The following is a 72,089-nucleotide window of genomic DNA, read 5'->3' as shown; positions in this document are numbered from 1 at the left end:
AGGAAGAATCTCCCTATTTCCAATGTGTCTCTTGCATAAAAAGCACATCAGGGTGTCATTTTTTGAGATGTGTGACTAAAGATTGCGTTTAATAGGACTATTAGCTCTTCCCACATTCCATGACATCAACTGCAAATTAATCAGAGAGTTAGAAATAGAATTCGGACAGGATGACATGGCTAACCCACACCCCCAAGGGGTCTCAGAAACCTAGCAGGCTTTACTAACATTAGAGTAAAAGTATGACTGATCGTCTTGTAAGAAAAAAATTTAAACAGTCCATATAAACTGAAGAGAAAAAACATCCAGGAGACAAGTGACACAAGTTCCATGTACATAAATAACAGTAGAGGTAGAAAATCTTGCTTCAATTCACCACTTTTTCCAATTTTCCTATGCGAATGCCAAGAAAAACTAAGACCTTGCAGTGTCATAACTGCTGGAGGTCACAAGACAATCACAACTAAGAGAACAGAAAAAAAAAAAAGAAGATGGGAATCATTGGGGGCATTAAAATGTTTTGTTTTAGAATCAGTGAAAGTAATTATATGGTGAAGATCTCCCTTGATTTAGGCCACGTAATAATAAACCAATCATTAACCATACGTCTGAAATATTAAAAAATCCACTAACTTGCATTTTAACTTTCGATTAACTAAGAGCATCCACAGACTTACTAAAGTATTCAGCCCATTATCAAGTCACCTCAAGGGGGTAGAAGGGAGTGCAGTGGTGAACTGTACCATGAGCTGGCATTTAGCCAATGGGGGGTCATCAAAATAAACCGGTTGACAATCTATCAGTACCCGGACTTTAGCCAGGTAAAGAAGAGTGAACCGGCGTTCATGGTCATGGAGATAGCGACAAACCTCCGAAAATGCTTTCCTTTTCGGAGAAACTTTTGTGGAAAAATCTTGAATTATTAAAATTCTGTGGTCCCTCACAGTTACTGACTGTGTATTGCAATATTTGGCTAGTATTTTCTCTTTTACTTGATAATCGAGAAACTTAGCCACTACTGGCCTCAGTCTCCCTTGAGCATTTGTCTGTAGCGGACCCACTCTATGTGCCCTTTCTATTTGCGGTGTAGGATAGTCAGAGCCGGATTAAGGGCCAAATTAGCCTGGGGCTGAAAATGGTCAAGGGCCTATACTGAGAAGGAGGGGGAGCTGTAACCAGTGCTGTGTGGGTGTGACCAGAGCCAAATGTGTGTGTACACCTCATACACTATCAGCCCCACTGTCTACCTAAATACTAAAAAATATTTAAAAAATGCATAACTTTGTGGGAAAACTAAAAAAAACTATTTTAATACTTATAATTTATGGCTGACTGTATGACCAGCTAGGCAACTCATCATCATTATGCTGATGATGAGGCCTATTTTTATGTGGAGGCCTGGAGCTGTAGCTCCATCCGCCCCATTGTTAATCTGGCCCTGAGGATAGTCCCCGTCTAGGCCTAATGCCAAAGGAAGGTCTTTACTGAGAAACTCTATAGGAGCGTACACACTAGACGATATGCTCCCTGAGCGATATCGTCTAGTGTGTCCCCGGCAGGCTGTGCTCAATGTCGTTTATGACATTGAGCACAGCCGCTGAACGATATCATTAATGATATCGTTCAGCGCCGGGCTCTCTCCCCCATTCCCTGACATGCAGCAACCGGACGAGATCGTCAGGTTGGCCTGCATGTCAGCCCGATGAACGATGATGACGAACGACCCGCGGGAACGCGCGTCGTCGTTATCGTTCATCTTTTGGGGCTTAAAAATGGCTGATAAAGTGGACGACTGAACGATAACGATATCGTTATCGTTCAGTCGTCCACTTTATCGCCCAGTGTGTACGCACCTTATGAGTTGGGAGTGTGATGTTCTGGTTTTGTTGTGGGCCCGGGGTGGTGATAGGAGCAGACACAGAAGCAGATTTAAAACAAAACGTGGAACTTTTAATAAGTGGTTTGGCAGACATGAACAATGGGAGAAAATAAGTCCAGGGATGGCACTAAAGTGCAAATGGGAACTGAGGTGAATGCAATGCGTAAAAGTCCAGGTAGTGGCAGATAGGAGCAGTCCAGTATCCGGGTCTTGTGAGGGTGGTGAAAAAAGACTTGTCCAGCAGTGTGAGGTTCTGGTTAATAGGGAAATGCCCAGTTAATGACAGGCAGGGGAAATCAGGTGTAGTGGTTGAAATGAAGAATGCAGGCTGAGGGAAAATCATCCAGCAGAGTGTCAGTGGAGGCAAGGTGCAGGGTGAACAGCAGGGAAGGGGAAGGTAATGGAGGATGCAGGGTAGTCCAGCGGGGTTGGAGAAGACAAGCAGGCAGGCAGGTAGCGTTTCACAGGAACAGATGGTGAGCACAGGGAACTCTCTCTCAGCTATGCTGGCAATGAAGTGAGGCTCTGAACCTTCCTAAATACCAAGTGCTGTGCCGTGACTGGCCAGAGAGAGCATGTGACAAACCAGGATTTGGCAATTAGGTCAAGTGACCGGAGGCAAGATGGCGGCGCCCATGCAGGTGCGGAACGGAAGCACCACCAGGCCTACAGCCCAAAGTGACAACATGCCCACACAGAACCATGCACAGCCAGCGCCCCTTGCCAAACACCAGCGCCACTGCCAGACGCCCCCTGCCATAGTGACCTCACAGGTAATACCCATCGACCACCATGCCGAGAAACTCTGGTCGTGACAGGGAATCAGGAATGGATTCTAGTATACCTATAGATTATTCTACCTAAAATCATACACTTTTTCATGTGTGGCCTGAATCAGATACTACATTTTAGACAAAATCACAGCGCTTTAAGGGCATGTAACCGCACTTCCGCCCTCACTTAACATCACGTAAAGGCAGGGGTGGGGAACCTTTTTTTCTGCCGAGGGCCATTTTGATATATATGACATTATTCATGGGCTCGGTGCAGGCCACACCCCCTCTGTGTCATGTCTCCCGGGGACGGGGCCACAATCGACAGTGATTACAGCAATGCCCAAAGCATCCTGAGGATGCTCTGGGGAGCTGTATGGGCAGCGGTGTGACCGTCTGAAGTGTCATAATGACGCTCCAGGCGGCATTGCTGCATAGATTCTGGCTGCAGGTACCATTCTAGGCACACTGCTATCCAGATGAGGCTAGCAGAAAAAAGCTCAGAGGGCAAGACCAAATGATTTCGGCCCCGGGCCTGAGGTTTCCCATCCCTGACGTAAGGTTTCATTAGCTGATGGAATCTAGGCACAACCGTAATTTTACTGGTGGTGATTGTGTGGGTAATTTTACCACTGGTGGTGACTGTGTGAGGTGGAACTCCGAGTCCAGACAGACAGTCACCCTCTGCATGCTGCTGCTTCACAGCATGAAACTGCACATTATGTAACGTGCTCTCTCATGGTACAACGCGTAGAGCCTGGAGCGGAGGAGTTCTGCCTCACACGTTCACCACCAGTAAAATTACACCTCTCAACTCCGCAGGCACAGCACGTCAGTGTCACTGTTATCATCGCTGCTTTGCTGATTGCCTTGGGATTTGTGAAATATTTTTCATGATGCCTGCAAAAGCATCCCTGAAATGTAAGAGGCAATCAAGATATAGGTCAGAGGTCTGAGTGAGAGAGAATATCTATGGGTCAGCCCTATCCCTGGTGACGAATACAAAGTATTCTGCAGAGTTTGCCGTCAAGCTTTTTGGTCATCCATGGAGGGATGTCTGTCCTCAAACAGCACACTGCAGGTGTGGCCCATGTCCTAGTAGCTAAAGAGCAGAAAACAGTCTGCAATCGCTCATTTCCTCATATCTAAGACTTCCCATGAAGCAGGCAAATATTGCTTAAGTGTTGCCAATGTAACCTATCCTATATTATAGCTTACACTTGCCTATATTATACATTTAGTAAGGATCTAAGCAATAACCAGTGCAAATTGATCATGCTTATTTCATCCGTCCCTTAGATTTTATTACAGTCTTCAGTGAAGAGAATGGAATATGCAGGGCCGGCGCTTCCATTAGGCAGCTTCCTAAGGGCGTCTGACCTGTGGGGGTGGCTCGCAGAGGCTGCCTTGGAGGGGGGCATGCTCTTGCCTCTCCCAGAGGCCACTCGAAGACACCTGGTGAAGGCTGCTTACCCCAGCAGCCCATCTACATCCACCCCCCAGAGAAGGCTAAAATAAACTCCATACAGCTAGAGCCACGGCAGATAAGCTGTAGCCCGAGTCCGGCATCGGTGACGTCACTGTGTCACCGGCCAGCCCACTCTGCTGCTCCATCTGCAGTGACAGTCCCCCTGTGCTTTCTGGCTACCGGCACTTGCGCCCCTTCTCCCATCCTGTACACGGGCCCTGAGCCACAAAGCACAGACGTTCCAGCCTGATGTCCTCTCCACCAGGGCTCTCCACGCATCCTGGTGGACATTACTCAGAGGTAAGTATATATATATATATATATATATATATATATATATATATATATATATATATTAGGGGTGTGCACCGGCCACTTTTCGTGTTTTGGTTTTGGATCTGGATCTTTCTTCGTGTTTTGGATCTGGATTGGTTTTGCCAAAACCACCCTTCCGTGTTTTGGGTTCTGGGTTTTGTGTTTTGGATCTGTATTTTTTTTTAAAAAAGCATAAAAACAGCTAAAATCACAGAATTTGTGGGTTTTTCTGCTCCTATACTATTATTAACCTCAATAACCTTAATTTCCACTCATTTCCAGTCTATTCTGAATACCTCACACCTCACAATAGTGTTTTTATGTCCAAAAGGTTGCATCGAGGTAGCTGGATGACTATGCTAAGAGATACGAGTGGGCGGCACAAACACGTGGTCCATCTAGGAGTGGCACTGCAGTGGCAGACAGGATGGCAGTTTCAAAAACTAGGCCCCAAACTATACATAATGCAAAGAAAAAAAAGAGGTGCAAGATGGAATTGTCCTTGGGCCCTCCCACCCTTATGTTGTATAAACAGGACATGCACACTTTAACAAACCAAACATTTCAGCGCCAGGGTCTGCCACATGACTGTGGCTGAAATGATTGGTTCGTTTGGGCCCCCACAAAACAAGCTGGCAATTAATCTGTCCCTGCACAAACTGGCTCTACGGAGGCAAGATGTCGTCCTCATCCTCCTCATCCACCGATTCCTCACCCTCTTCAGTGTTGTGTACATCCTCATCCTCACAGAGTATTAATTCGTCCCCGCTGGAATCCACAACCACAGGTCCCTCTGTACGTTCTGGAGGCTGATCTCCCTGGAAGAGTTGATAATTCATTTTATGAACATCATCTTCTCCACATTTTGTGGAAGCAATCTCCTACGCCTTTCGCTGACAAGGTTCCCGGCTGCACTAAACACTCTTTCGGAGTACACACTGGAGGGGAGGCAACTCAGGTAAAATAGAGCCAGTTTGTACAGGGACCTCCAAATTGCTTCTTTTTCCTGCCAGTACAGGTACGGACTGTCTGACATGCCTACTTGGATGCTGTCACCGATGTAATCCTTTAACAGACAGACGCACGCTTGTCGCTGCTGCTTTGAGGATGCAAGTGCGGCTACAGCCCACACAATTCACAAAGACAGAAAAAAAAAGAAGAATATTTTTATTGTTTGTGTAGCACACTTTGAGGGTGTCACCACCCTTTAACAGACAGACGCACGCTTGTTGCTGCTGCTTTGAGGATGCAAGTGCGGCTACAGCCCACACAATTCACAAAGACAGAAAAAAAAAAGAACAATATTTTTATTGTTTGTGTAGCACACTTTGAGGGTGTCACCACCCTTTAACAGACAGACGCACGCTTGTCGCTGCTGCTTTAAGGATGCAGGTGCGGCTATAGCCCACACATTTCACAAAGACAGAAAAAAAAAGAACAATATTTTTATTGTTTGTGTAGCACACTTTGAGGGTGTCACCACCCTTTAACAGACAGATGCACGCTTGTCGCTGCTGCTTTAAGGATGCAGGTGCGGCTACAGCCCACACATTTCACAAAGACAGAAAAAAAAGAACAATATTTTTATTGTTTGTGTAGCACACTTTGAGGGTGTCACCACCCTTTAACAGACAGACGTACGCTTGTCGCTGCTGCTTTAAGGATGCAGGTGCGGCTACAGCCCACACATTTCACAAAGACAGAAAAAAAAAGAACAATATTTTTATTGTTTGTGTAGCACACTTTGAGGGTGTCACCACCCTTTAACAGACAGACGCACGCTTGTCGCTGCTGCTTTGAGGATGCAAGTGCAGCTACAGCCCACACAATTCACAAAGACAGAAAAAAAAAGAAGAATATTTTTATTGTTTGTGTAGCACACTTTGAGGGTGTCACCACCCTTTAACAGACAGACGCACGCTTGTCGCTGCTGCTTTGAGGATGCAGGTGGAATCTAGACGGGATTTGGAACCGGGGACACACTACCTCCATCAATTGTCTAAATCCCACTGCACTAATGGCGGATACCGGACGCACGTCTAACACCAACATAGCAGTCAAGGCCTCAGTTATACGTTTTGCTTCAGGATGACTGCTGTCGTACTTCATCCTCATCGCTAGGGACTGTTGGAGGGTCAGTTGTTTAGTAAAAGTAGTGATGTTCCTACTACTTCCTCTCTGGGATGATGAACAACTCCCAGCAGCAGCAACAGCACTAGGAGGAAGTGGTTCTTGATCTTTCCCTATTTTATTTTTATCGGAGAAAGTTTGGTCCTCCATTTATGTTATATTGATATATACGTGCGGCTAAAGCGCACACAAACACAGAAAATACTTTTTTATTTTTGCTGGAGAGTAGTGCACTTTGTGGGTTACACCACCCTTTAAGAAATGAGCCAGCCGGCTCTTTACTTATGGGACACAGGCACACGCTTGGCGCTGCTCCTTTGTTGATGCACGTGCAGCCACAGTGCACACAATTCACAAACACAGAAAATATATATTTTTTTGGTTTGGACTGGAGTGTACTTTGGGGGTTACAGCACCCTTTAACGGTCAAGCCAGCCGGCCCTTTACTTATGACACAGGCGCACGCTTGGCACTACTTTGTTGATGCACGTGCGGCTACTGCGCACACAATTCACAAACACAGAAAATATATTATTTTTTTAGCACTTGGGGGGAGCACCCCTGATGGACAGAGCACCCCCTGGACAACACTACAGCACCCATTTAGGACTGGGACACTGCACAGGACTTTGGAGTGGACACAGCCCCTATGGAGAACTGACTGCACAACACAGTCCAGCCAGCCCCTATGGACTTTGAAGTAGTGGACACAGCCCCTATTAACAACAGCAGCACAGCACAACACAGCCAGCCCCTATGGACTTTGAAGTAGTGGACAACAGCAGCACTACACTACACTACACTATACAGCCCAGCCAGCCATAACTCCCACCCTCCCTCTTCACTGTCCACAGCCGAGTGAGAAAATGGCGCCAACGCGGGTACCTTATATAGGTTCCAAAACCCACGAGACTCGGAAGGCGGGATGATGACGTTTTGCCTCGATTTCAGATCCGAGTCAGGCGGGAAAAGTCGAGCCTGACTCGGATCGGACTCGGATCGGGGGGGTTCGGATTTCAGAAATCCGAACCCGCTCACCCCTAATATATATATATATAAAGATTTAATATATCTATATATATTTGTGTGTTCTATCTATCTATATCTCTGTATGGGCCTGTTACAGAGGTGGACAGTAATGCAGTAGTGAGAATTCATGCTAATGCTGCAGCCAATGGGCTGTCTACTTAGATGCCTACTTGCTGCAGATCTAATATACCATGGCACGGTATAAGTCTCACTTTCAAGCGGACATTGGGCCTGAGTAATTACCCATCGCAACTGCGATTACACACGCAATCGGCTGATTGTTGCATTCACATGCGTATACATCGCAGTGACTACGCAGACCCATTGCAGAGTGATTCACAAGAAGTGCCGTTTGTGGGAGGTGACGGGGTGGTCAGGCAAAACGCCGGCGTGCCAGTGCGTTTGAACGCCATTGCATGGGCGTTCATAAATTATCCACTGTGATGCCATACGCGGTTTGAGTACTCATACCATGCAATGAAGTTAGCAGTGCTTGTGCAAGTGTGTGTGAGACTGTGATGGTACTTGATTGTAACGATGGTTTCGAAATCTTGCTAAACATTAGGGATGTGTGTAAGGTAAAGTGGGCGTCCTTATGTTGTGCTGCGACGGTATAGCGATTGCAGTTGCGTTACTTGCTGAATCAGGCGCAGAGATCGCCAGAGGGGTGAGTTACTGTAGCACTCCCAATCGCAGTGGCTAGTTCGCGCACTGCGATGTATACGTAGTACGCAACAATCTGCCGATAGTGTGTGTATTAGCAACTACATTCCTAGCTGAATCAGGCCCTCTGTCCTGCCTGTATCAGCCCTCCTAGGCAGCCACGTTGTTCATGTGAAAGATCACGAAATGCAGAATATGAAATACAGAGGCGTACAGGCTTCGAGGACAATGATCTTGATGCCTTCACAACTTTCAGTGCTACATTGGTCTGTTTCCTACATAATGCAATTAGAATATAATTTTATAATAGTATAAGTTTAATGCAGTATGATTTTGTTCTATCAATAATAATACAAAGTAAGTTAAATAGAATCTACTGAGGGCCTGATTCATTACGGATCGCAATATTGCATATGGACGCAGTTCAACTGTGATATTACGCTAATCCATTGCGATTGCAATGCAAACCCAGCACTACATAAGGACACCCACTCTACATTGCACACATCCGTAATACTGAGCAGAATAGCGAAACCATCGGTACAGTCGAGTACCATCGCAGCCTCACGCACACTTGCACAAGCTCTGACCTTACTCAGAAATTGCTAACAACCACGCGCGCTATAAGACACCACACTGCATATGGTATTGCTGTGGATACTTTATGCACGCCCCTGCAACGGCGATCCTGCATTCAGCCGACCACCCCCCCGTCACAACCCGCAAACGGTACTACCTGTCAATCACTCTGTGCTGGGTCTGCGTAGTCACTGTAAATGCAGTCCCCATCGAACTGGCCAATTTGCGCATACGCATGCGCAGTGCAAAACAATCGGCCAATTGCGTGCGTATTCGCAGTTGCAGTAACTCAACTTTACTTCTTGATTAACAGCTTAATTCATGCTGCCCTTTATTAGAATAGCCAAGGTTTGACTATGTGTGCCTGTATAAGAAGAAATGCTGCAGAGCCAGGGACGGATTAAGGGCCACTCGGATCTGGAGCTGAAAATGTTCAAGGGCCTATGCTGAGACTAGTGCTGTATGGGTGTGGCCAGTGTCGCGTGGCTGTGTACACCCCTACACTATCCTCCCCAATGAGGCTGAATCAGAGGAGGATGGTTTCTGTGTTGTTGATCAAGGGGCTGCTGCCTCATTCAGGGGTGCTCTTCCCCAGTGTAAAAAGAAATAAAAGTGAAATAAAATTAATATCATCAATCCACAAAAAAAAAAAGATATCAAAACATTAAAATAAATAAATTAAAAATGAATCAATACTTCCGTCCTTTCCCTGTCTTCAGTCCATAAACATATTCCAACTCCATCAGGCCTCTGACCTAGTTAAGGAAAATATTCTTGGTTTCAAACTTCCTAAGGGTCATATAGTTTATTAAACTGCCATCCTGTCTACCACTGCAGTGCCACTCTGTGCCATGTTGGAAGCTGAACTGCCACATGTTAGTGCCGCCCAGCGCCCACTACTGTCACTTTGCTTAGTCAGCCAGCTAGCTGGATGCAATCTTTTGGCCTAAACTAGATGAAATCAATATTGTGAGCTGTGAGGTGTCAAAATTTACTGGAAATGACTGGAAATTAATGTTATTGAAGTTAATAATACGTAGGAACAAAAACAGGCCCAAATTATGTGATTTTAGCTGGTTTTATGATTTTTTTTTAGAAAAAGGGTGGTTTTGGCAAAACCAAATCCAGATCCAAAACACGAAGAGATACAGATCCAAAACCAAAACATGGGGGATCACTATCAAATATGTACTATTCGATTTGCACCGCAGTTGGTGGTCATCTCTATAGGATGCCCATCGCCTTTGGCATTGACATACAGACACAGAGGTGGCGTTATCCAGGGTCTCCCCGGTTACTGTACTCCTGCTCTGCTATAACGGGCTGAGCAGAGCCCGGAGCCGGCCCCAGTGATCAGCTGTATGGTCTAAACAGACCACACACTGATTCACTGTAAAAATAAAAAAAAGTAAAAAAAAACAATCTTACCTGAGTCGAGGAACCAGAGTTCGGGGCTCCGGTGATGTCCTCCCTCCGGTCAGCTGGTCTTCCATGCTGCACTGGGGCCCGGTCGTCACCTGACAGGGGCCCGGTGCAGTATGGGATGTCAGCTGACCAGAGCGACAGAGGACATCACCGGAGGGGCCCGATAACTGCAGGTAAGTGTAATTAAGGGAGGGTCCGTGATCGCAGGGGGCGGGGCTTAGCAACGGGGGCAGGGCTTGGCGACAGGGGTGGGGTAGCAGCGGCGGCCGGTGGGTGCATGCGCGGGGCACTTGTCACGTTTTTTTTGCTAAAATACCGTGATACGGCTCCGGAGGGGATTCGCAGGGACAGAGCTTTCTCGCAAGCTCTCTCTCTGCAAGGGATTTGTAGCAAATTCCTGTGATATCACACTACAATCTGCATTACATATGCGGATTGTAGCAAATAGAGCCCTTTGTGAGAAAACCAGAAATATATTTGTAATACTTATGAAGATGGCCTATTTTTATGTGGAGGACGGTAGCTGCAGCTCCTTCGTTCCCATTGTTAATCTGGCCCTGTGCTGAGCTGTACCAGGGTCATGTTACAGTGTAATTCTGTAATAATCTCCATGTCACAGTTTTAACCATTAGAAGTTGTTTTCTCCTGACAATGATCCTCTAATTGCCCCAGGTGATTTGTATAATAACCAGCCACTGGGATTACACAATGTACTTTACTGTACTTGCTTTATTGTGCTGTTCGGCTCTTTCAGGATATACCTGCTGTCATTCATTTGGCACAGTAACAGTAAATCAGCTGACAGGTTTTCCCTTTGGCCTCTGATGCAATAAGACAATTGGATTCCATTCCTCACTTATAGTACACTGTGATATCTACTGAAGAAAGGTAATAGGACATTTTCCTTCTATATACCCTAGGGCAGAGATTTAACATTTATACAATACTTATATACAATATATAAATACTCACTTTGGCCTGAAACATGTTTTAATTCTATCAAGTTGCAGTACTGTATGACATATACTTACTCAGTACATTGTATTAACTTACATTATGTCATGCATGCCGACATTTTGGCTGCCCCCTCCGGAAGGGAGCAGCCAGGTCGGCATAGCAGGGGGCAGGGCTGGACATATCATGTGGCATTTGTGGGCGGAGCAGGGGCGTGGCCACGCAATCGCGTCATTTTGCTCCCGCAACACAATGCAGAGATTACAGAGATTGCAGAGGCATTGTGAAGCGATTCAGCGACACCCCCCCCGCAATTACAATATAAACCCCGGGGAGACCGATGAGGCGATTTGCGCTGAATCGCATCACCGTGGCCCCGTCCCCTACTCACATTGCCTTTAATGTTGGCATTGCAAAGAGGGGGCAGGGCCACAATTAGCAATCACGCTGTCACATCCATGTTCTGCCCCCTATTGCCGGGACACGCCCCCCACCGTGGAAGCCCAACAGCTCCCTCCCGGAAGGAGCGAGCTAAAAGTGGGTAAGTAGGCCCTTACTGCGCATGTGCAAAACCAAGTGTCCTTTATCATTCTTACTACAATGCTTCAGAAGCCATGTGTAGTTGGATTTGAGGAGAGTAGTTAGAGTAGACCCTAGGCTACTGCAAATGTCGATGATGAGACAGATGTTGCGTCATTGTTAAAGTATTTACAATCTCCATTGCAAATGCACAGACCACACAGCCTACAAGTGGGCGCTCATACACTCCATTGCACCGTCTAGCACAAATGGAAGGCTGAGATTAGCATTTGCATATTCCCACAACCAATTTTGCGAGACCTGCTGCGAACAGAGCTGTATTACCAACCATCTCTGAATCAGGCACTAAGAAAATAATATTCTTATTGCATTGTGTGGGAAACAAAACATCCATTAAATATCTTTAATTTTAATTAATGTAAATGGGTAATATCTGAAATACATAATTTCACCAAGGGGCATATTCAATTAGGTACGAAAAGTCCCGTACTTTTCGCATGCCGGACTTTTTGCCGACATCGCTGGTTTTCCATGCGGAGAAGTATCGCGCTCGTCCCCGCTTATCCCCGTATTCAATTGGAAATCGGTTTTGCATCATTCAGCCCAGGCCACTCCATACGGAGCCTCGATTCCCGGCAATTATCTCCTAATCTCAGAAAACTCTAAAAACTGAAAGTGTTCGTAGTTTGCACACGAGAGCAAGCACCATCTTCAGAGGGCACTTGCTCTCGTAGCCCCGTTCCTTCCTATGGGAAGGAGTTCCGGGGATGCAAAGAGTTATCCGAGCAGATCCCTTGGCCGCCTTCTCACGGACTCCCCGGAAGCTGTGCGCATGCGTGACCTTGGGTCACACATGCGTAGCCAGGCCAACGGGGAGGAGATAAGTAAAGCAGCTACTTCTGTAGTGCGATACTAACCGAGGGGACAGCTGCTTTTCGGAGCAGCTATCCCCGCACCAGAGCTCTGGTGTCAGGTTTCCCCCATTGCGAGTTGGATACTTAATCATTGGAGGCCATATGGCCTCCGATGATGAATAGGCCCCTATGTCTAAAATTCAAAATCAATGAGATGAAAATATAAGAACTTGTGTTACCATATCAACAAGCTCTCCCCTGGTAAAGTGGCTAATTAATAACACAGAACAATCATATTCATTTAGGCACCACTGAGGAGCCAATGGCTCACTAAGGTGGACTCTGAAAACACCCTTTACAGGCCCATCCAGGCACTCTCACTGGGATGCAGCCAGAATGTCGACATGGACATAAGATAAGAAAAATGCTGACATTCACAAATGTTGATATGTCCATAATGTCATCATTTAACATATTGAAACCAGAATGTCTACAGTACATTTTTGTGTATTTTTTTTAGGTTTAGGGTTTACTATGCAAAATACTGTATGTAGACATTCTGGTGTAAAGTTTAAACACGTTAAATGTGGATTGTGGACATTATGAACATGTAGAAAATTCAAAACATGTCAACATTCCAGTGTCGACATTGTGAATGTCTGCTTTTCATACCACACCCCTCTGACTAAGAAATGTCATGTCCTGTGTTTATTGTAAGTATTATGATCACCGCCTGCTGTGTTGTTGGGCATATGTATCGAGCGTCTTGCTTGCAATGTATGACATGTACAATAACTACAATTGCCCACATGTCTAGCTGCCCTTCTTTCTCAGGACGCAATAGCTGGGGCCACCTATCTATTCAAACTACTAAAATGGCAACCAATCTGTCTGCTGACATGGGCATTAGGCAAATGTAAGAAGATATGTAAAATGTATGCATTCCTTCAACAAATAGCAAACCGGATATAACATAGAATTTGTTTTATATAAATGAATAAAAAATATGAATTCATGATGACTCTTATTTTAAGTTTGGAAGGATTATAAAAAGTTTATAACCGCTGTATATAGAGTATTACAGTACATTGCATCATCATTTCTACTTAAATCAAGGTGAGAGGCCATCATGTTGTCACAGTTGCTGTTGTTACCAGTGACAGCTCCAGAGGTGGGGCTGCAGTACAGTCCAAAATTCAAATAGGGGAGCCACACCAACTGCCACCCCAAACGCTGCCAAACATCGCCGGCTGGGACTCACTGGCAGTTGGTGCAGCTCCCCGATTTGAATTTTGGACTGCGTGCAGCCCCACCTCTGGAGCCGCCACTGCCTGGATGTACCATGGAGGGACTGCAGCAGATATCTCTCCATTTCCATTTGGAGCCCTTGTCCCTGAATGTGCATATTAGTACATCCTGGCGAATCTTATTTTTTTGCGGCAATAAGAAATTATAATTTGGGCAGCACAGATGGTGTAATGGTTAGCATTACTGCCTCACAGCACTAAGGTCTTGGGCTCAATCCCCACCATGGCACTAACTGTGTGGAGTCTGCATATTCTCCCCCTGCTTGTGTGGGTTTCCTCCAGGCACTCCATTTTTCTCCTACATTCTAAAAATATACTGTTAGGTTAACTGGCTCCTGACAAAAAGTAACCCTATTGTATATGTGTGTGTAAACATTGAACGCAATTCAATTCGATGCGATGTTGAATAGCTACGGGAGGGAGCTCCCGGAGCTATTCAATTCAGCGCAATATTAAGTCGGAGAATGCCGGATCTCGCAACTTAAACTGGGTATTTAGTCGCGAGAGCCGTCATTCTTCAACTAAAGTGCCGGCCGCACGTCTGTTAGCGCCGCACTAAGCCGGAAAACAGACGCGTGGCTGGCACTTTTGTCGGATTTGTCCTTGCATTCCAAGATGGTGCGAGAAGAAATATTTTAGCCCGTCCAAACATCGCATTGAATTGAATCGCCCCCATTGTAGGTAATATAGATTGTAAGATCACTGGGGCAGGGACTGATGTGAATGGCTAAATATTCTCTGTAAAGTGCTACAGAATTTGTTTGCGCTTTATAACTAACTGGTAATAATAAATAAAATAAATAAATAATTATTGTGTTTAGTAGGACTTCGAATTATTTTTTGTAGATCACATTTCTTCCCCCCCCACTCACCCAAAGAATCTTACCCTGTACCCTATCCTATTGTTAGAAAACAATCCTAATTCGAGTACCAGTATTATAATGTTAAAAGCTGACTTCTAAAGTAATTAGGATAACATTGTGTTGACTGAATATATTAGTTCACTATTTAACTCTAAGGGGTATTAGCAACCAATCAGATTCTACATATCATTTTATTTTAAGTTTGAAAGCATAATAAAAAGGTTATAACTGTTGTATATAGAGTATTACAGTACTTTGCATCATCATTTCTACTCAAATCAATTTTGATTTGATTGCTGTTGTTAGTGACCCAGTAGCAGTGCAGCACAGTCAAAAATTCAAATAGGGGAGTCACACCAACTGCCACCCCAAACACTGCCGGGACTTACTGGCAGTTGGTGTGGCTCCCTTATTTGAATTTTGGACTACACTGCAGTCCCACCTCGGTAGCTGCCACTAGTTACTAATTTTACAGGTGTAAATGGTAGCACCTATCCAAGGGGGTGACACCAAAATAGCAGAGCTGTTATGCTATTTTGGTGGTACCCTGTAGGATGGTGTCACCAAGCAGCGATGATGGATGACGCGTGCAAGTTGATGAACTTTTTTAAACATCTGAAGTTATGTCATTATCTTGAAGCATTTGTGTACATATTTTGAAATGCTGAACAATCTCATCTGAAGTTAAAAGAATTAATAGTTTAAGTTTAGTTGTATTATTTATTAACCACCTAAGTTATTTGTTGATGTAAAGTGGTTGATTGAATTGATGTAGGCATAATAGCATGGAATTCCAGACTCTTATATTTTGTTTTATTAAGAACAAGAAGAGCATACAACTTTTTTGAGGCACAGCAAAGTCACACATTAATGATTAAATATCTGCCATACAAATTATATTGAAGATCATTTGCTACAGTGCTCAATAGTGGAAAATAAATTAGTTAAGTGAGCTTTTCCTTCTATCTAAGGGCCTGATTCACAGATGGACGCTGATTCCACAGCAGCTGGGAATTTGTACGCAACTGCTATGCAAAGATATGTAAATGTCGCAGCCCACGGGAGATGTACTGAGGCGCCCACCTGCGGCTTTGCAAATACAAAGACGCAGCAGTTGTCGCAGATCATTCAATTGTGACAGTTCTGAGTAGGTCTATGTTCCCGCAGAATGGACGTGGGAAGTGAGACGCCGGAGCCATATTTCCTGCATACCGGATCACAGATGCAGACAGTGACGTCCTGAAAACGGTTGCAACACGCCTGCATTTTTACCGTTACCTCCCCAGCCTGTTAATGACAGGGCGAGTCCAAAGTCGCAGCGAGCGGCTCTGGTAAAGTATCTTGATGCATGTGCAGTGCAACTTAGACGCATGCACAGTTTACCGATAATCTCTCGACTGTGAAAACAGCGGCATAGCATACGTCTCTGATCAGGCCCTAGGTGTGCTGGTTGTTTCATTATGGAAAAGATCTGTGAGTTCAGGTAACAGGTAGGTTGGGACTATTTTTTTGATCAATTACAACAGGCAATCAGTCTGATCACACACACAACTTGCTAAAAGTCAATGCCCACATACTACAGTTATTTGTTTCATTAGATTGCTTATATTTCTCTAGTGTTATTTCTATAGGTATAAGCCGTGTTAATTGTGGTAATAAAAAGAATGGAAGCCATAAAACTTGTGCTGCCTCCCAGAATTGCAATTATCTCTCAGGTCTTTTGTCTTCTCTGGGAAGTTCTGGTGGAAAGCATTGTGTGCCTCTGACATGGAGAAAGAGTCTTGAAGCTTCAGTAGCGATGTGTGCGCCGATGCCGTTCCTGGGTCACAAATGGTTCCAGGTGTTCTTAACATATGAATGTTGTTGCAGTGGCTCAGTAGTACACTGTGATTATTTTGTGCCCTTGCAGAACAAGCCTCCATGCTGGTAGGATCATTGCGCGTGAATGGTTTATTAGGACTAAATGTATGTTCAAAAGTCATATATTGCTCTTGCTTACTTGGATGTAAGTCTTTATAGCAGCTGTTTTCCAGTTCACAAGATGTTGGTATTGGAGTAATCTGCCTTCTGTATAAAGCATCAGTCTGTTCGGCATCAGAGATTTTGAACAGATTTGGTTCCTTATAGTTCCACTTTGAAGATGGACACTGTGTGTATTGCTTTTCTGTAGTATTGTAGTTATCCAAGCTGTTGCCAATAGCATCACAAATGCAGGATGATTGCATGCAGGTCACACATGTTGTATCTGATTCAAGTGCACTCTCGCTTACTAGATCTACACATAAATCTTCCTTCGCAAGGGGCCGTCGACCGTCTCGTAAACGTGCAATGCGTCCTTCCAGTGGTCGTGGGCGTAGAACACTAGATAAAAATGTTGGCTTCTGCAAAAAGTCATGAAATTACAAAATTATTATTTTGTTGAAATGTTTTAGGCAGTAATGTGTACTAACTAAGGGGTTTTAAGAAACAAAGTAGAATCTGAGCATACAAAAATATGACTATAGTCAAAGTTCTCTGTTTGTTTTATCAGTGAATAACTATTACCAGTTTAGTTTTAGTATAGAATTATAAATAGCACAATGGGCTCTATTTATTAACATTATTTTTACTAAAATAAATTGAAAAAGGGTGTTTTCACACCCTTTTCACATTATTTTAGTTTCACCTGTAGTTATTACAGGGCAATTGGAGTAGAATTAGTAAAATTCTACTCCAACCCCCAGTATCACTTATTTTTAGTAAAGCAGATCGCATTTCCCATAATTGTAATGGGAAATGTGATCTGTGTGCAAGTTACTAAAAATAAATTGTAAAAAAATACCGGGGGAAGCCCTGTGATAATAACGCCACCTGGAGGTGGCGTTATCCAGGGTCTCCCCCGGTTATCGGGCTCCCGCTCTGCTCTAACGGAGAGAGCAGAGGCGGGAGCCGGTACCAGTAATCAGCTATGTGGTCTAAGTAGACCGCAAGCTGATTACTGTAAAAAAAAGAAAAAAAAATTAAACATTTTTTTTTTTCCTTACCTGAATCCAGGGACCGGTGATGGCTCCTCTCCGGTCAGCTGGTCTTCCACAGTGCACTGGGGCCCGGTCATCAGGTGATCGGGTCCCAGTGCAGTATGGGAGATCACCTGATCGGGAAGCCCGGAGAAGATCACCGGAGGCCAGGAGGATGCAGGTAAGTGTAATGAAGGGAGGGGGGGGAGGGGGGGTCGCGGGGGTCAATGATCGCGGGGGCGGGGCTTAGCACCGGGGGCGGGGCTTAGCGTCGGTGGGGGGGTAGTAGCGGTGGTCGGTCGGCGCATGCGCGGGCTCTTAGTCGCGGTATTTTTTCCGAAAATACCGCTACTGGAGTGCGGATGGGATCCGCAGGGAAAGAGCTTTATCGCAAGCTCTGTCCCTGCAAGGGATTTATAGTAAATCCCTGTGATATTGCCTGAATTCGCAATGCGAATTCACTCGGTAATATCACACTACAATCCGCATTCAATATGCGGATTGTAGTAAATAGAGCCCTGTGTGTGACTGAGCTATTATTTGCTGTTGTCTGTAGTTGGTAAACTATTTAAAGTTGTAAATGGAGATTTTGTACGGGACTCATTTAAAGTGCTTTCAGTGACTTTCCTGGAAAATAAAACCAATCGGATAATACAGCAGTCACAGCCACATACTGGAAAATTGTACATTTGTTATTTTTTTTGCTTTCTTTCTTAATAACAGACATATATGCAAGTATAGGGATCAAATGTCAATTTGCCTGTTGCGTGTTCAGAATGCTGGTTTTGTGGAGCACTGCATCCTCAACGTGGTGTGAAAAAAAATCACCTGAAGAATCTTGCCTGAGCAAGCCCTCCCATCATTTTTACACTTTTTGATTTCCCTATGTTTAATGATATTTTAGGGGAGACTTATCAAATCTTGGAAAGATATAAATTGAACTTGCCCATACCAACCTATCGGCTTTTTTTTTTTTAAATTCTTTATTTTGAAAGCTCATAAAAAAGATAACATAAAAAAAACCCACAAATATAATAAACAGTATACATGAGCCATTTTCCAATAAAGTAAATAGCAATAAACATATGGGGGGAGGGGGTGAGCAGAAGGGGTGGGAGGGTAATGGGGGAGATTGGGAACAGGACTATCAAGAGAAACAAAATATGTCTTTCCTTTTTTTTTTTTTTTTTTTCCCCCTTCCCTCTCTCCTTTATAATAAATAAATACTAGACAAAAAGTGTTATAAAGATAGAAAGAAAAACATGCCAGTTGGAAAACAGGAGAAAAGAATAGTCAGTTAGGGAGGTTTGCATAGGGAAGTTGGGCTAGGGAAATCAAACTCAACCATCGCGCATGAGTCACATATGGGTAGTGAGCGCAGGGAGCAGAGGTAGTGAAGTGTTGTCGTATGAGAGCCATGGAGCCCAAACTTGAGAAAATATATGATGGCCTCTATCATGAAGATAATAGGTAATATTTTCCATTTCCGCTATATGCCGTATTTGTGATTTTAGGGCAGAGAGAGTCGATGGAAGAGGGTTTTTCCAATTACGGGCAATCAGACTTCTAGCAGCAACTAGAATATGGGACAACCGCTTAACAGAGCGGTTGCTGAGATTAGGAGAGGGGTAATTTAAAAGGAAAGTCTATGGGTCTTTTGGGATCGGTTCTCCAAAGACCGTATTTAGGAGAGTATGAACAGAGGTCCAGAAAGGTTCAAGAGCCGGGCAGGTCCACCAGATATGAATTAAAGTACCTCGGAGGCCACAGTTTCTCCAGAAGAGAGGTGAAGCAGAAGTGAACATATGGGAGAGCCGTACTGGAGTATAGTACCAACGGTAATACAATTTATAAGAAGTTTCTTTAAGGCGAGTAGAGATAGAAGTTTTAGCAATTGCCAGTCTCATGTCGTCCCACACCTCTTCATCAGGTGGAGGGCCAAGATCTATCTCCCATGAGGATTCATGGGGATTATTAGTAGGCAGAGCAGCAACAATGAGGATACCGTATATTTGAGAGATCATCCCTTTGGACATAGGGTAATATTTACAGAGCCGTTCGAAGGGAGTGAGGTCACGGAGAAGCGGGGTCTGTGGTAGGGAGCCTAAAAAATTTCGTATTTGTAGGTATTCATAGGGATTTAAAGATTGAGTTGGACATTGCAGTTGTAGGTCTGAAAGAGAGAGCCAGAGCCCTTGTGAACAAAAATCAGCAATAAATTTGAGGGATGCTGTTTTCCACGACGTCATGTGGGTCGCATGTAAACCTGGGGGGAAATTGGGGTTACACCATATAGGGGTAAGAGGAGATATAAGGGTGGTAATATTAAATTTAAGTGAATATAAGACCCATATGTGAAGGAGGAATTTGAGTGTTGGAGGAAGGTTAGAGGGAGGAGGACGGTGTTTCTTTTGTAGGCCCCATAGGGAAGAAAGGTCTGGGGAATTGATATAGCTAGATTCAATATCAAGCCAGGAGGACGTTCCATGGGGGGAGTAGGAGGACACTATTTTGGAAAAATGTGAGGCTAAATAGTAGAGCTTAAAATCCGGGAGACCTCTACCCCCTTTGGAAATAGGTTTTTTAAGGATGGACGAAGATAACCTAGGTGGCTTACCATTCCAGATGAAACGGTTGACTGATTTCTGAAGGTTTTGAAGGAAGGTAAGGGGTACCGCCACTGGGAGGGTTTGGAAAAGGTAGAGCCATTTGGGGAGGATATTAATTTTTACTGTGATGATCCTGCCCAGCCACGAGAGTATAAGCCGTTTCCAGGAAGTCAGATCCGCTTGTAATTTCGCAAAAAGTAGGGGAAAATTTTCCTGAAATAAAAGATCATAACGGGATGTCAGGAAGACCCCAAGGTATTTAATTTTTTTATATTGCCACTTAAAACTGTAGGAGGATTTAAGGGTCTCAACATCCTGGTGGGGGATGTGGAGGGGCATGGCTTCAGATTTTGACAAATTAATTTTATATCCAGAGAGGACACCATAATGGTCTAATAATTTGTAAAGGTTGGGTAAAGATATCCGGGGCTGAGTGAGGGTAAGTAGGATGTCGTCAGCGAAGAGGGCGATTTTGGAAGATGAATTCCCGACCTGCACTCCATGAATGCTAGGGTTTAGTCGGACGAGGGCGGCCATGGTCAGACATAAAGGTCCAAGAGATCCTATCGAATGCTTTTTTCAGCATCGAGAGAAAGAACAATAGCTGGAGATCTCCTGGAGTTTATGGTATGAATTAAATCTATGGTTCTACGGGTATTATCCCGAGCTTGACGACCCGGCAAAAGCCAGCCTGATCATAATGGACCAAGGAGGGAAGGACCTGGTTGAGTCTATTGGCTAAAATTTTTGCATATATTTTAATATCTAGATTGAGAAGGGAGATAGGCCTATAACTAGCACAATTGTGCGGGTCCTTACCCTCCTTAGGTATCACGACAATTCTGGCTTCTAACATATCCGCAGGGAAGGAGCCCCCTTGTAAAACAGTATTAAAGAGGGAGTGCAGGTGGGGAACCAGATGCTCCATGAATTTTTTATAGTATGCAGCTGTAAAGCCGTCAGGTCCGGGGGACTTGCCAGACTTCTGTTGTTTAATAGAAGTTATAATTTCCTCTTCTGAGATCTCCTCACTCAAACCCCGGAGTGCCTCCTGAGATAGCTGAGGAAGATTGGCGGTGGAAAGAAATTCTTGGATTGCCGTCTCAGTAGGTGGGAGAGAAGTAGGGTATGAAGAAGAATGTAAGTTATACAATTTATTGTAAAAATTTTGAAATTCAGATCGAATAGCTGCCGGGTCGTGAAGAAGATGATTATTGGAATTTTTAATCATAAGGATATTTCTATGGGTTCGTGCCGTACGAAGCCTAGATGCCAAAATCTTATCAGCTTTATCTCCTTTTTCGTAAAAGGTTTGACGCAGCCATTTTAGACGTTTAGCTGTGTGTTGGGAAAAAAGGAGAGCGAGGGAGTGTCGAACAGCAAGGAGCTCTTGTTGGAGGGAAGGGCTAGGGAACTGTTTATGTTGTGACTCTAGTTGTTAAAGACGAATTGAGAGGGAGTTAGTACGGGTTTGAAAATCTTTTTTAGCTTTGGAAGCTATACTAATCAAATGTCCCCGTAGAACAGCTTTATGAGCCAACCAGAGAGTGGAGGGAGAGGTGTCTGGGAGAGCGTTTAATTGCAAATAATCCATAAGTAGGGTTTTGAGATGGGTGATCGTATCGCGAGAATAAAGAATGGTGTCATTTAAGCGCCATGTCATTGGACGAGGACGTTCAGTAATACAAGATAGGTCGGCTGAAACAGGAGCGTGATCAGACCATATCAAAGGATGGACATGAACATCCACAAGTTGCAGGGCTAGGTCGTGGCTGAGCAGGATCATGTCTATACGGGAATAGGAGTTGTGGACAGAGGAGAAAAAAGTATAGTCTCGGGTGAGGGGCTCTCGAACCCGCCAGGAATCATAGAGAAGCTGGGATTTCATGAGATCAAGCAGCGCCTTGGAATTACGGAGGTCTGCCCTGCCGGAGTTAGTGGCTCCCGAGGTAGATCTATCCAATGAAGGGTTCAATACTGCATTAAAGTCACCAGATACAATAAGGGAGCCCTGCCATTTATGAGAGAGGAGGGTGTCTAGTCTAGTGAAAAAAGCTGGTTGGGCTTGGTTAGGGGCATATATGTTAACAATAGTGCAAAGAATATTATTAAGAGTACCCACAAGAATAAGAAAGCGACCCTCTCTATCTTCATAAGAATCGATCATATCAAAAGTGAGGTGGCGGGCAAATAGGATAGCAACTCCTTGTTTCTTCTGCTTAGAGTCGCAGGTATGATATGTGGTGGGATAGGATTTAGAGCGAAGTTCTGGATGGAGATTTCGCAGGAAATGAGTTTCTTGGAGAAATACTAAATCTCCTTTATATAAATTAAGAGTGGTAAAAAGTTTGCTACGCTTTTGTGGGCTATTGAGGCCCTTCACGTTGAAGGAGAGTACCTTAAGACCCATGCGCTATGGTTGAGAAAACAGCTAAAAAAAACACAAAAAACAATTGAAAGTGGAGAGGTAAGCAAAAGTGACACATCATCAGACCTGTAAAAAGGAAGAAGTCGTCCTGTTTGAGAAGGAAGGAAAACCGGTAAGGGAAAAGGAAGGTAGGTCGGCCAAATGGTACAGAGGTCCAAGGCCACGGGTGCTGACAAAGGGGAGGGGAACTATGCACTAATGAAGCACATAGGTCAGCAGATGGGTACAAGACCCTGGGGGGGCGCGGCAGAGGTAGATCGTGTATCCATAAAGAGGTCATAGAGAGGAAAAAATATATACATATAGAGCCCTCCCACAAACCCCAAATATAATAAATATATGGAAAGAAATATACAACATCGTACAAATGGAGTATAGGAAAAAAAAAAAAAAAAAAGCCCATAGATAAACCTAAAAATAGAAATCAAAAAACAATATGATTGGAAAGAAAAAAAAAAAAAAGGGGGAACAAATAAATGGGAAAAGAAAATACAATAAAAACAGAAATATAAAAATTAATAAACAAGAGATGGGAATAAATCGAGGAGTAAATCGAGGGATAAATCATCCCAAAAAACACTGAAATACCAACCAATAAACAGAGTATATATATGTTCATAGATTATATATATATATATATATATATATATATATATATACATACACAGATAAATCAACAAAATCTCAGTAAGATTATAATAAATGAACAGCTAAGATAAGAACATATATAGATGTATCTTATATTCATTATGATGGAACTTCATCAAAACTTAATTACATAAACTTCTACAAAAATATCAAAAATAGGCTAGATGAGTTCCAGATACATATAATGAGACGGTAATGTAAAATATTCGTAATGGGGGACATCCTCACAAGTGGAGGGACCCCATCACGAAATCACAAAAATAATGCAACAATGAACCTATTAGAAGGTCTTAGGTTTCAGAGATCTGAGTGGAGGACTTGGAAGACTTAGGAACAGTAGACCATTCAGATGGAGGGGGGCGTCGAGTCGGTTGTCGAGACCTTTGAGGGAGGGAGGCGGAAGGTGTAGGACCAAGTTCTTCGGATATGCCCAGTGTTGAAAGAAGAGGTTGAGCTTCGAGGAGAGACGAGCCATATGTAATTGGTTCTGGTGCCATATTAGAATGCGAAAGGGGTAACCCCAACGGTATCTAATATTATGATGACGTAGCAGGGTGGTAAGAGGCTTAAAGTCCCTACGTTTAGCAAGAGTCAGAGGGGAAACATCCTGAAAAATCTGGAGAGTAGCATCTCTAAAAGTGACTGAAGAGAGCTTGCGAACTTCTCTCATTATAGTCTCTTTGGCTGTAAAGTAGTGCATACGTAGGATGACGTCTCGAGGTTGAGAAGAAGATTGGGAGCGCGGCTTTAGCGCACGGTGGGCTCGGTCTAGGAGCAGGTGATCTTCCTGAGTAGAGGGAGAGAGTTGCATGAACAGGTCTTTGAGATAGAGCTCAAGGTGGGGGAGCTCGACGTCTTCGGGAATACCTTTGATGCGGATGTTGTTACGTCGGGCCCTGTTATCTTGATCTTCTTGACCGTCTTGAAGCTGAGCAACATCTTGGCGTAACTGTGTAAGGTCGGCGTCGTAAGATTGTTGGGATGTAACCACCTCCTCAACTCTACGTTCTAGTTGGTCTGTTCTGGAACCAATAGCAGAAATTTCCGCTTGCATGGCATGAAGAGCCTGAACAGATTTTTTCACATCTTTGAGTTCTTTGAACAGTAAAAGGAAGTCCCTGCGAGTAATGGGAGAGAGGTCATCTTCTTCCGATTCGGAGTTGGAGTGGTCAGGAGCTGATTCTGGTGCAAATCTTTAGCATCAGGCAAGGATTTAGGTTTTGAAAGATATGGTGTAAGGTCTCCTGCGAGGGATTTCTTCGCCGTTCTAGGCATTATGAATATCGATGTATAAAAGGGAGCAAAAAAAAAATAATTTAAAAGAAACTCCACGTGTACTAATTAGGGGTGGGAGGGGATGAAATCAGTTAGTACATGTTGTAGCTGTAGCTGTCAGGTCGGGAGGGTAAACTGTATATCAATCTCGGCCACTGTAGTAAGAGTCGTAAGGGCGTCAAGGGGCCCAATTGCTAGTAATTTATGGAGATCTCTATGTAGGCAGCAACAAGGTCCCAGTCACAGCAGATGGAGAGAAAGTAGCCCGTCAGTGGAGGACCCAATCCAGCAGGAGGGAGAGAGCTGTGGATTGAAGCAGTGGATGTTCCTTAGACTGCAGGAGGGGGCCCCAGCTGGCGGTGTTTTGCAACAGTCCAAGGTGACCAGCACACAAGGGGAGAGGGTAGCAGGAGAAAGGAGGGCCCAGCAAGAGAGGAGAGGTCTCCAGATGCCAGAGGCCAGCAGTAGTAGATCAGGTCCAACAGGAGGGGGGCAGCCAGTGGCAGAGGACCAGGTCCGGAAGAAGAGGGGCAGCCAGAGGTGGTAGCAGAGGCCCTGCACTTCTGGAGTGCAGCCGGAGCTCACAAAATGGCGGCCTCCCGCGATTCGCGGTTCCGGCCGTGCGTATTTCTAGGGGTCTCTGGGGGTATATACCTCTTCAGCCACAGCCAGTGAGGATCCGGAGGAGGGTAGGGATGTCGCGGCAATCACCCGAGGGGAACGGCAGCGGTATCCAACAGCCGCGATGCCGCTGGCAGAGTCGCGTCGGGGACAGAGCCAAAATTGAGGCCGCGGCTTCACCCTCAGAGTAGGCCGAAGCGGCGGTCGGGCGTCTGCGGATCCGCGACAGGCACAGCAGGGTCTCTGGGAGCCGGTAAGGTGTAGGAGCCCTCTGGGGAGAGTCAGCAGTAAGCAGGGGCTCCAAAATATACTGCTTTTATTGCCGGTCAGACGGAGCCAGAGAAAGGCACGTCTGCTTCGGTGCTCAGTTAGGCCACGCCCCCCCAACCTATCGGCTTTTAACTGTCATTTTACAGGCTGTAATAGGAAAATGTTAGTTATAAGCGGATTGGTTGTTATGAGCAATTTCTTCAATTTATCTCTCTCCAAGATTTGATATAACTCCCCTTTAGGGGCCTATTCATTATCCGTTATGGACCCGTTACACGTGTAGAACCGTTAAATTCTGCTTGTTTGTTTTTTTGTAACAGGCCCCTTCATTATTAGACAGACGGACCCATGCGAAGAGGGTCCGAGCGGATTCCTCCGCCGCTTCTACACTGCGGTACCTGCGGCCATGTTTTTGGAGGATCTGTCCACGCACTGGAGCAATGCTGAATTGCGGTGAGTTGGATACTTAATCAAGAATAGGCCTCTTAATGAGTCATAAAGAGTCCACAGTTTTGGCTAATCACACAATTTATTAATTCAAGTCAATAAGGGTCACTTGTTAGACACAACATTAGAAAAACTGCAGGACACATTTTCTTATATTGTGTGAAAGTGTGAAAACAAAGGAAGCAAGTATTCAGTCACAGGACACTCAGTAACATCACTAATCCTCCTAATTTAGACTTTATGTTTCTTTAAGCCATGGACTTATGTGAAAGATTAAATATTTTCTGTACTGCGCTGCAGAATATGGTGGTGCTAGATAAATAAACATTCATGAAATAATTGAGTAACGTGTTGCTCCTCAGACAGTAGTACGGACATCTGGACTCCTAAGAGCTACCGAACATTCCAGGTCAGCAGACTGTAGGTCTGCATATTTAGTAGTTTGTAAATGACTTTTATGGGGCGATTCAATTGTATTTTAAGGCACTCTAATTAATGGGCACCCAATGTTGCAATTCAATTGTTTTTGGGCGCCCATTAATTATCGCGCTTGTCGCTCCTAATTGGGTAAACCATAAAATGGCTAAAGCCGTCTAAAGTCCTGTTAGGGCGCCCAAACAGGAGTTTGGGTGCCCAAAACAAGGACTTATTGCGCGATTCTGCTCACTATCTCAGGAGGGTGCGAGCAGAAATGCCAGCTCTAACATTTGAATCACCCCTTTGATGGCGTAAGATGAATTATTATAGAAAAATGGTAGCATGCGGTAAGCAACTTCTGAATTAATGTTTGACTAAATAGAATTGTTCTTATCTTCTTTGTATGAACTTGAGAAAAGAGACATATATATGAAAATACATTACCATTTCTGAATTTTCTTCTGTCCGTCCAGATATTTTGCCAATAACCTTCTCATGAAAGTCGTCAAGTTGTAACGGGTTCATTTCCCCGTTACCTAAAAATTTTTGAATTAAATGTTAACAACTTACACCAATTAACACCTGCAATAATTCTACAGGTCATTAGCTCGAAGACTGTTGAATGTTGCAATTCCCTTGTTGCTGGTTTTCTCCAAACCAGACATTCACCAGTACAATCTATTTTGAAAGCAATGGCTAGACTCATTTTACTATCTAAACTACTGTAAGGGCCTCATTTATCAACAAGTGATATTCTTGTTATCACTCATTACTATTCTTAAATGGTGCTCCAACCAATCAGCTCCTAACTGTCATGTGTTTGAAACACATGACAGTTAGGATCTGACTGGTTGGAGCCACATTTAAGATTAGTAACGAGTGATAACAAGAATATCACGTTGATAAATGCGGCCCTTATTCTGCTACTAATAGGGCATTCACCAGTATTTGTGAGTGACGCTTAAAGAGCAGAAAAAATTATGCTCTGTTTTTTTTTTTCAAGCCATAAAGTAACCCATTGATATGTGGCCAGACGTTTAGTACATTTCATTAAAGATGAACCTGGTTTTTCATATTTACTATGTTACTTATTTTATAGTATAATATTTGCTTGGGGTTTTGGGTTCAATACTAAAATATTTCCTGATTCTGTTATAATTGTTCAACCCCTAATGCTGGGCAAACACTATACAATTATTGGGCCGATCTGCCCGATATTGGCGGATCGCACCATTAATTGTACTGTGTGTGCGGCCAACCAATGCTAAAATATTGATTGGTCAGCATGCCGGATTGTCCAGTATGTCCGTCCGATGCGATATTTTATAAGTTAAAGGTTGGCTGCAGTATATGTCCAGCTGGAATCGGTATGTAATGTCGGTGGCTGAATAGCCGCCGGATCATATACCGACACCAAAAGACAGAAGGAGCCAAATTCCGACTGGGACTGGTAAACACACTAACCCTTCCCTCTCCCTACCCTAACCCTATCCCACCCTTTGTGGTGCTTAACCCTAACCTCCCCCCTAGTGCCTAACCCTAACCTCTCCCTGTTAGTGCCTAACCCCACCTCCCCGCACCCTAAATCTACAGTAACCCCCCCAGTGATACCTAAACCCCCTTTCCCTCACCCAATCCTCCCGGGAGGGGGTGCCTAACCCTAAGTCCCCCAGGGGGTCCCTAAACCTAACCCCCCCACGGGTAGAACCTAAGACACCCGGCTTACCTTCCTTCGCACCCTAAACCTACAGTAACCCCCCCAGTGGTGCCTAACCCCCCCTTTCCCTCACCCAACCCTCCTGGGGGGGAGGGGGTGCCTAACCCTAAGTCCCCCAGGGGGTCCCTAAACCTAACCCCCCCATGTGTAGAACCTAAGACACCCGGCTTACCTTCGTTCGGTATGCGGGATAGCGCCCACCGGTAACCTGACTGCACCCCATTCAGCCGCGGCCAACCGACAGACATTTCCCCTGTTTCTTCACCGGGAAGGAACGGGGAAATGTCTCCTCCCCAGATATCAGGATCAATACACTGTGAGACTGTGGTGTAAATTCATTCCAGACGCCCGGAGGCAAATTATAATTTGCTGCCCCCCTAAAAAAAGGGAAAATACCATGTATTGGGCGTGGGCGGCTGTGATGGTACACTCCGGGTACATATTTACAGCCCTAAGTGGGGTGAATATATTGTGGGCAATGGAGGAGATGCCCCTTCAGTGCTGGCGCCCGGCGGCAGGCGCCTCCATTGTCTCCCATAGTTCTGCCCCTGCTGTGAGATACCTGCAGGGTGTCGGTCTGTCAGGCATTTTATCTGGTAGTGTATGCCCAGCATTAGATATGTGTCCCTCAGTATAAAAAGTAGGTATGCATACTTCTTGTAACTATTCTTATTAACCTGGAACTAGGCATCTGGGGAGAAGCACATTGGTTTTTGTCATTAAAGGATATGCTGACTATAGTTCCCAATCTGGTAAATTCCACCAGATCACTTGCCAATTGCAGTTATTCTACAAGTGCAGATCACCTCAATGGGTGAATCCTCAGGTCTTACAGATATGGTGCACGCCACTCTAAATTCCGACAGTCAATGTTATGCTTAATTTTTAAAATATAACAGCCAATCACGTTCACTATATAAACATATTGTTCCTGAGCAGCAGTTTTTATGTCTCTAAATCAATTTTATCTGGTTTACTCCTCCTATATACAGTAAAGTGGACTTTGATGCTGCTAAATAATAAGCAGGTTAGATGATATAGATACTATAGAATCAACTGCAGATTATTGTCTTATGGACAGAAGCATGTATATTTTACTCACCTGTAAAGCTGCGGTTATATGAGGTTACCCATTGGGATTTCATCAGATTTTTCTGTAAGTTTACTGTCCTCTCAGAAAGTGTTTCTTCAAATGGCTTGTTTAGCGCATTGGGAGCTATACTTTTGGGGGGAATCGGATAGTAGATCTGGTTATTTTCATGATTGAATTTGGGGACCTGTAGGAAGACTAAATCATGAGAATGTGGTTACCTATGTTTAAGGTATTTTAAAGGTGACATTTCGGTTTTTCCCTATCTTTGCGGCCCCCTGGTTACGCTACGTAAGTAGCGTAAACAGGAAATACTATTCGGCCCCTTGTGGGCTCGCTGCGCTCACCACGCTGTGGGCACGGTGGCTCGCTTCGCTCGCCACATGGATTTATTCCCCCTCCATGCCCACTTTGATGGTAGGGAATGACGTTGGATGGTAGGGAATGACGTTGGATACTGGCTCATCTTTACGCTAATGTCCAACGTCATTCCCTACCCGAAAGATTGTGAACTATGCCTGGGCAGGGCGAAGCCAGAGGACATTGGATGACGTTGGATACTGGCTCATCTTTACGCTAATGTCCAATGTCATTCCCTACCATCCAATGTCATTCCCTACCATCCAAGTGGGCATGGAGGGGAAATAAATCCATGTGGTGAGCAAAGCGAGCCACCGTGCCCCCAGCGTGGCGAGCGCAGCGAGCCCGCAAGCGGCTTAATAGTATTCCTGGTTACGTTACTTACGTATCAGTGAAGATACGTTAGTAGAGTAACCAGGGGGCCGCAAAGATACGGAAGTACCGACATTTCTAGGTAGAAATAAAGAGAAAACACTGGCCCTCATTCAGAGCCGTACGCTCTGAGCAGAGCGCACGCTCTGAATGAGGGCCGGGCTCCATTTTCATGGAGCGTCCTCCTGGACGCTCGTATAGCTGTGGGTCACCACCCACAGGCTATACGAGCGTGCATTGTGATGGTCGCGATGGTCGAGACCATCGCGACCATCGAATTTGCGAGCCGGAGCCTGCGGTTGAGGTTTTCAACCGCAAGCTCCGGAGTGATTTTGGCTCTATCAGAGCCAAAATCACTCCCACTGACATCACTAGTGATGTCAGTGGGCCGGCTTTTGACGGGAGGCGTTCCCGTGGGAACGCCCCCGTCAGGGAGGCACGCCCCCGGCACGCCCACCAAAGGGGGCGTGCTGTCAATCAACATTGACAGCACGCCCCCTTTGATCGGACACAACGAGCGAAGGACTTTCCTTCGCTCGTCGCGTCTGGCGCATGCGCACGACGGAGCTCCCTCCGTCGTGCGCATGCTCAGTCCATAACATCGACCCACTTGCGAGCGGACAGCCGCTCGCGAGTGGGTCTGAATCAGGCCCACTATTTGTACTCTTTGTACATACAGCATACTTGCTAACTCTCCCTGATTGTCAGGGAGACTCCCTGAAATAGTAGCAATCACCCTGTCTCCCTGAAGAGTCTAGCAATCTCCCTGATTGCACCTTACCCCCATTTTGAAGCTACTGTATAAAGTAATAAACCAGAGATATATACATTCAATTTGGATCATTAGTATAATTTCTCTGCATTGGTTATAAGGCACAATGATCCATATGCATTTTCTGAAAGGTGTTTTCATCAGCAGGTAGATCTTACTAACAGCTTTGGGGCTTGTTTACATTTGAATGCAAGTCAATTTTATGGCACGCCCGTTAGATGTAGCAGTATACGTCCACTGTAACGCACACTCATAGGTGTTGCATTCACAATCTCCCTGAAATGTTTTTTTAATAGTAGGAAAGTATGATTTTCCCTCACTTGTTCTACCCCACTTGCTGTCAGTTCCTCTGCTGTAACACAATCAAATACTGCAGCACTGTGGTGAAGGATGGGAGTGGTGACTGTACAAGTGTCACTTTGGGCAGCATTACAGGGAGAAGCACCACTGTCTATGATCCAATGCTTTATACTTACCTACTAAAGATGGACATCGGAAGCTGATGGTTAGCAACCATCGAAGTTTCCGATTCGATGGAAGTACTTTTCCCATTGAATAACGGGGATTAGATGGTTGCCAGCCATCGGAGGCAGCTTTCCTATGCCCATCCGATGGCTGGCTTTGGGGGAGAACACACCACAGCTCTGCATAGCAGAGCAGCGGGAGAATAGATGCCGTGCGCATGCGTACGACATCTATTCACAGTGTTACTGGGAGCCTGGGAGCAGCCCAGCATCTCGGAGAGTGCTGGGCACGCCCCCACAGTGACGTGAACGGGAGTGCCGTGAGTCTCTGCCCCATTCACATTGGCTTTGCCCCCTTTTCAGCCCTAAGTTCGCATGTGCAAAGCTATCACTGCTTCTGTGCATGCGCACAGTATACCCATCACAATGGTTATACTATCGAATTGTAGCTAGTTGCCATCGCATCACTGGAGTTGATGTCGGAAGCCCGTCCAGTATAACCTACTGGTAAATGCAGCTTTGCAGAGATCACTGATCCTTAGGATAAACACATCCTGACTACACAATGGCCCCCATTTACTAACGAGTTTTATCACCAAAACGAGTGATAAATTTCACTGTGTGTGATAAATGATGCTCCAGCCAATCAGCTCCCAATTGTAATTTTTCTAAAAGTTGACAGTTGGGAGCTGATTGGCTGGAGCACCATTTATCATACAGAGTGAAATTTATCACTTGTTTTTGTGATAAAACTCGTTAATAAATGGGGGCCTATATATATGCCCACCCATAACCAGGCCCGCCAAGAGCCGCGCCGGGTAAAAGGGGGCCATGGACTAATTGCGGGAGGCGTGGCCATGCCCCCTTAGGTAAAAAAAAAAGAAAAGTTTTGCTGCTCTGCACGCTGGCAAGGGGAGTGCAGTGAGCCCCCTCAGCCCGGTGCATAACCAGTGGGGGGCGCGATCAGCTTGATAGCTCCCCCCCACAGGCATAGGAGACTGCTGTGGCCGCTTCTTTGCAGCCGCGAGCAGTCTCCCAGTGTAGCCCAGCACACAGCAGCATGTGCTGGGCTGCTGTGATGTGGGGGGGGGAGCGGTGCTGAACGCAGTCTCCTGCCGGGACCCTCCAGCAAGCCCGGGTAACTAGTACCCGCCTCCCCCCCTCTCGGCGCCCCTACCCATAACCCCTCTAAAGTGTAAGCTCTCACAGATATGGATATCCCTTTGTTTTCTCTTTGTAGTGATATAAATTGCAGGTTGTAATTATGTATAGATGTACATTTTCTGAACTGTTCTATTTGGTCACCTAGTGTATAAGGACCATACTTGCCGACTTTACAAAAATCCTCTCCGAGAGCAGCCCAGTGAGAAGATACTGCTGACAGCTTTGGGGGGCGGGGCTGGACTGTAGACATCATTAGGCCCCACCCCTTCACGGGAAAAGATCTCAATTTGTGGGTCTGCGAGTAGATGTGTCCCCATACATTGTTGCTGCAGTCACGCCAAATAGTACCTCTCGGTTCACCAGGTTCCGTGTGACTCTGCTTGCATTTTGTAAAATAAGAACTGTACTTATAAATCTATGTAATATTTATAAATATCAATTTATGTGGTACTTTTTTATCTCTGTGGTGAGGATGTACTACAGTGTGTTGGATGCACTGGAGGAAAAGGGGCGGAGTAATATAGGTGGGAGTGATTTGGTTTCTGTCAGGGAAAGAGGGTCGGGTTTTGAGAAAAGGACAAGAGCTAGCAGCAGCAGCAGCTGACAGGAGTCTGACGTTACCCTACTTGTGTGCCAACCTCCTTGTGACCCAGGCAGTGTGGCCATGTGGGCTGCTGGGCACAGGGGAGTGGAGCCGGTGAGGAGGCAGCAGCATTGGCTGTCAGTAGTGCGGTGTAAGGTCACCGCTGACAGGATTCAGAGGTCCCGGCGGCAGAGCAGCGCAGCGCAGAGGGACTGGTAGCAACTGGCGGAGGCTGTGAGTGGGGCGGAGTTGCGGCACCCCCCCGCTATTGAGAGGCTGTGGTCCCGAAGAGGGGCATGTCTGCAGGCGTGGATGTGGAGCAGCAGCGGCTACATCAAGAGGACAGCTGCCAATCAGAGCCAGGTTGCCGGGAGCCTTCGTGTGCCATGCGAGGCAGGTCTGGATGCTGTCAGTGGAGGCCGTATTTCCCCTTTGTTAGGGTAATCAGTGAAAAGCTCCAATAGTGACAAGTGGATGACTGGTAGTGGCAGTAGTGCCCACCAGTAGTATTGAGTAACCGCAGTACATTGCATCCCTTGAGGATAGTGTGGAGGGTTGGGGGTACCAGTTACATTCATATATATATCCACATATACATCCCCAGCGGCATAGGGACAATGAGACCTTGGGGGAGTATAAGCTGGGATAAGGAGAAACTTTAATATTTAACAGTGTATAACTGAATTACAGCAAACAAGCAGTGATAGTGTGATACCCCAAAACAGGACATCACTTCATCATTTATATTTATGTTTTAATATAAACTGCTTTCTTGAAGGAACAGGGGAGTTGCATACCAGACTAACCCCTTCCCCCACACATATACAGAAACCTGATGCAGCTGTGGGGGAGGAGCCTCAAGACTGCCATGAGAGAGAGAGAGAGAAGAAATGGAGGGAACTACCTAAGGATTAAGTAAAGCCCTGAGAGGTGACAGCCAGAGAGCCCTGAACTGACAGAGGATGGAGATTCCCAGGAGTGGGAGCAGGACCTGACAGATTTAGGAGGATCAGGTCTGTGATGATAATAATGCCCTGCACCCCTCACAGAGAGTAACAGAGATTCAGGCTGCCACTTGTGACAGAGGATACATATGCAGCCCTGGCCATTACCACAGACATCATCTGAGAGAAAAGTTGTTTAATCTTAATAAAATAAGTACTTCTGTGACAGCACTAAGGCCCTGATTCAGAGCCGGATGCTCTGACAGAGCGCTCGCTCTGAATCAAGGCCGTCCCTCTTACATTTTGGAGCGGCCCCCTGGCCGCTCGCATAGCTGTGGGTGACCACCCACAGCTATAGCGAGCGGCCAAAATGACGAGACCCTTGTGGTAGGGTCTCGCTGCCGCAAGCCCTGGAGTGCTTTTGGCTCTATCAGAGCCAAAAGCACTCCCACTGACATCACTTGTGATGTAAGTGGGGCCGGCCCCAGATGGTAGGCGTTCCCATGGGAACGCCTCCGTCTGGGCAGCCACGCCCCCGGCACGACCGCCAAAGGGGGCGTGCTGTCAATCACCATCGACAGCACGCCCTCTTTGGTGCGAGACCCACAACGACGGCTTGGCCGTCGTTATTTGGGTCTCGCGCATGCGGCTCCGTCGTGCGCATGCGCACTTGGGCAACATCGACGGGTCTGAATCAGGCCCTAAGGACAGACCGTAATGGCTGACAGGCTATGCACTCATACAGGCAGCACATACAGCTCTAACCAGTAACACCAGGAATACCCTCACCTGACAACTACAGTCACCTAATACAGAATTACTACTAGGGATGTGCAGGCTCGGATAGGTTCGAGTTAGCACGTTGAGTTCGGATTTTTCCCTCCAAAAAAATGGAACTCAGAAAGAGGCAAAACGTCATCTTGCATGGACGAACATCATCATTCCTGATGATGATGTTCGTCCATGCAAGATGACGTTTTGCCTCTTTCTGAGTTCCGTTTTTTTGGAGGGAAAAATCCGAACTCAACGTGCAAACTCAAACCTATCCGAGCCTGCACATCCCTAATTACTACCTACTGTAATGAGCTTACTGGATGCTACTATTCAATCAACTCCATAGTAATGAATAAGTGCACCATGGTAGCATGGCCATGCGCATAGAGAGACTCATAATGGGTAATTAGAATGTGTGGGAAGGTAAATGGAACTCGTTGCTTCATGTAAATTGCAATGTCCTATACCCCTATTTAGGGCCGTGCCTAGGGTGAGCCATTAGGGGAAGCTTTTGGTGATAGTAATAATGTGAATACATATAGAAGTATTTACTGGTTAACTTTGTGATATTGAATTATATTTACTGTAATTTTGTGTGCATAGTTTGGTATAATCTGGAATTTGTGTTTTAATATTTAACAATCCTATTACATTGATGCTGGATTAGCTGTATTTATAGCAAACAGGTTTTATTACTTGGGAAGCGATCTAGTCAAATAAAAGAATTTTCCTTTATTAACCTGTGCGATTTTTGGGTCTGGGGTCAGGTTACCTTCACCTCTCTGCCAAGGAAGAAAGAACCTATTACGTTTGAAGGAACCTACCCGAAATACTGGATAACGGATGTGGGTGTCACAATAGGATTTGGGAAGCTCATAGAATAATTATATAGTTTTATAAGCCCAAGGCTTGCATCTCTGGCTTTTACCACTACAGGATCCATGAGTTGATTGTATCTTTAATGAAATAAACACTGTGCTAGGGACAGGTCAGCTGTCACATATGGGAATGGGAGCACAGTCATCTGAAGCCAAAACTAAGAGCCAGTTAAGTTTGGTCTCATGTTCAGCAATTTCAGTATATGAATATGTAGCTATTGGAAACTACCTATGGAGGAAACACATCTATCTTTCAGCCAGCAGCATAACTGATAAAATATAGCAATTATTTGTCAGGAACACTAAAGTGCAGTTGGACATCATTAAGGACCTCACTACAATATGCTTCTCCAAAGGGATACTACTAGGAAAGGATTTGGCTTCATTGTTCTTAACAAGAGATGAGACCTACAATACTAATGTGTGAACATTCTCAGCAATATTAAAGGGAACTCATTTATCTACATAATATATATTGTTCAGGTAAGGAGTAGTATGTTCTTATAAATGTAACAGATTGTGACATAGTGGTAATGTATTGTTATTAATATGTATTTACCTATATCTATAATGAGAAAAGGAGTTAAGATATATCTACTATTGTCTTACTTACCTGAAGGAGTGATGAGGGGAATCTGGTCACCGAAATCCATAAACACAGATGGTTTGTTATTATAACTAGAATTGTATGTTGGTAACCGTAGGCAATACACACAGTATCCTACACGGTAGGAAATAGAGGGTATAGTACTAGGCACTTGGCTTACCCAAGCGAGCCCGATGAATAGAATACCAGTTAATACAGCTTGGGTGGAGGCACTGATAGAGAAAAGGTACACCACTTAGAGAGAGGGTAAGGGTGGGTACAGTAGACTATACAGAAGTTAGTAACCCAGTATCCCTTTTAGAGAGTAAAGGGGGGTTACAATCAAGCAACTTTCTGAGTCGTATTTGCCTGAAAATGCGTCTTAAGGTGCCCACACACATACCGACTTTTCATCCAATTTGGCCGATTTCGACGAATCGTGACGACAGATCATGTAAAAAATGGCCAAATCGTGAGTTTCTACACTTGATCACGATGCCGATGCGCGTCCCCGCTCGTCGTACATCGCATCTTCAGATCTGCCGTGCTGTAGGGCAGATTAGCCAATCTGGGATACAATGCACTGGCTGCACGATAGATCTTAAGTCAGATTGGACATTTTTAACTCCAAATCGTGACCACGACTGCCTGGGGAGGTTTTGCCTGCAGGTTCAGGATTTTTGCTATTCAATTATTTGCAGAGTTTTTTTCTATTGAGCGCCGGGGAAGGGGCGGAAGGGAGGGGGGGGTATGAGCACCTCCAGAGCAAGTCTGATTTTTCCTAAAATCGTTAATTTTAAGAAAACTCAGCAGAACGCGAGGACTAACTAAACAATTGGAAGTTTCCAATTACCTTAATTAGTCCTTAATTTCTTACCTTCCGAAGAGCTGTCTTCTTCCTCCTGTGTCGGAACTCAGGGCCTGATTCAGACCCGGTCGCAAGCACTGAGCGCTCGCAACCGGGTCGATGGTGGCCCAGAGCGCATGACAGAGCTGGCTCCGTCGTGCGCATGCGTGAGACCCGGATAGCGACGGGCAATCCGTCAATGGGCTGGCGTTCTCATCGGAGGCGTTCCCATGAGAACGCCAACCGTCTGGGGGTGGCCCCACTGACATCACAAGTGATGTCAGTGGGAGAGCTTTCGGCTCTGTTTGAGCCGAAAGCTCTCTGGGGCTTGCAGCCACAAGACCCTACCACAAGGGTGTCGGCGCAAGACTGATGGTCATCACAATGCGAGCGGCCTGGAGGCCGCTCCATAAAAAAAAAAAAAAAAGATGCCCTGATTCAGAGCGAGCGCTCTGTTAGAGCGTCCGGCTCTGAATCAGGGCCTCAGTCTCCTGCAACAGCAGTGAGTATATCAGTGTATGTGAGTGTTTGTAAGTGTGTATGTGTGTGTGTATTAGTGAGTGTGTGTGCACCCTACACAGTGTGAGTATCCCCCCCCAGTAATGTGCACTGTGAGAACTACATCTCCCAGCAGCCCCCTCCAGTGAAAAGATGGAGGGGAGGCCACCGGGAGCTGTGGAGACCCCCTGGCATGCAAGTGTGAATTTTTTTTTTGTTTTTATGCGCCATGGGGTTTTCAGAGCTTTTTTTAATTGGATACCACGGGTATCGGGAGCGCACATACCTACGGTAATCCAAAATTGGGGGCGAGGGGCGCAAGGTTTTTTTTACCTCACTAAACCTTGCGCCCAATTGAATATGCCCCTATGTGTGCATGCAGAATGCATTTATTAACAGTTTTATATATATATATATATATATATATATATATATATATATATTATACAGTATATATATAGGCTTACCATGCTATCCCTTTAAAACGGGACAGTCTGTGTCATTCATGACTTCAAGCCTACATTTTCCAGAAAATATTTCAGTCATTCACATCAGTCCCTGCCCCATGGAACACAAAAGTTTTTTTTTCAACATGTTATTTTACCTGCCTGCAGAGGCATGCACAGAAAAGAAAGAATGTTGCAGAACCGTAGTTTTTAGCTATAAAGAAATATGACACCTGTACCATAAAGTGTAATAGCTAACCTGCAATCTTCATAACGTCATAGCAACTAAATAGTAACAACAGCCAGTCAGGGAGGAATATTGCACGTCCACTTAAAGAAGACTCACAAACTTGTTATTATCAGATGCATGTACTTTGCAGCTAAAAACAACCTGACACAGCAATACAAATGGTGGCCTGCAAAGGGAGACAAGGCTTGTGGTTCCTGTCTACATGAATTGCATACAGGGGCGTATCTATAATGGGTGCACGGTGTGCGGGGAACATGGGCCCCTGGGTCCAGTGGGGCCCAGCACCGCACACCCTGCACCCATAGAATTACTTACCTATCCAGGGTCCCACGTCGGCGCGGGGGTATAGCGCTGTAAAAATGACTAGAAAATGGGCGCCGCGGCCATTTTCCCGTCGTTTGCGCATGTGCAGTACAGGGAAAAAGGCCGCCGCGGCCATTTTCCCGGTGACCAGCGCATCCTCTATAGACTTTGGGTGCACTCTAGTGCCCAGAGTCTATAACTCCGGCGCTGACCGCACACAGCTCAGTGCGCAGCCAGCCGTCGGACAGAGAGGAGGGGGCCTGTGTCGGAGACTGCACACGGGCCCCCTCCTCTCTAGCAATGCCCCTGGCCGAATAGCTTTTGATATTTCACTTATAGGTGTGACTTACAACTGTAATATCAACATGACAGGCACCTGCTTGGTCCATCTGATCTGCAACTTGATATAATAACATTTAAAATATATAATATTATGTATAAAAGGGAAAACAAACAACAATGATAGACCTACCTCACAGAATGACATGGTTTTATAGGGAGCAGCCCTCCAGAATATTTAGAAAGACATGTGACTAAGGGCTCTATTCATCATCACTTAATTTCTACAAAAGCAGATGAAAATTAACATTTTCACCTGCTTTTGTAGAAATTAAGTTTTCGGGCCATTCATCAAAAAGGTACAGTATCTCCTGCTTACCTTTCTCTCCCGGAATAGCCTTCTGCCCCTGTCCGGCTTCTTCCGCCAAACGCCGGGGCTTTTGTGCAACTGCGTGACCTGTAGGTCACGCAGGCGCACTTGTTTCTCTGCTCCCAAAGATGCAGTGAAAAGACTTGGGGAGACAGCTGATTTTTGAATAAGCTGTCTCCGCGCTCGGGCAATGTTGAATTGCTCTGGTGCTTGCTTTGAGTTGGAATGTCCGGACCCTGATAATTAACATAATGAATAGAGCCCTAAATAAGGATGACAGATATACCATGTCATATATATAAGGTACGTACGTGGCTGTATCCTTGCTGGCCCGGCCATGTTACTGACACCTTTTGTGAATCAGAAGGAATGGATATTATCTCATGCCTGTAAGGATGTCCTGAGAAAACATATGAACAAGAAAATGACCACACACTCTGCTCATTACAGTAGTCCAGCTTATTTCCACATGTTAATGTGTTTCCACGTGTTAATTTAAATTGGTCTGAACTAGGGATGTGCAGGCTCGGATAGGTTCGAGTTTGCACGTGGAGTTCGGATTTTTCCCTCCAAAAAAACGGAACTCAGAACGAGGCAAAACGTCATCTTACATGGACGAACATCATCATTCCTGGACAAAAGACCAGGAATGATGATGTTCGTCCATGTAAGATGACGTTTTGCCTCGTTCTGAGTTCCGTTTTTTTGGAGGGAAAAATCCGAACTCCACGTGCAAACTCGAACCTATCCGAGCCTGCACATCCCTAGTCTGAACATCTACAGGCATAGGGCCAGTGCTTTTATTGTGGTCGTACTCACACCTTTTTTTGAATCAAATTTTTTATTCTCATTACTAGTTCCAGACACAGGAAGAAATCAATTAAATAATTTCAGAAATGAATTAAGTAATCATCTGAATTTTTGTTCAAAATGTGGAAGCTGCCATAAATCTTGTATCAACTTGTAACTTTAGGTGAGAACCGGTACCTTTTTTTTTTATAGAAAAAAAAGCATTACATAGTGGTCTATATAAGTTCAGTTTCAGGCTGGCCCACAGGGGTACAGGGGAAATGCCCGGTTGGCCCCACTGCCTGCAGGCACCACCCCCTCGTCCAGGGGTGGAAAAGGGTCATGAATGAACTTGGGTGCTTGATTTGTTTCTATGGATTCTACACTAAGATTAGCCCTCCTGCCAATCAAAGTGGGTAGTGCTGACACACCCCTGTTCCCTCTTTCACAAAGGGGCCCTGTTCTCTGCATGTCCTCTCTAATGGTTGGCCAAGTCCTTATGTGGTGGCTGTCCACACTCCTGCTGGTGGCTGGCTACACCCCTTAAGCTTGGGCCCCTACCATTGCATTCCCTGGTGGGCCCTTCACGCCACAGACCGACACTATAAGTTCCTTCACAATGCTGCCCAATTGTGCTATTTTCAACAATAAAATATGTTGTATTGGGGCAATTTACTAATCTCATGCTGGGAAGCCTTTCTGAAAAACTGACTGCAATGGCGAAAGATTGTTCTTCCATGTTCTGACCTGATCACCTTCTGCACATGTGTCACAGTAGAGGCTGCAAGAAAGGGATCCAAAGATCCTTCTCTGGAGAAAACAATCTATAGGCAGGGCCGCAACTAGGACTAGCCGTCCGCATGGACTCTGCTGAAAACGGACATCCAAAAATGGGCACCGCCAAGGAGGAGACAGATGTTAGAGGTCCTATTGGACCTCATAGCAACGAGCATGAAACCCCCTGGGAATGAGCATGAAACCCCCTGGCAACAAGCATGTAACCCCTGGCAACGAGCATGGAACCCCTGGTAATGAGCATAAAACCCCTGACAACGAGCAGGTAATTTTAAAGTAATTAGAAGCCTTACTGTAGGGCATAAAATGGTGTCGGGCAAATATGTAAGTGGCACTTTGGTAATAGGCATTACAGTGTGTGGCATAATGTGTAATGGTCATTATGGTGTGTGGAATAATGTAAGTCACTATACCAGGGATGTCTGACTAGTGCACTGCCTTATGGAGGAGCAAGGACAAAATCCAGGTACGGGAAGGGAGGGGGTGCAAAATTGCTGCCTTGCATCGGGTGACAGATATCCTGTTTCGGCCCTGCTATAGGGAGGGCCATAGAGAGTGGGGCAGGGCATAATCATGGAAGTGTGGCCACGTCCCCTACCAAAAATATATGAAAAAAGAATATGCGCAGAGCAGCGGGCTGCACAGGGGTCGCTGGGTGTCACTCAACCTGTAGCAGTTCCAGGGAGCGTGGGGTGGGGGTGGACCAGTGTGATTGTTCCTCCTGCTGCACATCATGCAGGCGGAGGAGACTGTGCTGCTCAATGGTAGCAGCCTCCCTGGACCTACCGCAGCCCAGCTCACAGCAGCGTGTGCTGGGTTGGGGAGAGAGGCTGACAGGTAAGCCTTGGACTATTGCCTATAGACAGGGGCGCCGCTCCCCCCCTCTCGGTGCTCCTGTCTATAGGCAACAATAGCTTACATCATCTGAAGACGTTGTAAGCTGTTGGGGCCAATCTCTAAAATGCTTTTTGAAGCTTAGTAAATTACTGTAGTTTATTGTTCCATTAGGAAAAAGACAGGGATGGTGAAACTGAGCAGTTAGTTGGTTAAAGCAGGAGATATCTGCAATATCTCTTGATTTAGCCTATTGTTAAATAGCCCCAATACTAATATGTGCCTTCATCATATTAGAAATAACTCTTTCCACATGATTTAAGGCAAATCTACCATGACATATAGGCCCCAATACTTGGGTGTCTGCTAGGATGTTCTTCTGTTTTGCTGGTAAACATACTGTACATTAATGCTGGTGATACATGCTACAATACCATCACACTGAGAACATTCCAATCTGATCAGATAAATGAGCAATTAGGCAACATATTTGAAGAATCAAATTGCATAGATCTGATCAGATTACATTGATCCAATACCATCTATGCAATGGTATTTGTCCGGATGTTACTGTACCTGTTGTTATTTAAAGGATGACTTTGCACTGGGTTATTGTCCAACTTATATCCAATCGCCTGAATAATCGCCGTAATTAGAATTTGATAACTCTATTTTGGACCATACACTGTACAAGCATAAGTTTGTTTTGTCCAAATTACCAAAGTGATCAGTAAACATATCTGTTTATAGGCAGTTTACTAACTCAGCTAGAATCTAATAGGTACAGTGGCATCAAGATTGGCAACCCTTGGCCCGGTCTATGACAAAAAGGTGTTATTCACAGCTCTACACATTTTTAAACTTCTTGGTGTGACCAAGTGGGCTGGGATGTGATGCAGTTAGTGTCAGCATATAGTTTACCCTGCCCACTTGATGATGCAAATGGTGTCATTGAGTCATCCCCACCTCTACTTTTCATACCTTGCCACAGCAACTGCCTGAACTGATAGATGAAAAGTTGGCATGTATGGTATATAACTTGGGAGTTGAGAAGGCAGGAGTGAGTACTAAAGAGAACACCAAGGGACATTTAAAAAAAATAAAAAAATATGTGAGGTATCCCCAAGATGTGTCTAGGACAGTCTGCCTTGGATATCGGAGATATCTGCTATGGTCACCTGTTTTCAACCACAAAAGCAGCCCCCATTGGTTTCTAAAGAGGCTGCTAAAGTATTGAGTTTACTAAGCTCCTTGGTCCCGATAGCTAAGCCATTTGTAGCCATTTTACCGTATGGTAGCCACTTGAACAGTTGGGTACAGGATGCCGGTACCTGGGATGCTGGCCACAGGGTTCATGTTGGTAGGTATCCTAACCCTACCCCTCTCCCTACCCCTAACGCACCCCTCTGGTGCCTAAACTTTACCTCCCCCACTAGTGCCTGAACCTAATCTCCCCCTCCCCACACCCTAAACCTAACCCTACCCCCTTAGTGCCTAACCCTCCCCCTAGTGCCTAACCCTAACCTCAAACCCTAATGCTAACCCTCCCCTTAACCCCGCTACTTACCTTTGGGATGCTGGCAAATGGGATTCTGACAGGTGTTGGCATTCCGGTGCCGGTATTCTAAGCCTCGGCATCTCCTTTGCTGGGATATTGACCGTATCCCCTTGCACATGTGTGGTCTGATAGCTACACCTGCGCAGTAGTGCGGCAGTCTCCCGAACCAGGAAGAAAAGTGATCTCTTTAGCGATCACTTCTAACACATTATAGGGATGGGCTCCTATCATTAATTGGTTAGTACTTTATCTCTCTCCACTTTATCTACCTCTACTTTATCTCTCTCCAAGGCTTAGTACATTTACCCCTAAGCCACTCACCAAGCATATATATATATATACAGACCATATTCATATGAGTAGTGAACAGACAATTAGTGTTTGAACACTCGGCAACACTACTCAATATATTATATCAGAGATTCCCTTCACTAACATATTGGAGGTCACATTGAGTTGAACACAAAGTGCGCATTACTGTGTAAAATATGCATTTATTTCTGCACATACAAAGAAAGCACAAGTTACACTTGTGGTCATAGGTACAGTCAGTCACACCTTGCAGTTTTGACTGATTGGTGCTGCTTATGATTGAAGAGGTAAATCAGGTGAAGGAGAGGACTTGTGCGATTTTGGACATTCTGCAAATGCAGTCTATGAAAGCTGGGGAACAGACCTATATGTGCCTATCAATGGATGGAAGTGACCTCTGGTGTAAGTTACAAGATGATGACAATGGCGATTACCGTATACTTTATGCTACCCATGAGCTGGCGAATCTTGTAATTTTGGCAACTCTTTATGGCTCTCAAATTGAATAATCTTTTTAAATGCAATTTACATTTATAGTATGGGAAGATAGCATTGTTTAGGTGGTTATATTTATTCAAGTCAAGTTAATTCTGCACTCTCTCTTTTCTTTTAAATTTTTTTCATTTATGGGTTGGCAATCCTATTGTGTTAGCAACGTTTGTATCTTATCTGTGTAGGACATCCAGTATTGACCTGAACACTTATTACTCCCTTTTGTATTTCTGCAAAGAAACCATGCTGGAGGACGAGATTTGATAAATGACTTTCTGAGGTGATGTTTTGGGTGTAACTTGCATGTTTGGGCTATATTTACTAAGCGACGGCTTTTGAAAGACACAGATTCTCGGCGGGTTAGATCTGGAAAATGAAAGCGACACTCACATTCAGTGTAAAGCATGCCATAGCCCTTTGTCTTTGCAATGTAACTCTACGTGGTCTGTTGGTACAGAAGAGAAAAGACCATATGACGTACCTTTGGTTTTCTTTAGGATGATGGTGGGATGGGCACAGGCTGGTGTGTGTGGGTGCAGTGGGGTAGCGCTACATGCTGGTTCTTCCGATGGTCTGAAGCTAGGAAACACAGCAAACTTGGATATGTGGGAATGATATGGATGCTCTGCCGGGAAATCCGCATATATTTGTTTGCCACTAAGTCATAAGATATAACATGAGGTCAGGTCACTTATTTTCACCATCATTTTATTGTAATTCTGAGATCTGTTGTGTTTGTTATCCTCACCTTATAGAAGCAGCTGGCGGTTTTGGATATCTAGAGAAATAAAATATGTTTATTATATTTAATTATTAAATCTTATTTAGCCTATTTCACCTGTTATGCATGTAGTCCTATAAATACATTGTACAGTAAAGCTGTAATTTAATGACATTGGGCCTGATTAAGTGTTAGGAATAGAGTAAGAAATAGCAAATACTACCCCTTTCAGATCGGAATGGCGGGTCACACCCGTGATCTTGTTCACAGGTCCATATCGGGCGCGCCCCAGCTGAGACCCATTTTAGACTGGTGGCCCGACTCGGCTTATTACTGGGTCAATGATGTCACTGACATCACGTGCTCGACCCAGCTTATTTCAATCTGGACCTTTCACACTGCCCAGTAACCCGGGTTTCGGCGCATTCACGTGCAATAACCCAGGTTATTGGAGCAAGTGTTTACAGGGTATAACTGTGTACCTGGACAAACCATGTTGCAATACTAGGTGTGCAAATACCTACCTTTTTTTGCATGCAGGGTAAACACTAACTGCTTTTGCATGTAGCCAACAAATGCTGAAAAGCTTTATTTTTACACTGCAGTTTAGATTTTAGTTTGGACACACCTTACCCAAATGTAAATCTCTCTGAACATTTTAAATCTGCCCCACCTGCAGTGCAGCATGGTTTTACCAAGGGGCACAGTCACTTGCTCTTTCTAAACCTGGGTACACACTGGCAGATATATTGGCCGATTAATATATCTGGTGCCCGTTGGGTAGTGTGTACCAGCGATATGTCTGTGAAAATATACCTTAACAATGTGTGTTTATTCTATTCAATTATCTCTTTTGGTTCATTCCAAATATATTACGCCACATTGTATGTATTTATTATTCATTTGTTTTTTTTATTGATTTTAATTTTATCCTAAACCAGTTTGATATCTTATATCACCAGTATGCTTTAAACCTTACATTAGCAATATCGATTTAAAGCAGGAAGTCTCTTTGGAAGAGAGAGTGCCATCTTTTCTCCCAAGTTCTGATATTCCAGAATATGCTCATTGCACTGCAGGCAGGATAACAGTGGAGATGTTGTTCAAATACATACAGGTTGAGTCTCCCATATCCAAAATGCTTGGGACCAGGGGTATTTTGGATATCGGAATATTCCGTATTTTGGAATAATTGCATATTATAATGAAATGTCTTGGAAATGGGACCCAAATATACACACAGAATGCATTTCTGTGTTATATACACCTTATACACACAGCCTGCAGGTCATTTTAGACAATATTTTTTATAATTTTGTGCATCAAAAAAAGTTTGTGTACATACATGAAATTCATTTATGTTTCATATACACCTTATACACACAGCCTGAAGGTTATTTTATACAATCTTTTTAATAATTTGTGCCTTAGACAAAGTTTATGTACATTAAACCATCAAAAATCAAAGGTTTCATTATCTCGGTCATTCTGAAAATATTCCGTATTTCGGAATATTTGGATATGGGAGACTGAACCTGTATAACGTTGCACCTTGGCAAAACCATGTTGCACTGCAGGTGAGGGAGATTAAAATGCACACAAAGACTAAAGGACACTGTATATCAGCCGGCTATTTCACCGATTCCCCAATCCAACTGGAAATGCCGTTCGGCGGCCATCAAAGATTGCAGATCCGATGGGGAATTGGTGAAATTCTTTATGTTAAAAATCTCTCATTTGCTGATCAGATCATATTTTGATCGACATATCAGTGAAATCCAACATGTTGGTTTTTACTATTGCCCAGACCCCGGGGGGGGAGGGGGAGAAGGGGGCATGGCCTAATCGGGGAGGCGTGGCCACATCCCTTTCGGGGGAATAAAAAAAAAAAAAAACATTTTTGCAGCGCCGGAAAGCAGTGCTGCACGCTGGGGAGAGTGGCGCTGTGAGCCCCTCAGCCCGGCGCATAGCCAGTGGGGGCGCGATCAGTGTGATTGCTCTCCCCACAGGCATAAGAGACTGCTGTGGCTGCTACAGTGCAGCCCAGCACACAGCAGCATGTGCTTGGCTGCTTTGATGTAAGACGGAGGGGGGCGGACCCGGGCCCTCGCCGGGCCCCTACGGCAAGCCTGGGCCAGGGTAATTAGTACTTGCTCCCCCCCTCTCTGCGCCCCTGATCCCGGTGTCTGGGGATCGGGGAATTGGCCCAATATATCGCAGATGTATGAGGGTGTTTAGATATGAGAGGGGCGTGCCCAATCAAATTTAAATTGCAATGTTAAAATAAAGCTACTCAACATGCAAGAGCAGCCAGTATATATTATGCATGCAAAATACAAAATGTAAATGAAAAATAATTATCATTTTTGTATTTTACATCCTTTGCATTGTAAGGTTTGTCAGGGTGCAAAGTTACTTGTTTTGCAACCAACTAAGATTCAACCCCGTATGCTATTTGTGATTATCTTCCGCCTTATGGCTATGCTCCTCAAAGCCACGCCCTTATGTGTGCCAGACTTGTGCGCGTGACCGCATGTCACGCTCCCCGTTCTCGGCACTCAGTGGGCTAACCCAGCGCTCTGGCAGCTGCTGGGGGCAGCCCACAGCCTTTCCTTGCGGGATGTAGAATCCCGATGCTGGAAGTCCGAAACGGGACTTAAGATAGGCGTCGAAATACCAACGCTTGTCTTAATCCCAACACTGCAACACAGACTGACGCCAGCGCGAACCAGGGGCGTCTTAGTTGTTAGCTGCGGGGGGTAGGGAGAGGGTTAGGTTTAGGTAGCATAGTGGGGTTAGCGTTAGGTTTTTTAGTGTGAGGTTAGGGTTAGGCACTTCAGGGTTTCACTGGATTTGGCACTAAGGGGGGAGGGTTAGGTTTAGGCACTAATGGGGAGGGTTAGGATTTTGGTGCGGGGTGGGGAGGGTTAGGGTTAGGCTACTCAGATGGTGTCACCCGGTGCGGCCTGCTCCCCCCTAGTGACGTCAGTGGCAATATATTAGAATCGTTATCTGCATAATGATTGCATTAAGGCCACACATGTTACATACCAACACATGCGTCCTGCATTCATGCCTTAAATCCTTCAAACAATTTACCCTCTAATTGGCTATTAAGGCAGAATTTTTAAAGTACATGTGTCATTCTTATCTGCAAAAGTGCTGTACTCTCTGTATGGACATGAAAACAAGCATAGATGGGATTCCACACACAGTAAGTGCAAGTAACCAGTTAATGCATATGGCATGTAAAGGGCTTCCATCATTTAGAAACAGAAAACCATGATACCTGTGTAACATTGGTTCGCTAAGCCTACAAAAGTCATATGTGCTTCATATGTTGGCAAATTAATGAAAGTAATCCATCCCCAATAATGCTGTCAACATAGATGCTCATAAAAAGTCTATATTCGAGGAGACACAGGGCCTGATTCAGAGCCGCATGCAATCTGCTGCTACTGTATGCCAATATTCACTTAGATGAGTGATTTTTAGCAGCTGCGCAAACATTTCTAAAAATTCCTAAGGCGCATGCATTACACAAAGTGTACACACAAAGGCGCTGCTGCAATCGGGTTAGATGGTATCAGAAATAGGGTGTAAAAGTTATAAATGTATCGTATGATCAGATGTGCAGACCATCATATCTATCGTTATCGTATGCAGATCGTGCTGTGTATATGTGCATTCGATGCATCGTGCATCCGACCGGCGTCATTTCAGTGACATTATGAAGAAGTGTATGTTCTTTCAATGACCTTTCCTCCTAAACTGCAGATCGATCGTATCATGAGATCATATGTACATCGTGTGACTGGTACTGCCAGGGAGTTCAAGGGAGATCATAAGATGAATCTTATCTTATGCTGGTCGTACTAGTATATGGCCAGCATAACCCTGTTGGGATGCCGGTGTCGGGATTCTAACCACCGGGATCCCAACCGTCGGCATCCCGTACCCATCCCGCTAGGAGTACACACAAAAAATTGTCCGCCTCATGGGCGTGTAATGGTAGTGTTGCAGGAGTGGCAGTGAAAGCGGCTGCATTCACATACCATAGGGTGCAAGTGTTGATGATGAGTGATGGTGGTGTCCAGAAGAGTCTCCATCCAGGGCCAACTCCTCTCAAGCCATCGGTACAAGTGAATGGACTCTGGCACTGTGCCAGAGTCTACTGCACATGTGCAGGTCTCCAGGATAATGGTGCGGCTGACATTTTTCCGGTGATTTTTCTATATCGCATACGCAGATCACAGAGGAGATTGCCGCAGATCCATTTTCCAAGTGATTTGTGCAGCGCTGTCGACACAGAGGGTAAGGATACTAAATTGGTGCAGGGTGTGCGGTGTGGACCCCCCCTGGACCCAGGGACCTGTGTGTACCAAACACCCTGCACCCATTATATTCCACTGGTGGCATCCAAAGAAACACCGGTGGTATTACAGCGCGCAAAGATGCTGAAAATGGGCGTCTCAGTCCTTGCACTGTCAGATGTACACTTGTATACCAAGGAAAAGGTTTGTACTAGGATTTGCATATACAGTACTGTACTTGCAATCGTGACTCTGTGGAGTGAATGCAGCTGCGTCCATATCTGAATTAGGCCCACAATATTATTAAATAGAATATTTTCTGTGATTCTCAAGGGCTGTGGGGAATAGCCCTGATAGATCCTCAGGAGGGGGGACCCCATTTATTTTTGGGGTCCCCACTTTCCGAGAATTTCAAGCCCTGGGCTGACCAGTTTGGGGCTGGTTTTACATTATGGCAGGGGGACCCAACACTGTGTGTTTCCTTGCTATAGTGTAAACCACCCGGCTGGTTCAACATGGTGCTGGTTACTGGAAAATAGGGGTCCCCATGCCGTTTTTTCTTTTTCTTTTAATTTTTAGCTCTTTCTTTACTTGTAACCCTAAGATGCCTGCACAGATTATGCGGATCTGTGCATTGCTTCTCCCAAACTCTATTTTTTGGGGAGTCACCATTTATGGTTGTTTCTATAATCGACCTTTAGTAAATGTCTGTTTTTTAAGTTTACTGTGTGAAAAAAATATCAATGGTAGTTCGATGTTCGATCTTGGTCAAAAGTCTGTTTCTTTTGGTCGTTTTTCCATCTGTTTTCACTTTAGTAAGTCTTTGCAAAATAAGGTTTGCAAAATTAACGGAAAATTGATCAAAAACACAAAATTTGACCTTTAGTAAATTTACCGCAATGGGAGAGATTCATTAAATCTTCTAAAAAGGACAAGTGGAGGTGTTGCCCATAGCAAGCAATCAATCAATTTCGTTATTCTTTTGTAGACTGTACAAGATAAATGATAGCTAGAATCTGATTAGTTGCTGTTTCCACTTTTCCTTTTTTGAAGATTTGATAAATGTCTCCAATTGATTAACAAAATATGTACAATTATTTATATGTTGAAGGTGTCCAATAAAGGAATGAGAGATGGTCTGACTTCCCAATTATTTTTAAAATCTATTTTAAGAGCTGTGAGGCAAACCGGATGTAGTCAGGATCCCGGTGGTCAGAATCCAGACGGCCACAATACCGGCTCTGGAATCTGGGCGATCATCACAATACCGGCTCTGGAATCCGGGCGATCATCACAATACCGGCTCCAGAATCCTGACCGTCAGAATCTCAACGGTGAGTATTAGGGATAGGGTTAGGCACTAGGGGGAGGGTTAGGGTTAGGCTGCCGAAGGGGAGTGGTTAGGGTTAGGCTGCCAAAGAGGACAGTTAGGGTTAGGCTGCGGGAGGGGTGGGTTACGTTTAAACTACTCACCAACATGTATCAGGATTTTTAGCGTCAGGATTCTGGAGCCGCCATTGTGACATTCGGGATTCCAATTGCCTGGACATCGTACCCAACCCAGGCAAACTATATTCTTGTGCAAAGGCCCCATCTCACCCTTACCATCCACAAAGGCACGGGATAAGAGAGACCAGGTGTATATATGACTGGCACCTACAGTATACCACACACCAGTATGAAATTGATTACAAAGAAAGTATAATACATGTGATCAGTTTGCACTAGGGGACTGATTCAGAGATGCGATCGCAGCTGCATTTGCGTATGCCACGCAGCTGCGGAAATATGCTAATGTTCGCAAAGATCACCCAAGCATAAAGACGCCCACTGCTGCTTTCTTACCTGTGTGTGAAGGTACCAGCATAAATATCGGTAAGATCGATGCACATCGAGTGTCATTCTTGCCGTTGTGACAGGTCTGACCAGCCGCAGACTCGGCACCTCTCCTTGCACGCAGAGGGCTCTCATGCTGCGTATGCCATCACAGTGGCTAATTTACGCAAGCCCATAAAGCGGCGCTCAAACAGGCAGACACGCCTACGTTTTTCTGACCCCCCGTTACCACCCCCAAATGCTGACAACCTGTCAATCAATATGCAATGTATTCCTTTGTGCGTCCGTAATCGCAATATGATCACAGCATACACGTAGCTTATAACCATGCACAATAGCAATTGATCGATCTGCGTACGTAATCGCAATTGCATTCATCTCTGAATCAGGGCCTCTTGAATCTGTATTTTATGGGCTAGTGAGCAAAGGCATACATAAAATATGTAAGCAAAATTTAATTTGGTTGTATTGAAGAAGAAAAAGTACATGAAGAAGAGATTCCCAAATTCTGCCATTAAGGTCCAGGTTATTTAAACCAATTGGGAGTCAGATTGATGTTTTTGTACCTAATTAGGTGAAAAGCGGCCTAAATGACCATTCAAACCGCAGCGTGTTTGGACATCTGTGAGATTCACCATAATGAAAGGTAACAGTGTCGGACTATCTGAGAGGGTGTAATAAATGGGATTGGATGATATCCCTTTAGCGCTGACTTCTGACACTTATGGACATTGGACCTGATTCAGAGGCATAGGCTACAGTATGTTGATATTTTCACAGTTGAACTGCACATGCGTCAAAGTCCTTTACCGTAGTCGCAAACAGCTAAGGGCTGTTTGACAGTTAAGCGCTGTTTGGGGGGAGATAACGGGGTGTGCCGCCAGAAATGCAGACGTGTTGTGACCATTTTCGGGACGTATCACTGCCTGTGTCTGCAATACCGGACGCACAAAACATGGCTCCGGCACCTCAGTTTAGAGTGGACACCCATTCTGCGCAACCATAGAGTTACTCAGGACTGCTAACATCGAAGGTTCTGCGACCAATGCTGCATCTTTGTACTTGGATTTGCAAAGCCGCAGGTGAGCGTCTCAGTACATCTCATGGTGGCTGCAACATTTGCATACATTCGTATCTCAGCAGCATACACATTCGCAGCAGCGTCAGCTTTAGCGTACAACTCTGAGTCAGGCCCATAGCCATAAAATCTGATTTAGAAAAAATAATAATATAACCGCGCTTAGAAAAAGCAGCTTATTATAAAACATTAATGATAAAATAGGGATAAGCGTCTGAAAGCTTATAAGTAAAAGTAATTTTGTGTAGCAAGGTGAATATAAGATTTCATGCCTGCTATTAACAATTTTTCTTTTCAGAATACCTTTCATCTTTATTTCCAATTTTTATTTATTTTTATTTTAATCATTATTTTAATGTGAATTTTATATTTTTATTACATGTTTATCTAACCCTTATTTTAATCTTATATTCACCTTGCTACACAAAATTACTTTTACATGTAACCTTTCACACAATAAAAGCTGGTTTGTTACTGGCTTTAAACCTTGTGCAGTCAAGAAATATCTATTGCAATAAAACAAACACTTTAGCATAATATATAAGATCACATGGTGCAGTATATCATTTTGGGGAAGATGTACTCTGGAAAGTGATAAATTGGAAAGTGATAAACTAGCAGCCACTCAGCTCCTAACTGTCATGTTACAGGCTGTGTTTGAAAAATTACAGTTGGGAGCTGATAAGTTGGAAGATGATAAACTACCAACCTATCACTTTCCAGAGCTTAGTACATCTGCCCCTTTGTGTGAAATCTGCTAACAGTAATTGATGGAAAAGCATTCACTTACAGGTCATCGCTTATCCGGACTGCGCTTTTCTTCAACTTGGTTATGTCATAGTTTTGCTGCATGGGTAACACACTGGGCAACAAAAAGAAAAGTTACATTAAGTATACACCATCTCATCATTTTATTTTGTAAACTACAGTAATATCTATCTATCTATCTATCTATCTATCTATCTATCTATCTATCCACACATTATATGTGCATACTAAATAACAGTTACCACACAGAGCGTAATAAAAGGCATGTTGAATACATTCTGACAATAATACAGTACTCATGGATTGCACATGTGTTAGTTAGGATTACACGTGTTAGTTAAAACTTCTAGCTTGATATCTAGTTACAGTGGTAGGTGGAAAGATGAGACGCAAGCTGAATAGGCTTAAGACTATATAAGAGTCCTTAGTTTTTTGTAATTGGTAGAATTTTGGTCAACTGTTGCTAGGTAGAGTAGTTGAGGGGTTTTATTTGGTTGGTTCTGACCATGTGTGAGTTTGTTGGGAGGGGTATATGTGGACTTTATAAGGCTGGTGTACGCCCAGCAACTTCCTTTCTGGAGCAGTCTGTGTCCGTGTCTTTATTTTAGTGTAAGTTAGTTGTAAGTTGTTATATTGTTTTATATGCAATAAATTTATGGACGCCTTAATAGAAGGATATGCTCCTTTCTATGTTGTTGCCTACTTAGAACATTACTCATGGAATAAAAAAGGGTGATATATTGTCCAAAGCCATGAATTCTAAGTTTCTCTAAAATTGTCCACCAGTTGGACAGCTAATGGATAAAGGGGTTTATGTATCAAGCAGTGAATAGCGTGGAGAAGTGGACCAGTAGAGAAGTTGCCCATAGCAACCAATTAGCTCCTACTTATTATTTTATAGACTGTACTTCATGAATGTTACTTCAAAGCTGATTGGTTGCTATGGGCAACTTCTCCGCTGGTCCACTTCTCCTTGCTTTTCACTGTTTGATACATAAACCCCATAATGTGATACCTTACAACCAGCAATAGCTCCTAACATTGAGAATTGAACAGGGCTACCGCTGCATGGGATTCTTTATGATAATGGCTGCCACCAGCATATCCATCAATTTTCGCAAATGCACAGTTTCTAGGTGTGACATAGCGTGCAGCCCCTAGAAGCACTGTAAGCCCGGTAATTAACAGTGTGGGCTCCCTGCTGGAAGCTCTTAGTGCTGCCAATTGCACATCGGACTGGCCATCCCAGTGAGAGGCATTTCCTCCCCCTGGGAATGCCAGCCTGGTGTTAAATTAGCATTAAGAACTTCCAATAGGAAGCCACCATTTGTACACACCTCCTTAGGGCTGGTCTACCTGCTGCAGTGTCCGAGACCATCTCTACTCCTGCACTGCAAATACTGCTGGGATCTGGGCTAACTGAAGACAGTGTGCAGTGGCGGATTTTACTGGGAGAGCAGCCCCTAGGTAAAACACGCACTGCTTACAACCAATAACCCCAAAATGGAGGATGCCTCTGATATATGTATCATACACAATCTGTCTCAGTAAACATGCACACAGCTTATCACACAAACAGCATTTTCTTATCAGTGATGTAACAATAGAAGTAACCAATGAGCGCTCAACCAATAAATAAAGGAATAAACAATTGGAATAAATAAAATGAGTTACTTTCTCTCTCTTGATAGCGCACTTCAGTATGTTTTATGTACATATAAAAGAGGTATAATTTCAGTGTTGGGTGCACTGTGGACAGTCCGGATTCATCCACAGTGTCTCACAAGCAATACTGGCAGCAAGTATAGGTTCTTCTTGTGGCCAAAGTCTGCAGTCCTTAACGCGTTTCAAGCAACTTGTGCTCTTCCTCAGAAGGTGAACCTATACCTGCTGCCAGTATTGTTTGTGAGACACTGTGGACTAATCCGGACTGTCCACAGTGCACCCCAACACTGAAATTATACCATCATCTGGTACCTGGTACCATCATCCCTTGTTGCCTTTGCTATTTATGCTAATTTGATATTGACTGTTTATGTCGTATGGTAACTTTAGGTGTATGGTCATTGTGGACCTAATAAATTGAGATTTCGATCTATAGAAAGTATCACACTATGGCCCTGATTCAGACCCGCTCGCTGCCGCAGGCAGCTCGCAGGGTTTGTAGGCGTGTTTTTTTTTTCTTTGTCCGCTCACAAAGCTGTGAGAGACCTCCCACAGCTTGTGCGAGCGGGCAGGAGGCCGTCGTGATAATCGCGACCATCGGCCTTGCGACTAGACCCTATGGTAGGGTCTCGGCTACCGCAAGGCTGAGTGGACTTCCTGCTCTAATAGAGCAGGAAGTCCACTACTGACATCAGTAGTGATGTCAGTAGGGCCTCCCACAAATGGTAGGTGTTCCTAGGGGAACCCCTGCGTTTATGCAACCACCCCCCCTACCCGCCTACAAAATGGGGCGAGCTGTCACTCACCATCGACAGCTGCCCCGTCTTGTAGCGAGCCCCTTAGCGACTGAGCTGCAGTCGCTTGACGGGGCTCGTGCATGCGCACGCCGGACGCGGCACATGCGCAGTGGGGTAACATTGAGCCGCTTTTCTATTCTATATGTACATGAAACATACTGAAGTGCGCTATCAAGAGAGAGAACGTAACTCATTTTATTTCTTCCTTTATTTATTGGTTGTGCGCTGATTGGTTATACACACTTCTATTGTTATTTCTAAGGTATTTGGGGTTTTTAAGGTGACCCACGTGTTTTAATCTTAGCTGCTTTCCCAGGTGCGCTAGGGAGGTGATATTCTGATATTTATTTTCAGATCAGTGACTGGATCAAAATTATAACTTGATTGGAAACCATAGGAAAAAACTAATCAGACTATTAGTACCTGGGTGAAATTAGTCCTAAATACATATATACAAAGGTTCCAAAGTAAGTAATTAAAAATGGAAGATGGAGCCTCACACTTCTCCCGATGGCAGCCGTGCTTTATAATGTGAGGCTTATTAATGTACAATGGCCCTCATTCAGAGCCGTACGCTCTGAGCAGAGCGCACGCTCTGAATGAGGGCCGGGCTCCATTTTCATGGAGCGTCCTCCTGGACGCTCGTATAGCTGTGGGTCACCACCCACAGGCTATACGAGCGTGCATTGTGATGGCCGCGATGGTCGAGACCATCGCGACCATCGAATTTGCGAGCCGGAGCCTGCGGTTGAGGTTTTCAACCGCAAGCTCCGGAGTGATTTTGGCTCTATCAGAGCCAAAATCACTCCCACTGACATCACTAGTGATGTCAGTGGGCCGGCTTCTGACGGGAGGCGTTCCCGTGGGAACGCCCCCGTCAGGGAGGCACGCCCCCGGCACGCCCACCAAAGGGGGCGTGCTGTCAATCAACATTGACAGCACGCCCCCTTTGATCGGACACAACGAGCGAAGGACTTTCCTTCGCTCGACGCGTCTGGCGCATGCGCACGACGGAGCTCCCTCCGTCGTGCGCATGCTCAGTCCATAACATCGACCCACTTGCGAGCGGATAGCCGCTCGCGAGTGGGTCTGAATCAGGCCCAATGTACCAAGCTGAGTTGCACAGAGGCCTTTAAAGTGACTGTAAGAAGAGGTAATCAGGGCCGTAACTGAGGGTGTGTGAGCGGTGCTACTACAGAGAGCCCTGTGGGAGGGAACATTTCTGCCCAACGGCCCCTGTAGCCAGAATCGCTGCTGCAGTGCCACTCAGCGTTTCCTTTGGATGCTCCAGACATGCATACTGCAACGTGTACAGCCCCCGGAGCATCCTGAGGTTGCAACAGTGCTGTAACTCCCGACCTCAACCCCTCAACAAGACATCATGACGTCATGCGCTCAGGGGGCGTGGCTAGCACTGGGCACAATAAAGCCCTGTTGCAGCGCTGCAGATAATATAATATATACATGTGCCTAATAAATATTGTTATCATTAGGTTAGAATTTGCATCCACTATAAGGTTCATGCAGGTGAGTAAGCAAAGTATTTAGGGGTCAAGAAATTACTCGCAAGTCCCCTCGCAGCGTGAGTAAGTGCAGCTATATTCTGCACTTACGTTACCTCTGGACTCATAGAATTTTGTTTGCAGCCCCATACGGTCCGGGGCGAGATCAGGCCACGATGGAGCAAGTTAAGGTATCGCTGGTGGCGTTTCCAGGCCGTTACAACGGCAACTCATCCCGCTCGCAGCTATTTGAATTGACCCCCTAGTTGTTCTAGTTGTTTGTCACGCCATACTGAAACCAGTGACTATGTTTAACAAATGTCCACTGTATAATGGAGGTGTTCTTCTGGATCAGTAGTTCTCAAACTCGGTCCTCAGGACCCCACACAGGTCACGTTTTCCAGGTCACCAGCAGGTGCACAGGTGTAGTCATTACTCACTGACACATTTTAAAAGATCCACAGGTGGAGCTAATTATTTCAGTTGCGACAGGGCCGGATTAAGGTCTGTGGGGGCCCCTGGGCAACAAACATGTGGTGACCCCTATTAAATGTGACAAACTGGGGGTATGCGCAATGGGGACCTTATGCAGAGCCCCCAGTAGTGTCAGTGCCCACAGTGGTAGTGCCCCGTATGCAGTGTACCCAGTAGTAGTGCCCCTTATGCAGTGCCCCCTATGCAATACTCCCATTAGTAGTGCCCCCTGTAGTAATGCCCTTTGTATAAATGCCCACAGTAGGGCCCTGTAGTTGTGCCCCAAATAGTAATGCCCCCCAGTAGTAATTGGGCATGTGCCCAATAGTAATGCCCTAGTAGTAATGCCCCCTGTATAAATCCCCCAGTAGAAATACCCATGCAGTCGTGCCCCCAATAGTAATGCCCCCAGTAGTCATTCCTCCTTTAGTAGAGCCCTCTGTAGAAATGCCCCCAGTAGTAATGCCCCTCTATTAGTGCCCCCAATACTAATGCTCCCTCTCTAGTAGAGCCCCCAATAGAAATGCCCCCAGCAGTAATGCTCCCCCCAGAGTAATGTTCCCAGTAGTAATTCCCCCCCCAGTAATGCCCCCAGTAGTAATGCCTCCCCCCTCCCCGAGTAATGCCCCAGTAGTAATGCTCCCCCTGAATAATGCCCCCAGTAGTAATGCCTCCCTCCTCCCCGAGTAATGCCCCAGTAGTAATGCTCCCCCTGAATAATGCCCCCAGTAGTAATGCCTCCCCCCTCCCCGAGTAATGCCCCAGTAGTAATGCTCCCCCCTGAATAATGCCCCCCGCCAGTAATGCCCCCAGTAGTAATGCCTCCCCGAGTAATGCCCCAGGTGTAATGTGTAATGCTCCCCCCTGAGTAATGTCCCCTTTGGTAATGCCCCCCACCAGTAATGCCCCCAGTAGGCCGCTTGTACTAAAAAAAACCCTTAGCCCCGCGTCCGCTGCTGTCCGCTCGGCTGCTCCTCCACACTATGGCAGAGACGTCATGACGTCTCTGCCATAGTGCTCTTCGTGAGCCGGAAGCTGGAGCTCATGTGAGCTCAAGCCTCCGACTCCGGCTGCTGCTGCGGGGAGGGAGCCGGGCGCCCGCTGTTTACAGCGGGCGCCTGGTAATAGGAGCCTCCCTGCGGCGCCGGGGTTAGGTTGGCCGGAGGTCCTCCGGTCCACTTTAACCCCGATGGGTGTGGGGGCCCTTAACGTGTGGGGGCCCAGGGACGATCGCCCCTGTCGCCCCCCCGTTAATCCGGCCCTGACTTGCGATATAGTGAGGAGACCTGGAAAACATGTACTGTTTGGGGCACAGCCGTAACTAGACTTTTTGTGCCCTGTACCAGAAAGAGCTTTGGCGCCCCCTCAGTTTTCAAAGGGACATAATGCACCCAAAAAAGGGCATGGCTTCATGGGGAAGGGCCAGGGAAGAGTTAGGAGAGACCAGGAGATGCTGGGGATGAAATAAGAGGAAGCTACAAGCAAGAATGATAATAAACAGAAATTTGACAGGCCCAAACAGCGCCCCCTGACCTGTGGTGACCTGTACGATGGCACTGGCCGCACTACCCTAGCTACAACCCTGGTTTAGGGTTCTGAGGACCGAGTTTGATAAAACTACACCCATCTATTGGGGAGAAGTACTAAGCTCTGGAAAGTGATACATTGGAGAGTGATAAAGTACCAACTAATCAGCTCATAACTGTCATGTTACAGGCTGTGTTTGAAAAATGACAGTTAGGAGCTGAGTGGCTGGTACTTTATCACTCCAATTTATCACTTTCCAGAGCTTAGTACATCTGCCCCTATGACTTTTTGCTGTTATTTTCTTGTCACCAATGACTGCTACATGATGACTGGGAAAGATTAATCACAAATAACAGGAACATCTTCCATGAGGAGCCAAAGTCCCTAGGTGTGGAGGCAATATACTGACTGTGATCCTTATACAACTAGCATTCACCAGCCAATCAGGTATCTACAGCTTCGGGTTATCTCTTATGCTGGGCATACACTCTACAATTATCTGTCAGATATCTGTCCAATCTGGCTGGTTGGAATGAAAACCTGGTAATGTATGGGAGCAAATGACAATCGATCATTTGCTCATAAACACTGAAAAACAGACAAAAATTGTCATCCAGATAAATTGGTTAAATCAAATGAATTTAATCAATTTAACCAATCGTTTTTGCCCATTTTCCAGTGTTTAAGACCATATGGTCGATTGTCATTGACTCCCATACATTACCAGATTTTCATTCCAGCCAGCCAGATTGGACAGATATCTGACAGATAATGGTAGAGTGTATGCCAAGCTTAACATGTGAATCTGAATAGGGGGACCAGCATATTACTGTACAGCAGTATAGTACTGTACAGCAGGGACTCATCATGCTATATATGTCACTTTGTATAGCATATGTAAAGCTGTAAATAGCTAGTCTACTTTTTATAAATAGTGTTTCCCATAATTTGTGAGCCTTAAATTACATTTTATCCAATGTACATGATTACAGCTGAGTAATTGCTATTAAGGGTGTGCAGTGCACATGGGCTCCTGTGTCATGGTGGCCTCATGCTGTACATTCTGCACTCAGAATAGATACAACTGTGAGCCGAGAGGTGCACCCCCTCCCCATACCAACTGCTGGGGGCATCTTTCGGGTGATATATACAGAAAGATGGCGCAGGAAATCACACTTGCACAGTGGGCGCAAGCAGAAGATAGGACCCGCTGTACAGAGCAGTGGGGAGCGCTACACACTGGCCCCTCAAGCATTATACACCTCTGAGCCATGGTAAACGGCCCGTTGTTTAGTGCCCCATGGGGCTTAAATCTGGCTCTGATTTAGGTGCATAACTTGCATTGAATCACAGTAACCACTCAGGAATTAGCTTTTATCGACCTAGCACAATTTATACCATAAAAATAAGTGTCTGATTGGTTGCCCTGATTTACTGCAACATTTTCACCTAAATCAGTGTTATAAATGAGTCTTACTAAGTTCATACTGTCATAATAAATACAAAATGTGATTTCCTCATGGACAATTTAAATTCAATTCATACACAGTATTTCTTACATTTTGAATACTTAGAAATGTAGAACAGGTTTAAAAAGCACCTCAATGTGGCACTTTTGCATTTCCTTTAATAATACTGCATTTCCCTTTTATATGTAATTGTAAACTAGAAAATGCATAGGAATTTATTTTATATGGATAATACCAATGTAAGTCACTTACAGTTCTGGCGGCATCTAGTGGTTACATATGGAAATTGCATTTGAACCAGAGTTCCAAGAGAATTAAACAGCATATTCAGAGAACTATACTGACCTCCGGTGGCAAATTACATTTTCTGCAAATCTCACTCATTAATGTCCGTATTCTTCATGCATCAATGGCCCGATGTCGGATGTAGCAGAACGATCTTTTGCTACCTTTTGTATCTAAATTGCATTGTACATTCATCCCAATCGTGTCTGTGCTATCGCAGTTCTAATTTCAGGTGCACGCGTATTGGAAATGTAGTGGGCATTCCTGGGCGCTGACAGGAAGGTGTCTTAGCGACGGTCTGTCACAAGGGAAAGACTTTGTAGCAGCATATGTATATAGTCACAGGCGGGCTGCAGGCGCTTCTCCATTCACCTCTGAATCAGACCCTAAGTTTGAAGCCCATGATGAGCATGCACCTCTGGGCAAACACTTCAGCTTACAATCCTTTGTGCAGTCTCTATAATTAGGGGTAGATGTACTAAGCCTTGGAGAGAGATAAAGTGGAGAGAGATACAGTACCAACCAATCAGCTAACCGTCACATTAAAGGCTGGGGTGGATGTATTATAGCGGCACGCCTCATGCCACTATAACTCTTTCTGTTTCGCCTCTTTACTGGCCGGCTCCACTGGGAATGAGTGAGATCTCATGCCCAGTGATTTCATGCCACAGTGTGGTCCCTGCTGTGGTGATAGGGCAAACTTGATAGCTGCAGCTGTTGGAACGGTTGCAGCGGTCAGTGCCACTAACCATTCATGCAATGCCAAGCACATTGGTGCTGCTATCTTGTATATAGCAGTGCCAATAATGACAGATAATGGCATAGCGCCCGCCGATAATGGTATAGTGCCCCTGTCATTTAACATCGAACCCCATTATAAATAATAAACAGGGGAGAGGCGGTACCAGCGCACAACTTCTTCCCCATATATTGGACGGTCCGTACACACTGAACAATATGGTATATGACCGCCCGATATATCGTTCCCCTGCCACATCTAGAAGCATGGTGTCAGTCGTTGGATCTCTTGATCTACTATGCATGCAATAATGGTAAGTGTCTTCCTTGATCCAATAATGCCACAATTGCTGAGCGCACTATGTTTAAGTGAAATTACATGTGCTCTCCTGTACCAACAGACACAATCATACACAAAACAGTTGCATGCTCTCACGACCAGGGACAGTGAGAGGAGGAAAACAACTACTAATTACCCTGGTCCGAGCTTGTTTAAGGGGCCCGGCAGTGACCCAGGCCAGCTGTCCAAGGGGAAGAAGAGTCCTTCCTCAGCATAAAACTTTTCATTCTTTTTTTGCCTTGGTTGGACGTGACCACGGCCCCAGGATTTGACCATGTCTCCCCCATCACTCCGGGCCCGTCATTGCTCTCTACAGCCTTTGTGACGTCACTGTGTTTGCCTAGATGGTCCACGTTTGTGCAGCTGAAAAAATATCCTCAGTCTGTTTATACTCCTCCCTGAATCTCCCAACCACATTAGCTTTAGGTCAACCTACTTTTTGATAAGCCACATCCCATTGGGGGTCCACAATTTGGGGCTATTGAGAGTTATGTTAAATTAATCTAATATAATGCAATATCGGGGAAAATTACATGTTTCTTTCTGGAACATATGTACCTACATTTTAAAATTATTTCCAGTGACATGCAGTCCTCTAAGCCTTTAATTGTAGCCCCCAAGCCCCTCCTTGATTTGTATATTTGTTTGTTATAGCTTATAATGCTTTTATTTATAGTCCTGCTGATATGTATTGAGGTATAGAAGTCTCTATTATTGGTAATATGTATTTACTTTAACTTTCCACTGAGATTAAAGGAGCATACACACTAGACGATATGCTCCCTGAGCGATATCGTCTAGTGTGTCCCTGGCAGTGTGTGCACAATGTCGTTCATGACACTGAGCACACCCGCTGAACGATATCATTAACGATATCGTTCAGTGCCGGGCTCTCTCCCCCATTCCCCAACATGCAGCAACCTGACAATATCGTCAGGTTGGCCTGCATGTTTGCCCGATGAACGATAAAGATGAACGACTGTGGGAACGCACATCGTTCGTCGTTCATCATTTAGGTAAAAATATGGATGATAAAGTGAATGACTTAACAATAACGATATCGTTATCGTTAAGTCATTCACTGTAATCGCCCAGTGTGTACACACCTTAAGAGTAATGTGCAGCATTTTCAAAGATTTTGGGCTGCCCATTGCAGCCCTTGAAGTGTATTAGGTCACTTATCAGAGCCATAACTAGACTTTTTGGTGCTATGTGCCAGAGAGAGCATTGGCGCACCCCCATTTTTCAAATAGGGACATAAGATAGTGCACCTGAAAAAGGGCCATGGCCTGGGGGAAGGGCCAGGGAAGAGATAGGAGAGGCCAGGAGATGCTGGGGAGAAAAGAAGAGGAAGCTGCAAGTGAGAATGATAATAAATAGGAAAATTTACAGGCCCAAACAGCACCCCCTGCCCTGCGGTGCCCTGTGCCATGGCACAGGTCACACCACCCTAGTTATGGCTCTGTCACCTATATCACTGATCTAAGCACATTGCATTCAGTATCAGTACTAGTCCTGTAGACCTTCATGCTACTAGCGTTTGGCACTCAGTCTAGGCTTCCAGAATGTGTTTATTAACTATAAGATGCTTTCCATACACCATACTTACTTACTTTCTGACTTCTTTGTCAGAGCAGGGGGCATGGCAAGGCCATAGGTGGGCGGTGCGGAGGCATGGCGGCTCAATCGTGTGATTGTGGTTCCGTCCCCTGCTATAAAGTGCCAATATTACAGGCCCACGGACTGTCCACTACTGCTTAGTAAGTGGGCGGCGGCGGGCATCTTTGGGAGGGTACAGGGGGGTGCCGGCGGTTGCGGAAGACTTGCATACTTTTCCGGGTGGCCGGCAGTAGCACCTGATTTTCGGGAGCCTCCCGGCCATTCTGGGAGGGTAGCCAAGTATGCCATAAACCAGAACGCGAACAGAACAATACCACATGTCTAGTAATAATGAAATGGATACAGTGACTCTATAAACAATGGTTTGTATGCTAGAAAATATATGTGGAAACCACCAGTGGACATAAACCCTTAACTCTAGAGAGCAATAGATAGGGCTCTATTTACTACAATCCGCATATTGAATGCGGATTGTAGTGTGATATTACCGAGTGAATTTGCATTGCGAATTCAGGCAATATCACAGGGATTTACTATAAATCCCTTGCAGGGACAGAGCTTGCGATAAAGCTCTGTCCCTGCGGATCCCATCCGCACTCTAGTCGCGGTATTTTCGGAAACAATACCGCGACTAAGAGCCCGTGCATGCGCCGACCCACCGTCGCTGCTACCCCCCACCGACGCTAAGCCCCGCCCCGCGAATGCGGACCCCCGCGAACCCCCCTCCCTTCATTACACTTACCTGCATCCTCCTGGCCTCCGGTGATCTTCTCCGGGCTTCCCGATCAGGTGATCTCCCATACTGCACTGGGGCCCGATCACCTGATGACCGGGCAGCAGTGCACTGTGGGAGACCTGCTGACCGGAGAGGAGCCATCACCGGAGGCCCGATCACCGGTCCCTGGATTCAGGTAAGTAAAAAAAACCCTGGACCCTGGATAACGCCACCTCCAGGTGGCGTTATTATCACAGGGCTTCCCCCGGTATTTTTTTACAATTTATTTTTAGTAACTCTGGTCGGATCACATTTCCCATTACAATTATGGGAAATGCGATCTGCTTTACTAAAAATAAGTGATACTTAGGGATTGGAGTAGAATTTTACTAATTCTACTCCAATTGCCCTGTAATAACTATAGGTGATACTAAAAAACACCCTTTTTCACTTTATTTTAGTAAAAATAATGTTAATAAATAGAGCCCATAGAGAGAACTATATTAAGTAGACATAAATAGGAGCAATAAACAGATATCAATTATATTTTCAAAGGCAGTAGACACCAAACACACCCCTACTTACCATGGCCAGGGGTCTCCTCCGTACCCATAGTGCTTGTGTCCTTTTGTTTCTAGTTGAGGAGGTTCTGACTTTGGTCGGTGATCAGGTGGAAGAGACACGGCTCCGATCCCTCCATACTCTCTTTCTCTGCCCCAAGGTACTCTTGATATAACAGGTGTCGATACAAGAAATTCATGATATCTATCAATCAGAATGAATGTAATAGTTATTTTATTTGATGTGTACAATCAAATCATTAAATTACTAACTTGCTGTAGATCTAAATCACATTTAGAAAATTAACTATTAACTAATACGAATGTAACCCCCCTTTTATCACTAAAGGGTCACCAGGTTACTAACTCCTTTGTTACTCCCAATGTACCCACCCTTCGCATTCCTCTAAGTGGTGTACATCCCATTGTCAGTGCCTCCACCCAAGCTAGTTCTCAGTGACTTAAGGTTGGCCTGGGACAACCTATCAATGTTGTGCGCGATGTAGTGTGCATTCAATGCAAAATATATTACAGTATACTTTAGGGTTACTTTCACCACCTGCTCCCTTTCTTTCGGTAGGCTTCTCCACGCTGTCCTCCTTACGTTATCAGCTCCAGATAAATAAACATATACATAGTTGATTTACCATATATTACTTTATATGAAGAACTTAAATGAAAGTTATTCCCATACGTAAGTATTCACTTTACATTTGAGTTAACATTAATGAAAATGTAGTAACAATATTCTTACAATTTACAACTTAGACTGGATACATGCATAGTGTAAGTACTAGGACTAAATAAAATGCTTGTCCTTGTCGGAAATATTGTTAAGTTCTTTTTCCACAGGTGTCCTCTCTGTTATATAAGTTTAATCGTGCGGTCTGTCCTCCTTTGGACTTTTGTATCCGAATAACTTTTCCTTGCTTGGATTTTAGTCTCTGATATCCAATTCATTGTCAAATGCTAGACAAGGTACGAGGAGCTCTCACTGAAAAGTTATTTTGTTGAACTACCCTGACATTTCATTAACTTTTCTCCAGATACTACTACAATAATTCCCTGTGGGGGTTAAACTGCAATAGCCAGAAACAAGGCTGTGTGCCTGGTATATTGACCACTTTCCCTTCCTGCTGTAGATTTTCACTTTCCAGTCTAGTGACTTGTATAATAAATATCTCCCCTGGGACCTCTAAGGGGTTACACTGTAGCTCTTTCACTTTGACATTTAACTCCTGACTATAGTATGTGTGCTTGAAGCAATGTTATAGTTAGTAATCATCCTGTCAGAGTCCATGCACATATACTGTTTGGACCCAGGATAAGCTGATGCTCTCTACACTGATGAATATAGTGCCTTTTATATTTATAGGGCTATTAATTGCCTCTCCTGGAACTGCTTTCCGGTACTAGTATAAAATGTGCTGCTCAGTCTCCAGCAACATGTGTGAGTGTGTTGGGTTAATATTTACTCACACTAGGCTCAGCGCTACTTCTGCAGCCTTCCCAGTGTTAAGTCTCCGCCTACAGACCTCCTGCTTCCAGCTGACGGAGAAGTCCCTTTCCAATCAGCGGCTCCCAGCACGGTAAGCATCAGACGCTGCAGCTGCTGTTCAGTTATGAGTGCTGGCTTAACACACGTAGCTGTCAGGCAACCATCGGGTTACCACAGAAACCAGCCATTTCCTTCCAGCTCTGCCCTGACGGGACTCCTGCTATGTCAGCAGCGCAGCTGACACCCAGCCACTCAGCGCTACCTCCAGGTAGCAGCCCCATACTGGCACACTAACGCTACTCCTGAGCACCGCTGCTCCTAACGGTGAGTAGCTATGTGTGCCATGGAGGGTAAACTGCAGTAGCTCCCTCTCTGGCTCTGCCCCCCTGCGCCCGGCAGCCTAACGCTGCTCACTGGCCGTTCGGGTCACAGGAGGGCAGGCACTGGAGGGAGGGAACACCAGACTGGCCGGCAAAGCTGCCGGCCGTTCTATTTATACAGCTGGCTAGAGAGGCACGCGACCTCTACTTTGGCCACGCGACCCTCTCCTTCCCGCCTGCAGCGCTGCTTCTAGAACACTCTCCCCTCTCTTATTATAGCTCGCTCTATCTACCTCATGCTGGCCCCTACCTTTTGTGTTTGTGTTGACTAAGATCAGTCCAAATAATACAGTATATATACAGTTATGACTAACATGGTATACATATCTCTTATCACTGTACATATAAATTCAAAATTATTCCATTTTCTCTAAGGTGACATCACATATATATGGTACATACATTTTACCTCAGACTTGCATATATATGAATAACAATATATACCTGTACACAAATCCACTCTTAGTTAAAGGTCACATATTTTTATACCTGCTCCAATTGTATATATGAATTATATTTATATGTCATATATCTCCGTAACCCACACCAGGGTTACACGAAGAAACACAGGACCTCATTCAGAGTCGGTCGTTGTGGCCGCACGGTCGTACACCACCGATGTTCGCTAAACTGCGCATGTGTAAAATTCGCAATGCGCGTGCGCAAACTAGCTATTACAATCAGAAATTGCTCTCTCCTTCAACTTGGCCAGGTCGTTAGTTTGAGTGACAGGATGAGGCGTTTGTGGGTGGTAACGGGGGAAGGTGCTTGTAAACGGGGGAGTGGAGATCCGAACGCAGGCGTGCCTGACTATACAAACGGCGTTTTATGGGAGTGCATAATTAACTAAGTAGTGTCATGGCACATGTGACATGGGCAGTTTTTACACTGACTTGATTGTAGTGCTTAAGAGAGGGCATGGTCAACCTTAAGGTCCACGAGCAGCTCCGATGGTCTCGATTAATCCTTATATACCCGGAGATGACGTGTAATGCGAACTAGTCTTACGGCCGCATCCTCCCCTCGCTCGTCCAGCTAACGATCCCATCTTAACGACGCAACTTGCGAGCGCTTCATTTGCATATCCGGCCCCTTTTACCTTACGACCGTGCGGCTGCAACAACCGACTCTGAATGAGGTCCACAGTCTGTTAAGAAACACAGTTAGGAGCTGCTTGGTTGATACTTTATCTCCATCCACTTTATCTCTCTCTACTACATAGATGCCATTATATCATATGCCTCCATAATAGGGACATATAGAACTGCATGGGGCATACTGACTATCAGTGGCGGCTCCAGGGGTGAGGCTGCAGCACAGTCCTAAATTAAAATAGGGGAGCCACAACAACTGCCAGTGAGTCCCAGCCATCTATGTTTGGCACCCCTGGAACTGCCAATGCTGTCTATATGTGACATGATTGATATATGAGGCATTCTACCGTTATTCTGGCTTGCGAGTCTATATGAAGGCTATATTGACTATATGGTGGCAAGAGACGCTATATGAAGGCTATATTGACTATATGGTGGCATGAGGCTATATGAAGGCTATATTGACTATATGGTGGCAAGTGACGCTATATGAAGGCTATATTGACTATATGGTGGCATGAGGCTATATGAAGGCTATATTGAATATATGGTGGCATGAGGCTATGTGAGGGCTATATTGACTATATGGTGGCACGTGAGGCTATATAAAGGCTATATTGACTATATGGTGGCATGAGGCTATATGAAGGCTATACTGACTATATGGTGGCACATGAGGCTATATGAAGGCTATATTGACTATATGGTGGCACGTGAGGCTATATGAAGGCTATATTGACTATATGGTGGCATGTGAGGCTATATGAAGGATATATATTGACTATATGCTGGCATATGAGGCTATATGAAGGCTATATTGACTATATGGTGGCATGTGAGGCTATATGAGGGCTATATTGACTATATGGTGGCATGTGAGGCTATATAAAGGCTATATTGACTATATGGTGGCAAGTGAGGCTATATGAAGGCTAAATTGACTATATGGTGACATGTGAGGCTATATGGATATTTATCGGCAATATAAGTGTACGTGAAGCTACAGAGGCATATGAAGTTACAATTGGGTCTTAGTTACATGGCATATCTTTTGCCGTACTCTGTAGATTAAATATTTGCCATGTTGCATTGCAAAAGAGTATATATTTTTACCAGAGCAATCACGCAGGCAGCTTTGCAATTACGTCCTTGCTAGTATGCAAGTGCAGCGAGGTGTATGACACCCCTGCTGCATTTACAATCCCAGCACTGTGATTGAGATCGCATGCTGGGATCACCATTGCAGCCATCGGTGGTCGAAGGTCGCAATAGTGGACGGCGCCGGACCGCCAGCCAGCTGAGTGAGCCTCAGCTTACTCAGGCTGGCTGGCTTGAGAGCCCAGTACACAGCCTTGGTCGATGCAGTCCCTGGGCAAGCCACTCCCAGAAAATGGGGCATACACACTACCATTTCCGAGAAAGCCAGCCAACCCCGTCCTGCACTGCTGCTTAAATGCCTCTGCCTGTCAATCAGGCAGAGGCATAGAAGGGTCTGCATGCGACTACGCAGAACCCATTCTGCACACTCGCATTCCCGATAATCGTGCACTGCTGAATCAGGCCCTCTATACTACAATAAGTACTTTTTATTCATGCCAAACCAAGCATATCAGGTACGTTTGTACAGTTAAAGTTCGCCAAAAGTTTTTATTATTTTTTTTAAAGTTTATTTTTTAAAGGCCCAGAAAGTTTCATAAAATCGAGCTACAAATTTACAAGCAAAAGCAATTCAACATCAAGTATCAATGCGAAGTAAAAAGTAAATTGAAGTAAAAAATAAAAACACAAGTATGAACCCGCTGTTCAGGTTTTATCAATGAGTTAGAGAGGGTGGAGAGACACAAAGGTGGAGGAGGGGAAGGGATCTGTCCTAGCGGGCAACAACAGCTTTACACAGCAGTGGGAGAACCATGATGACAAGAATGCATCACCAGGCCCTTCATCCCTCAGATAGGGTTGCCCCTTCCGGTACTTTCCTCAGGGATTTTTGGAAAGTCAGCAAGTATGCATTTACACAGTGTGACTAATATCTAGTTAAAGAGCCTCGTACAGTATGTGTGGGAAGGGGAGACCAAGCCACATACAGTACATATATCTTTTGCTCTAACCATGTGTTCATTTAACTGTTTGGTGATATTTTAACAACTTCTCATTCTAAAGTAACATTTTGGAAGGGAATATGAGTGTGTTAATGTTTACTGCAGCCGTGGGAGATGTACTGCATAATTATGATTTGGAGGCTGTGTTGTATTAGAGGAATGGGATTACTAGATGCCAAGGGAACAGGAGCTGTACTATATAATGCGGCATGAGGCTGTTGTTTATCACTCCGTGAAGTTACATATACTGTATTATGTTATACTGTATACTATGTTGTCAAAGTCCAGCTGTATGTTATTATTTTATACTGTATACTATGTTGTCAAAGTGCAGCGGAATACATACAGGATGCCGGCGTTCGGGAACCCGGCGGTCACAATCCCGACGCCGGCATCCCAACAAGGTTAGAATACTGACACTTTGTTGGTCGGTATCCTAACCTTCCCCCTGTTCCAACCTTAACCCTCCCTCCCCGGTGCCTGAACCTAACCTCCCCCTCCCCGCACCCTAAACCTAACCCTCCCCATTTAGTGCCTAACCTTAACCCTCCCCCTAGTGCCTAACTCTAACCTCAAACCCTCCCCCTAATCCCAGTTCTTACCTTCGGGATCCCGGCGGTCAGGATTTTGACCGTATCCCAGCCCAACTGATATGCACTTTAACCTATAATAGCCACCGTATTGGCATACAATGCAAATTTTACACATGAAAGACAAAATGTAGTCTATGCCTGATTAACATAATAAGATTAAAAATATACATTTTGTTCTGTGTGTGACAGCTCAACTCATGTATGTAAAATAAGGAATCTTTTATTTTTATACCTGCTGTTTTTTAAGTGACCCAGGGAGAGAATGGCATCCAATTTCATAGACTTGACCAGTCATCTGTTCATCAATGTCTTTGATGCTTCCAGGAATTGCTAATGTTCTAACAACAGTCATGCAAACATACCATACCTGCCTCAAACATACAGCGTTTCCCAGCACGTGACACAAGTGTGTACAGTGCAGTCAGTCAGAAATGTAGAGTGCAAGAATGTAATGAGCCATCAATAAAGGGCAATGAGGGAACATTATAAAAACTAGGTATTTTCTTAAGTCTGTTGCACAATACTGGGTTTATTAATTTCCCTCATATGTGTTTTTATTGAATATCATGATTCCTTTTACGCCCCTGATCTCTATTGTCAGCGTCAAGTTCAACATGCTCCATACTTATGCAGACTTGAGACGATTCCCATCCCAGATCCCCATTAGGAGCCTGATTCTGAGTTGGGAGTAAAGCAAAATAGAGCAAGTAACTGTGGGCCTGATTCAGATCCGCATGCAAATACCATCGAAGCTGCGACATCTCACGGATCACAATAGCAAAAATATGCTAATTTCTCCTAAACCTCCCACAGCATAGGGATGCCCACTGCTGCTTTCTCATATGTCTGACAAACAGCATTAACATTGGTAACATCTACACAGGTCAGGCAGCCACGAGCATTCTAAATAAGTCTAAACTGCCACAGACACAGTGGGTCTCCAGACACGCACAGGGCAGTGTTTAATTTATGGATGCCCAGAAAACAGTGTTGAAACGGTCAGACCCTCCCCCCCCCCCCCCCCCCAAACGCTGACTACCTGTACTTTAGCAACTCCAGACACGCATAGGGCTCTCTTGCTGCGTTAATCTCGGCATTGTGAAAGGAGGGCGGGTCCACGATGACTCAATCGTTCTGTCACGCCCCAAGCTCCGCCCCCAATGATTCGTCATTGATGCACCACACCCCCTTTTGCCGCTACACGTCCCCTCCCGCCGTGGAAGCCCGACAGCTCCCTCCCTCCTGGAAGGTGCTAAAAGTCGGAAAGTATGCACCTGGTAATGAGATGCAGTCATTAGGTTGTCAATTGCAATGTCGACATTCATAATGTTGGCACCACAATGTCATCAGGTATGATGTCGACATTGTTAAAATTCTCAGAATGCTGACATGTTCTCAATGGCGACATATCCTACTGCACCCTTGGCGATAATGTTTATCAGTAGTAACCATGTCCATTCAGGAAACAATAGTAGTCTAATTCCCTTTGCGGTCAGCGTCAGGTTTGTGAGCAGCATCAGGGCTAGATCATCCATAAGGAAGCACAGGCGGCCCCCTGGATCACACCTGCTACTGTTTACATAATTAAATAATAATGATCCTCTGGGGATAGGGTGAGCAAATGTCCCCATTGCCGATACACTGACGAGAGCAGAGGAGGGAGGTCTGTCCTGCTGCTCTGTCACTGCATAATTAGCAGTCATAGGCAACCTGATACACTTTGGGGTTGCATTATGGGGGCCCACTAACCTTCAAAAGCGCCACACGCTACTCTTAATCTCAGTAGTAAATTAGATAAATACATGTATTCAATGAAAGAGATGCCTACATCTAATAACATAGTAGCCGGCCATTTAAAGTAACAAACATTACAATAAACAACTATGACAACAAAGTAGGAAGGAGCTGGAGACTGCTAGTGAATGCTCTGAGGGTTGCATTTGGCCCCAGGGTCACCTATAACCACTAAAACCAATTAGTACTTTGGTATCTCTCCCCTCCCAGAAGCCCACACTCCCTGTACCAACATCTGACAATGTAAATTATATGT

The 72,089-nt window shown here is 45.0% G+C and overlaps 1 protein-coding gene across 1 annotated transcript; it reads right to left on the bottom strand.

The window, feature by feature from the left end:
• Nucleotides 1-15,583: 15,583 nt before the first annotated feature.
• Nucleotides 15,584-65,946, bottom strand: SPMIP4 (sperm microtubule inner protein 4; the record flags this gene model as incomplete). Its single annotated transcript, XM_088447793.1, has 9 exons — nt 15,584-17,160; nt 26,935-27,026; nt 29,310-29,484; nt 39,499-39,587; nt 44,449-44,624; nt 44,716-44,745; nt 52,706-52,777; nt 64,401-64,580; nt 65,855-65,946. Coding segments are annotated over 9 exons (1,644 nt in total), but the record flags the coding sequence as incomplete, so codon positions are not given.
• Between the last annotated feature and the right edge of the window lie 6,143 nt (nt 65,947-72,089).

Source organism: Taudactylus pleione, unplaced genomic scaffold, assembly GCF_031769625.1.
Source record: "Taudactylus pleione unplaced genomic scaffold, aTauple2 ptg000439l, whole genome shotgun sequence".
Taxonomy (NCBI): Eukaryota; Metazoa; Chordata; class Amphibia; order Anura; family Myobatrachidae; genus Taudactylus; species Taudactylus pleione.
Note: the sequence above shows the minus strand (reverse complement) of the source record. Positions and strands in the feature narration are given on the sequence as shown.